General features: G+C 46.0%; 1 long non-coding RNA gene across 1 annotated transcript; it reads left to right on the top strand.

Annotated features, from left to right (window-relative positions):
- Window positions 1-29,043: 29,043 nt before the first annotated feature.
- LOC123023973 lies at window positions 29,044-46,570 on the top strand. The gene is made up of 4 exons (XR_006414838.1): window positions 29,044-29,220; window positions 32,793-32,801; window positions 43,408-43,414; window positions 46,560-46,570. It is a non-coding gene; the product is annotated as an uncharacterized LOC123023973 (long non-coding RNA).
- Window positions 46,571-63,210: the final 16,640 nt, after the last annotated feature.

The following is a 63,210-nucleotide window of genomic DNA, read 5'->3' on the forward strand; positions in this document are numbered from 1 at the left end:
ATTAGTTGCTGAGAAACCCGGAGTTTGGTTTCCGGAGTTCCAGTTTAAGCCCCCATTAAGAATTTTCTGTTTGGCCGTTTGCCTCGGTACAGCATAGAAATCTAATCATCATTGACTGTAAAGCCAGGTGGTTGAATGCTTTTTGGTTTGGAAGGAAAACTGGGCCACCCAAATGAGGTCCTGGTTTCTACATACTTGATGACTTCACTAGACATGTAGAAGCACTTAAGTGTTTAAGAGCAGAAGCATACAGTCTTGTGAGGGTTAAGTAAACGTTTCGATTCAGATCATGCAGTCGTGTCTGGTTCACAATTCTGAACGTGAAGCAGAATGCATTTCCTCCAACATTGCAGATGCCCAAAGTTGTCTTCCCAGTTGCAAAACAAGTGGTCTTTATACACACACATGTATAAACACATGTCTATTTCAAAGCACAACTTTTAAAATGTGCAGCTTTTAAAATGTACAACTTTTTCTAAATGCATTTCCTTCCCTAAACGCATACCTTTCCCAAAATGTGCATATTTTTAATCAACCACACCTTGCATTTATGGGTAAAAATTGGACAGTATTGGAAATTGGCACACCTTTGGCATTTTTTGCACAATTTGCATGTTTGACAGGGGTTTGTTAGGTGCTCAAAATGAACCACATTTGCAAATGGGAATGAAAATAAGGAGGAACGGTTAGTGAGCTGAAGTTCAGGGAATCTTGGTGAGCAAAAATATTATGAGCTTTCCATTCCTCCTTTCTGGCTAGGTCTCTGTGAGGAATCGGGTGGCTGTCCTAGAGGGTACTCTCCAGGGATCGTTCTCTAAGATTTGTATTAAGTGTGATTTCAGTCACTCAAGCCCATGGCATGATCTGATAGATTCATACAATATTGAAGAGTAATGAGACAAGAAGGAAGTAACCTGAAACTGGACATGAAAGAGAGAAAATGAGATAATTAATTTGCTCATCCTCCTAAGAGCTTATTGAAGCCACCCCAGAAAGTGGACCCTAGTCATGACGTTAGGTGAAACTGTCTTGAGTTGGTCCTTTCCCTCCTTCCTTCTGGGTTCAAAGCTCAACACAAGCCTTTGAAGGCAGTTCTTTTTCTGATAACTCAACAGAATACAGAGAAACAGAGAAACAAAGTGAGTCAGAAGGGGTCTCCCAGACCATCTAGTCTGACCCCCGGCTCCAGCCGGCTCCGCTCACGACATGCCTACCATGTTCCTGTCCAGTCTATCCTTGAACACCCTCACCAATGGGGCCTTAACCACCTCCTGCGGAAGCCCATTCCACACCCTCGGGGTCCTGACTGTCAGGAAGTACTTCCTGGCATCCTAATTGAACCTGGGTTCCCTAAGCTTGGCTCCATTGGAGCGCATCCTGCCCTCTGCAGGGACAAGCAGGCCTTGACCCACCTCTGTGTGACAATCTCTCATGTACCTGTATGTTCCCAACGAATTCCCTCAGAATCTCCTCTTCAGACTGGAGACCCACCTCAGTTTCACCTCACATGGCTTTCCCTGCAATCCAGCCACCATCCTTGTGGCCCTACGCTGCACTGATTCCAACCTGGCTACATCCTTCCTGTAATGTGGAGCCCAGAACTGAACGCAATACTCCAGTTGCGGGCGCACCAGAGTCGTACAGAACAGAGCAAACTCTAAATAGTCTTCTATGAAAGTTGAAGGGGAAGCCTCTGCCCATGCAAATATTTGAATCCAAGCTGGAACCATCCTTCCCTTGAAGTAAAACTTCTCATTTCACCTCTTGGAGAGCAAGATGGCATGAATGGCAAAGCCCCTCTGGCTGTGGAGTTTCTTCCTCCTAGTGCTCCTGCACTCAGTCAAGGATAGGGTCTCACACCTGCTCCCCCTCCCCTCCTGAAAACCCTTCCATCTCTTCCAAAGCAAGGCAATTTCTCATGCTCTTCCTGAGATACTTCACTAAGCAACCTTCAAAGACGACCACCCCTTCTCCTTGCACCTCCTCCTCCTCACCCAATGCCAAATCTATCTGAAGAGTCTGGAATCAGCCAGAAATGGGCCCACTCTATCAAAGCCTCATCTTTCTATAATCTGCACCAGGGATATTTCAGGAAGAAGGAAAGGGAAAGGGCTGCATGGTTTTTTTTTTTTTTTTTTTTTTTTTGGAAAATCCACAATTCATGATGCCACTTTATTTCATAGTCAACTCCTTGGTTGAAGCTCAACTGTTTGCAATACTCACCTTTGTGGTGAGTCTGGAGGGCAGTTTTGCAAATGTGCTTGTGAGCTTCAGAGCAAATGTTGTCTCTGGCACCAAATTCTCCTCTTTCCCTGGGACTTTAAACTTTCTCTTCTGGTGTGTGGCAGCTGTAGGAATTCCACCCGATCATTTCAGAACTCCCAAACTAAAGTTGGTCTTTGTAATTAAGAATACGTTTGCTACATTTATATGTCATCCTTGCTAAGAAGTTAAGTGATTCACAATTTAAAGAAAGGCTTAGAATTGATTAAATGATACAAAGAGAGACCAGCACAAGGAAGGAATATGAAATAAGCAATTTCAGGGGCAAATTTCTGCCTCAGAGCCATGACTGGAATTATTGTTTTTCTTTGCACCTGTCGAATTCAGCGGAATGGTTCAACGCCTGTCAAAATCTCAACACACAAGGCCTCCGTTCACCTGACTTTTGACAGATGTTGTAGGTGGCGCTGTATGAGGATCTATTCATATGCTGAATCATTCCAGGACTGGAAATATCCAGCCCGGATTGCCTCAGCTGCTAGGGCAGAAATGTGCAGAGCAGCGAAACCCCCTCCATGCGGATTCCAGCTTGTAGCCCCATCTCAGAGCTCCCTTTTGCACAAAAACCCAGGTGCTCTTTGGTGCACCTCTTCTCAAATCCACACATCCATGGTCTGCGTGTGCGCATGCTTAAAGAATATTCTTTTTTCCTCCAATTGAGTAAAACCTCCTTTTGTGCATTTTGTGAAAGGGCGCATGGTTTCATTCACGTCTTTCCCATGTGCACCTTGCTTTCCTTGTGAACTGCATTGCAAGCATGGAATGACGTGCTGCCCTCCAATCGGATTTAGGTTTGGTTATCGGCTGCAGGCGCTTGGTAGATTTCTGGTAAAAGCAAGCGAGCAAAAAGAATGCAATTCTCATGGGTCCCTACCCCGGAGAGTGTGGGCACCAGAAAAGAAGTCGGAGCAGCCCCACCCTTAATAGGGAGGCAACAGCAGCATTGGGTAAACAACTTGGCATATTCACACATCGCTGAAGCAAGTGAAACTCTCTCCCGGCTCGTGGCAGGCTGCCTGCTCCCTCTACTGGCCAGAAATTTTTGTTTGGCCTGATCTCTGCTGCCTCTCTCCCAGCACCTTTCCTTCAGAGACAAATCTTGGATGCGCTTCCACCAGGCAGGGCGCTTTTGCAGGCTGGCAAACTATCTCTGCTGTGTGCATTCAGCATCTCCCAGCTCCTTGCAGGGCCTCCCGCGATCCTCATTCTGCAACGAGAAGGCAAGGCTCATTATAATGTGGATGATGTGTGATGGATCCAGCAGCACTCCGAGAGGGTTTTGTCCCTGCACAGTTTCTAAAAGGCCGCCTTTGTGCTAAAATATGAATGTGGGTATTCGGAGGTTACTGGGGGCCCGGGGTGTGGCTACTGGCCTTTTACTAGCCCCAGCTTTTCTCCAGTGTGTTTTTGCCCATGTCACACTGCACACATGATCCTGACTTGCTTTCTTGCAAGCGCAGACCGTGGACATGGGATGCCGATTCGTAAAACACAAAGAACTGCCATCAAATTTTTGTGGGGCCCTTTGTAGCTCCTCGAATATTTTACCCAGGAGTGAACACTCCTATTTCAGGTGCAATTCAGTGCCAACAAGAGGAAAAACCACTGATCTAAAGAAAACTCATGTGCGATCCCTCAAAATTCTGCAGAAGAATTCCTGGAGCAAGAATCCGTTGTTCTTACTCTGACGTGTTGCAAGTTCTGGGGGCAGCTGGGTGCGCAAAGAGCCCTGTAAGCTTGTGCATTCACACATGCTGACAGCCTTCTTCTTTTAAACCCCTGTGGCTCTTTCGCCAATTTCGTAGAGAGTTTTCACATCATGTGACATTCGGTGGCAGCCTGACAGGACCCGGGCGTGTGTCGAGAGGAGAGCCAAATACGCACTGGGGATTACAAGGGTAAGTTCTCCTGCTTCCTCCAACTCCACCTCTTTGCCTCGGAACATCTCTGCGTCGTCCTTGTCCACTTGATTATTCTTTGCAACTTTGCTAATAGCTGACCAGATTTCTACTGTAGGGTAGCAGAGTGTATAATAACCTGCAATTATTGTCCATTTAGGCTCTCCCTTGGGTATTTTTTATTCCTGCCTGCACCAGTTCTCCATGTTGCCTTTTTGCTGATTTTACTACCACATTAATTACTGCTGAGAAAGGTGTAGTGGGTGGAGGGGAGGGGGGGGACACAGCATACTTGCACTGACCAACCTGCTATGAAAGGTTCACACCATCGCTCTTCTGCCTGACTTTTCTCCAATGTTTTGAAGGATTGAGTATTTACTTTAACACAAATTTTATTTTTATATTGGCCAACTCCGGAAGAAAAGGAAAAGCCAATGCACAGGGTTTAAAAGGTTCGTGGTTCCCCCAGTTCAGTCTGTTGGGGATGGCTGCTGGTTTGGACCCCCCTTTTGGAGAATGAAGTCCCCTGACGCATATAGGGAGGGGAATGTGAGAAGACCTGGGCTTGGACTAGCACTCTGCCCAGATATGCATTTCGTGTGATTTTGCAGGTTTGAATAGGCAGGGGGTGAGGGAGAGACACATCAGAAGAGGCGCTATGGCTAAGAGCCAGAGTGGTGCAGAGGGCTAGACTAGGACTTGGGAGATTTGGGTTCTGGTCCCCACTCAGAAACGTAGCTTGCTGAGTTGCTTTAGCAATTGCAGGCTCCCAGCATGAGCAACCTCTCAGGGTTGTTGTGAAAATAACACAGACTGGAGGATCATCAATGTCACCCTGGGATTCCTTGGAGGAAACAATACAAGCAAGATTGAAATGTAGCAAGCAAGCGAAAAATGCATACTTTGTGTGTGTGTGTGTGTGGGGGGGGAGTTGCTAATCAGGATGGGTAGGAAGCCTTTACTTTCTTTATGCCGTCAAAACAAACACACAAACAAGAAAGTCTGTGTGGATTTAATCTGTGGCAGAGCAGCAAAGAGCTGCTCATCCATCTCTCGTCCGAGGGCCCAACTAGAACAAGTTGTTGTCGCATCCCTGTGGTAAGGGAGGGGCTAACCAGATGAACCAGGCACCTCGTCTGCCACATTACCTAGGCATAATCCTATTCGAGGAGTGGTAGTTCCTCTATACACCTCCCGAGTCAGACCTCACCTGGAATGCTGTGGCCAGTTCTGGGCACCAAGATTTGAGAAAGATGCAGGAAAATTAGAAAGGGTCCAGTGAAGGGCAACAAAAATGATCCAGGGTTTGGAAACACTGCCCTGTGAGGAGGGACTGAGAGAACTGGGCATGTTCAGCCTAGGGAAGAGAAGACTGAGGGGGGACATGATATCTCTCTAGAAGTGCCTCCAAGGCTGGCACAAGGAGGAAGGTCAAGATCTCTTCTGACTGATGCCAGAGTGCAGGACATGGAATAATCAAGGCAAGTTGCGACAATCCTGATTCAGGCTGGACATCAGGAAGAGCTTCCTCACCCTCAGAGCAATGAGACAGTGGCTCCAGCTGCCTGGAGAGGTGGGGGGCTCTCCCACACTGGAGACATTCAAGGTGCAACTGGACAGCCCTCTGAGTGGGATGGCATGACTTTGTGTCCTGCAACAGCAGGGGTTGGACCTGATGGCATTCATGGCCCCTTCCAACTCTACTATTGTATGATTCTATGATTCTGTTCCCAAACTGATGGCCCATTCCAGAGAATTTCCAAACTGAATCTTGAGGAGTTCTCCAAATTCCTAGTTGCCATATACATTTAAAATGAAAAGGCCCTATTTCTGCCTCTCTTGCTCTAAAGAAGACCACCATTTCTTTTAAAATCTTGATTTTGCAACATTTATATGCCACTTCCCATTTTAAATAGCTCAGAGTGATCCACAGCATATTACAAATGGAATTCAGCCTTAAAAGCAAAGTAGTAGGTAGATATGTGGATGGGATAACAGTGAGTAACAAAGTCCACTTTTACAAAGCATCCGAACTACATCCTCCGGAGAGAAGTCTCTCTAGCGCCATCTTGCTCATGTGCTGCAGCCAGGTAGGACCCTGCAGAATGTGAAGATGTAGATTATTAGTAGGCCGTATCACACATTTTCCAATATTCTGCATTTTCTTTGAAATATTTTTACTAGAGGAATCCCAGCACTTTACGAGGGACAAGGGGAGAAGGGAATGCATGCCTGATGGAATATTTTTGCTGACCTCTATCTACCTGCCCACTACAATCAAGTTCTGAGGGCCTTCTCCTCTTGCCACCACCAAGGGAGGCTTGGAGGGTGGCAACAGGGAGAAGAGCCTTTCCATTGGCGGCCCCCAGTTATGGAACAAGCTCCCCAGTGAGGGCCACCTGGTGCCAACTTTACTATATTTTTGGAAGCAGGTAAAGACCGCCCTCTATTGGAGGGCATTTAATTAGTTCTTGGAGATCCGCTCCTTGTTAGACAGAATTTAACAGGTTTAGCAGGGTCTGAATGCATAATTTTTCTGTTTTATTTGCTTTTGTTTTGCTAAATTTTATGATGTTTAAATCTGTTCCAGTGGTATATTTGATACTGTTTTAAAATATACTTGTCTGGAGAGCTTCAGCAGTTGGGCAGTCCAGAAAATGAACAGAAGCAGAATGTCTGCCCAAGTATTTGTGCTTTTTTTCCTACCTAGAGTTTAAGAGGATTAGCTGAGGCCATTGGATTTGATGTGATGCTGAAGGCAGCCAAGTTATGCGGATCTCCACCACTGATAGACACAGATGGCCGCATAGGCCACTGAGGAGCTGCATGGAGACAACAAGGATGCATTCGTGGCGAGTTATGGGCCAGTTGTGGTGAGACCTTTGGCCAAGCTGGCGTGAGGAAGATGAGTTCACCCTTGCTCCATCAAATTCTCTTTTCAGAGGCAGGCACGCTCTTCTCAGGAAATCCACGATGCAAAATTCAGCAGACAAATGGGACACCTGCTCTGTCAAGTGTGACACGCCTGCCGCAAGGACTGTTTTCTCCTCTTGGACTCGCTCTGTATGTTCTGCCCCGTCTCTCTAAAGCAATCTTATGAATCATTGACGAAAAGACTTCTATTTTGGCATGAGATTTCCCAGTCAAGGAAGCCGTCCGTGTGTGTGTATTCCAAATTAGGTCTCCTGCTTAAAAATATATGTTAAGATTCCAAACAGGACATTTCATTTTCAGCTCGCAAACCCTACTCAGGTGACAAATAGTGCCTAGCAACAACCTCCATGGGTTTCATTTTTTTTTAACTAGTCTCACTGGGCAGAAGGAATGGTCATCCCTCTTGGATTGTTGAATATTTCTATCTGCTTAATGGTGCTTATATTTACCTACTGCCTTGCTTAGAGAAAGCTGCTTTGAGCATCCCCTCCTGTCTCTGTGTGTAACTATTTCAGCATCCTTCCCCCCACCCTCTGTGTGTGTATGTGTGTGTGTGTGTGTGTATTTCAGCATCTTTCCCCCCTCTCTCTCTGCTGCATAAGCAATTGACCAGTTCCACAGGCTAAGATTCTCACCCTCAAACTGCAATCATGTTGTTTTTATGCTCAATATACACTGGGGATGTATAAAAAGTTTGTTTCAGTTTGCAAATGACTTACACATGCCTGCTTAGCAAACAGAGGTGCATTTTCTTTTTTAAATCAATGTTCTCAAAGCCCAAACCTTGCCTCCATGCTCCAAAGAGGTAGCAGGTAGAAGATAAGTACTGAGCTGTCATTTGAAGAATCATAGCAATCTTGAATATTGATTGTTCACCTATTCCTACTGAGGAGATATGCATTCCAGTTCCACTTGAAAATCAAGTTTACTGGGCTGGTAATCCAGTCTAGAGGAATGGAATTCAACGTACAGCTTCCACACAAGATCGACTTTTCTCCAGTCATGCAGATTCCATGGACTTACAGACTTAAAAAACCCATAACTTTATGCAAATATAGTAATAAAAAAACATGGAATATTAAAAAAGAACAATTCACAAATATGCATTTTGCCCTAAGCTAAACCATGAAAATAAAAAGTTTGGAGAAATGTGTGCAACTATGCATTTGTTCAAATGCATATGAATATATTTGTGCAAATGCATACAAATGCATTTGTGCAAAATTCGATTCCGTCAGTGAGCAAAGAATGCACTGATAGGTGGCCAACTATGCCTGAAACACTGGTGAAAAAGGCTTTATCATGTCTGCGCATCTCTGAATGATTCTGCCAAACTGAGATCACAGGGTTGTTGATAGGATAAAATGGAAATAAGGATGACCATGTCAAGCATCTAGGGGTCCTTAAAGGAAATAAAAAATGTAATAATAGATAGATAAATATATGTTGGTGGTTATTCAGTGGTCTGGCATGGATGAGATCAACTCTTGAATAAGGATCTATGTGATGAATGTGATAGCTAAACCATCTCTGGATTCTTTTTGTGGAAGCTACCAGGGAGTAATAAGTAGCCTCGCTTCTCCTCTCAGCCCCACCTTGTCCACCATCCCTGCCTGCCTAACTCTTGAAGAGTGCAGTCTCCTGTGATTGCCAAGATGTGGTGGATTCCCATTCTGACCGACTGACCCAGGTCACATGAGCTACATGGAACATGGGCTACTGTGAAGGTAGGGATGGTGTATCAGCACAACTTCAGATTGTCACAGTTCTCCAAGTTCCTTCTCATCCTCATCATACAATGTTTGCAGTGCTTGAATGGAAAGTGTGTGTATTTGGGTGCACGTTTTTAAAGCCTGTACCCAAACACACACTTCCCCTCCCATTGACTAGTGCATGAATATCAATTCATGTCTTTAGACTGTCTTCCTAAATTTTCAAATACTTGCATTTTAATGCCATTGTGAGTTGCTTCACTTTCCCTCCTTCTGGGCAGACTCCTAAGTTCCAGAAAGACTTTTGCAATGCAGATATTTAGTAAGACTTCCCATTGAACAAGACAGTGTCGCACTAGCTAGCCTTCAAGCAAGATGGAAGAATAAACTTCTGTTTGTGGAACCTGACTGGAAGCTTCTCCTCAGTCCCTCCCTTTCGGGAGTGTCATAGCTCCAACTCCCCAATGCTTCCTCATGTGATCAAGGACTTGGTCCTGTAAAGGCTTTCCCTCATCTCCTTGACACCCATCCCTCCTCTTTCAAAACAGGCCTACTCTCATGGGAAAGCCCTAGATGGCTTGGGTCCTGGGTACCTGAAGGAACGCCTTCTTCCCTATGTGCCTTCTTCTTCTTCAATACATCCTACCTCACAGGGTTGTTGTGAGGGTAAAATGGGGAGAAGGTTTATAAGAGCCACCTCTGGTTTTCTTGCAGGAAAAAGTAGGATATGAATGTAATACATCAAATGAAATAAATACTTTTTGTTTACTGGAATTTATGCTAAGTACAACCACATGTACAAAGATTGGAAACCGCATATTGGGGATTACATGAGCAGAGCTGCCTGGAGCTGGGGGTCAGACTAGGTGACCCAGGAGGTCCCTTCTGACTTGCCTTTTTTTCCACATTTCTATGTACTGTTGCTTCTATATTTTACTATAAATTGATATTTATTATTGTACTTTATTACTGTATTATTGTACAGTTATCAATTGCTGTAAAATGCTCAGAGAGCTTTGGTTATTGGGTGGGAGAGAAATGAAATATCATCATAAACTGACGCTCAATCCAGACAAGACGGAGGTCCTGTTGGTTGGCTGATCGGGCTTCTGGGAAGGAGACCCTGACCTAGTCCTGTGTGGGGTTGCACTCCCTCTTAGGGACAAGGTCCACAGCTTGGGAGTGCTCCTCGACCTGGAGCTTTCACTGGAAGCTCAGGTGACAGCGGTGGCGAGGAGCGCTTTCTTTCAGCTTTGGCTGGTCCATCAGCTGCGTCCCTACCTGGAGAACGACTGCCTGGTGACGGTGACACACGCGCTGGTGACTTCCCGCCTTGACTTCTGCAACGCGCTCTACGTGGGGCTACCCTTGAAGAAGGTCCGGATACTTCAATTGGTGCAAAATAGAGCTGCCAGGTTGCTGACGGGGACTGGGCGTTATGTTCACATGACTCCAGTCCTCCGTCAGCTTCACTGGCTTCCCATTGAAGCCCGGGCCCAATTCAAGGTGTTGATTATGACCTATAAAGCCCTTAATGGCTTGGGTCCTGGTTACCTAAAGGAGCGCTTATGTCCATATGTGCCCGCCCACCCCTTGAGATCAGGAGAGGCCCTTCTCCGGGAACCCTCCGTGAAGGATATTAGGAGGGTAGGTACTCGGAGGAGGGCCTTCTCTGTGGTGGCGCCCAATCTATGGAATGTGCTCCCCAGAGAGGTCCGCCTGGCGCCATTGTTATTTGATTTTTGGCGCCAGGCGAAGACTTTTTTATTTAAATGTTATTTTAATAGCTAATATTATTTATGTATTTTACATCTTTGGCCAGGATGTCTCCAATTATATTGTTTTTATATTGTCATTATTTATTTATTGTTGTGAGCCTCCCTGAGGCTTCGGCGAATGGGGCGGCATAGAAGCTTTCTAAATAAATAAATAAATAAATAAATAAATAAATAAATAAATATCATCATCGTAATCATCACTCTTATGCATGTTACCTGAAGGAGCACCTCCTTCTCTATGTGCTGGACCGCCCCTTGAGATCTGAGGCAGAGATCCTTCTCTGGAAGCCCACCTTGGAGGAGAGCAGAAGGGTGGCTACCTGGAGAAGGGCCTTCTCTGTGGTGGCCCCCCAATTGTGGAATACACTCCCCAGAGAGGTTCGCCTGGTGCTGTCACTTTATTCTTTTTGGCATCAGATGAAAACCTTTTTATTTTCCCAAACTTTTGACATTTCATTGGTTTTATCTTTGTTTTTATCATTAATGGTTGGAGGTTGTGTGTTGTTTATTGGTATCTTGTTGTTCTGTTTGTTTGTTTTTTGTGAGCCATCCAGACACTCTGGTATTGGACGGCATATAAACACTTTAAATAAATAAATAATCAATCAATCAATCAATCAATCAATCAATCAATCCCAGTGAGAGCCAGTGTGGTATAGTGGTTAAGAGCATGGGACTGGGACTCAGACAATCCGGGTTCCAGTCCCCGCTCAGCCGTGGAGCCAACTGGGTGACTTTGGGCCAGTCACAGACTCTCAGCCCAACCTACCTCTCAGGGTTGTTGTTGTGGGGATAAGATGGGGGAGAATGATGTAAGCTGCCTTGAGCCCTTTGTAGGAAAAAGGCAGGATATAAATTGAAAAATAAATAAATGAATGAATGATCTTGAAGGAGCTTCAAAGGTTTCTCCCCCTTCCCTCCATTCCTGCTTTTCAGAATCCGATGATGTTTCTCCCTGAAGAGTCTGCAAGGAGCACATTCCTGGCTCACCCCCTACATCAGGCTCAGCCATATTTAACCCCCCCCCCCACAAAGTGCACATTCATGTTTGGGGTCTCTGAATGGCGCAGATCTGGATGCTGAACAAACCAGCATGCAATTCAAGTACATCCCACCGTGAAACGGGAGAACTTTGGAAGAACCAGCCAAGGAGTGAGTGGCCACACTCACCTCTGATAACTTCTACTAGCATGATCAAAAGCCTCCACATTTCTCAAGTCTTTTGCCATACGAAGAACTGCAGCACCTTTTCAGATTCTGGTTTCAATAAAATGCCTGTGGCAGATCTACTTACAGTCCTGGGCTAGCAAGCTTTTGCAGCCTGGCCCCCTGTGAAGTGGCAAACCCCAGCTGCATCTCCCAGCAAATGCAGGATTGCTTTTATATTTTTGAGTTATAAGAAGCAAAGCATCCACTGATATATATGGGGCCCTCTATTTATTTTAGCCACTTTTTATGTGGCTGATGGTGTGATGAGTAACATTTCTTTCTTGATAGGGAATAAAATAGGGTGGATGAAAGTTAAATCAAAGGCAGCTGCAGTCTCAGAAGGACAGCATATATCAAGGAAGGAAATGCTCACACTAGAAAAAGAAGCTCTTTTGTTTTCTGGTGGTCTGTGAAAACATTAGACCACGACACGGCATTGTCTGTAATAAGGCTGAACAAAGGTTGCTTTTAAAATGCTTCTGTGGATGTATTCAGGGAGGGTTTCTCGTGGGGTTTGTTCTAAATGCCCTGGTTAAATACGGGGGGGTGGGTGTTGGTGTTAGGCAAGAAGGAAAACCAGATCTCCCCTTGTTATCATGAGCATTTTGCTATGCCAGCGCTTGTGTTCTGCAATCATAGAAACACACAAACAGAGCAAGTCAAAAGGGGTCTCCCGGGCCATCTAGTCTGACCCCCGGCTCCAGCCGGCTCCACTCGCGACGTGCCCACCATGTGCACGTCCAGCCTATCTTTGAACACGACAGCTCTGTGGACAGTGTTCATGGCTTTCGATGGGGCAACGCACCACTGAATGTGGAAACTGAGCTCTCTGTGCTGAAAGTGATGTGAGGTTTGGATTGCCCAGTGCTAATCAAATCCATACGATCATTTGAAGGGATGGAGAAGACTCCCAAGAGTCCCTTAGACTGCAAGGAGATCATATCAGTCTATCCTAAAGGGAATCAACCCTGGCTGTTTTTTTAGAAAGTCAGATACCGAAGATGAAACTCAAATACTTTGGCCACCTAATGAGAAGGAAGGACTCATTGGAGAAGATCTTGATGCTGGGAATGATTGACAGCAAAAGGAGAAGGGGATGGCAGAGGATGAGGTGGCTGGACGGGGTCACTGGGGCGGTGGGTGTGGAGTTGGGTGGACTCCAAGGGACGGTGAAGGACAGGAGAGCCTGGAGGAGTGTTGAACTGAATGTTGAACAGTCTTCTGAGCCCAGGAACAATAAAATAAAAGAGAGCCAGTGTGGTGTAGTGGTTAAGAGCCTGGGACTGGGACTCAGAGGATCTGGGTTCGAGTCCCCACTCAGCCATGGAGCCAACTGGGTGACTTTGGGCCTGTCACAGACTCTCAGCCCAACCTACCTCACAGAGTTGTTGTTGTGGGGGTAAGATGGAGGAGGAGAATGATGTAAGCTGCCTTGAGCCCCTTTTAAGAAAAAGGCAGGATATAAATCCAAAAATAAATAAAAATAAAATAAATAAATAAAATAGCTAGTGGGGAGATACAAATTCAGAGGTGTGTGATTTGATCTGCATGTCAGATCGTGTGCAGATTCCAGACAGTGTGAATGGCGCAGTAATGATTATATGAAAGGGTCTGGCCAAAGAGATGTGGGCTTATGAGCGTCTCCTTGTGCTAAGTTTAGTGTATGGACCAACCCTCAGCCTCGTACGCACATCTGTGCATGCACACACGTGTGTGCAACACAGTTCTAGTAACCAAGCAGCACAGTGTGTTCCGCCTTCTATGGAATTTTGCAAATATTGTCCACAACCCAAAGATGAAGTCTTTCTTCACATGATATGATCTATTGCCTCTGTTCTGTCCCCCTGCCTGCTTTCCAGCCCTACTCTGCCACTTCCCGCAACCCACATAGCTGCGATATTTCTGGTTGTGCTTCTATTACAATCACGATCAAAACCTTTGATATATGGAAATATTTGCTTTACACAAACGCATCTGTTACCTTAACATAAATGGCGAATTTCCCCTAATGTTCTTTGCCTAATAAATGGTTCGATGGGAGCATGAGAGCCCAAACTATGTGGGGGGAATGCAGTAATTTCTCTTTAACATGCAGGAATTCTGAATGCACGTAAACGCATGCCAAATTTTATGGCGTCTAAATCTGAATAATTGTATTTCTGTGCCATGCATCTGGGAAGATAATAAAGCCACAAAACAATTTAATGAAATATATAAAAAATCAAATGACATTGCTAAATATTATAATATGCGGAAAATATATTTTGCATATTGTCACCTAATCTTTCATCCTGTGTGCTAACAATAAGGGAGCCATAATTGAAAGTCTTATTATCCATCTCAGTAAATTGAGCACAAATTTACCTTGTTTCTTTTTTTCTTTGTGTGTGGGCAAATGTAAAAAGGGAAATTTATTTTATTGTTTTATGTTGGTGACATATTTTCCCCATAATAACGAAGGGAACCAACATAAGTCTTTCCCTTGTCAAATTATGCTTTATGCCACCTTATCATAATGCTTCTCGGCTTGACACTTAATGAGAGGTAAGTCTCCAATGGGATGCAGGGCCTTGGCTTTGCAGGATGAAAAAGGGAATTCAAAATCACATACGGACAAGGTTTCTGCTCTGTTCTGCTCTGGTTTGGTTGGATTGTTTGAGAATGACAATCAGGGACAACACAGAGTCCAACTGGTATACAATTCAGGAAAAGTGGATAGTTGGAAGTCCAGCCAGCCTTGGTGCATCACAGGGTTCAGTGGATATTTTGCTTTGGACAGTTTTTGATAAGAATTTCCCAAAGTTCACCTTTTCCTATTCATTTACTTAAAACATTTTTACCCCATCTTTACCCAAAATGAGTCTCAAGATGGCTCCCAAACAATAAGACAGCTCACAAACAATATTTGGGGCCAAAAAAACCAAATAAAAAACAAAACAAAACAAAAAACACTTTGGATTAAAAAAAATCTAAATATGGAAGAAACCAAAACTGTCTGGTGTATCCATCCTGGGCCAGGGTTGTGAGTGATTAAATCTTGGAAGACTAACTTTGAATCCATGTATATGGCAGAGAGGTACAACATGGTCTTCTCCATGCTGAAAAAAGCTCTACGGCTGAATTTAGAACTTGCTGGAAATAAGTCAGAAAACTGCTTCAGATAAAAGCTTTGATCAGAACTGACCAACATTCACAAATTTCTCAGTATCTGGCAAGGAATGCAATTGTGCTTCAAAACATTAAATATGAGAGAAAGTTGGGATATAATAGAATCTGTTCCACGTACATTCATGGAATCTCAGGTGGCAGTTACCCCCCCCCCCTTCGGTCATCATGGGACTGGATTTTGTGCAAATCCATTCATAAGCAAAGTTGCAAATCCCCCAGAACACACACATCCCTCCCATGTAAATCCCTGGAAAATGTGTATTTTGGCACTTCAGTCCATGGGGAAAATATACTTTTTGTTTTGCTATGACGATGCTACGCACACACACAAGATATAGGTGATGTAGATGTATAGATATCGATTATATGGGTATACCAGATGTTTGCAAAATCCATGCAACTTAAGAAAAGCCAATGCACTCTGCAAACCATGGGCTGGATCCTTAGAAATTTGAATTCTACTCCATGCTCACAATATCCTTATCGCCAAGCTCCTCAAAACAGGAACATTTCTTATCTACCCTCTCTGCACCCTCATGGTATTTCTGTACTGACACCAGAGAATGAGTCCAAGGAGTTAAAATAGACTAGCGGATTTGTGGTACGATCAGGCTTCTGACTGACAGATTTGCAGGGGGGGAAAGAGGCGTTTGCCCTCTCCTGGAAGGCAAGACAGGTCTGTCCGATGGGGCTGTCCAAGAGCCGCGTGGCGCGCAGTATATAACTCTGGGCAGAGAGGGAGGGGGATCAGCCGGGGAAGGAGCATCAGAGCAAACTTTTGTTGTCAGTTACGGCTGGCACTTCATGAAACCGCAGTCGTAGATAAGAAATATGTGACATTCTAATAGGAAGTAATTTACCCAAGGATGCGTTCGTGCCTTGAAGTGCCGTCTACATTTTGTCTCCGAAAACTTTTCATGAGTGTCTGCAGTAGAGTCGCTGCTGTTTGGCTTTGGATTTGCCATTGGCCTACAGTATAACTTTAGTATACCCTGCTTTTCTTCCCCCGTCAAGAACCCAAGGTGGCTTCCGTATCCTCCTTCCCTCTCTTTTATCCTCCCAACAACCCTGTGAGGTAGGTTAGGCTGAGAGGCCCAAAGTCACACAGTGGCTGGATGGGGTCTAGAACCCACATCTCCCGAGTCCAGCACCGGGCTGTAAGTGATGGAGAGTCTGAAAAGTATTGAAGAAGAGGAAATAATAGCAATCAACTTTATTGGTTCTTGCTTAGATAGGGCAGTCTATTTGCCCATGTAACCACTGAGTACATGGCACAAATAATAATGAAAGTCTGTACTATTTTTTTTAAGTCTTTCACTTCATTTATGAAAGGTGCAAAAGTATGTCTATCCCTTTGGCAATGCCAAGAAGCTGTCGCTGAAATGTATCCCTCCAAAAGAGGGACCCATTGCATCTACTTCTGCTTTTTAAATGTGCAGCTGCTCTTCTAATGTTTACTCCCTTTCTGCTAGTCCAGTTGCTGATCTCTTAAAACTGACATAGAGACTGAAATTTGAATTGTTATTAAATCACATCCAGAAATGATACGACGATTAGTTTGTTTTGACTAATGAGTGCCATTTCTGATGGGTCTGTTCCATCAAATGATGTCATGATGAAATCTTAGATCTAGAGCAAAGAAAGCCTGTTCTGACTGCATTCATCAGCCATGAGGCAGAAAGCTCCTGGAAGGCTATTCCCAGGGACAGCATCACAAGAGAAACACTTGTCTGGTCTTCTTCTCTAGCTAGACAATGAACACTGGCAAGAATCTTGTTTTCCTTTTGCCTGCCAGAAAGCCAGTTGCTCTTGAATTACACCACCAAAATAAGAAGTCTACTCTGGTGTTTGGGTTCTTTTCTGGATATACTGGTTCAATCTATTGGAAGCTGCCTTGAAGATCTTTCCACTGAACATCTGTCTTCTAAGATGGCCTTCATATGGTGCCTTGACAGATTCTAGATGGTGATACAACTTTCTGAAGTTCCAACTCTGGACCTTATTAACGCAATCCATGGTTAGAGCTGGCATTCCAAACTAACTCAGAGCATCTTCCCTCCTCCCAGAAGCCTGCATGGAAAGATGCACCCCAGGCTGCAAGAGCAACCTCAGAGATGATGTTTTGTGGGCATGGAAGGGAGTGGGAAGGGGAAAGGGAGCTGTCTCTACCAAGCGTAGTGTTCTGGGGGCACCTCAGCCTCCTCTCCTTATATGCCAGGGCAAAAGGTCTGGCTGACTAAGATCAGCGAGTGAGGGGTCTTGCAGGGCCAGGGAAAGGTGTGGCAAGAGAGTACCCTCTGCAAAAGTGTGTACAAATTCCCAAATTTCCACTTGCATTCACAAGTCGTACATTTTTCAGGTGGTGCATTTTCAGTTGCAATTCCTGAAGAAGGCAGAGTTTTGTGCCACTCAGCCACCCACCCCTTCTGCCTTCCATAGGATGCAGGTAACCCCAGGTTTTGCGGGGTGGGAGGACCCTCAGTGGATTGCACAGTCGATCCCTCAACGCAATAAGTACTCTGATGTGTGTCGGTAGAGATGTTGGTGTGCACCACACCAGAGGCAGAAGACCAGCATTTGAAACTATGAAAAATTCATTCCAGCTTGCAAATCACTCCAAAATGCTTCATTCAGAACCCTAAGCATGGCAAGAGAGCACCCTCTCCAGAAGTGGGTGCAAATTCTCAAATTTCCACTTGCATTCACAAGACGTACACTCAAAACGCACCACCTGAAAAATGTACAACTTCTGAAGAAGGCGCTTTTGTCCCATCCAGCCAAGCAAAGTGGATTTCAGAGCAAAACAGGAGTGAGCAGAACCTTTAATTAAAGGAGCGCTAACATCACTGATTCTCATTTCGTTAGTTAGAACCCCCAGAAGTTTGTCTGTTTTTATAACCAAATGCACAGCACTGGTGGGGTAGTTCCCTGTCATATGTAGACTACACCCGGAAATAGCTCAGCAAATTTCTTCACCGAACCCTTCTCCCTGCATGGCATCCTCTTGCCAATAGCTCCATGTAGTCGCAGTGGTTCTGGGCTAAATAGCTTACCCAAGTGCTACAGGCACGAATGGGAAGGGACCTAGACTGCAATTCTTGTCTGGCTTGGATTTTGGATGCAAAGCATCTGGCAGCTTCAAACCATCTGCCACATCTTTCTTTCCTTGATTTAGCTCTGGAAATCAGCCCCAGTTTGGAATCGAAATCAATCAATCTGCATGGCTTTTCCTGAGCCACACAGATGGTACAGTCTTGCGCTCTACTTGTGGTTCTTTTACTTTCCCTAATTTTACACACAATTAGCACATGCACACAATTGAAAATGATTATTTCTCCCATAGGTTAAAGGAAGAAAGCGCACATTGGTGGGGGATTTGCATATTTTGGGGGGCAACTGTGAATTTTTGCAGAGGGCAATTTGCATGAACACATGCAATTCAGTTCCAGCAATGAGTGGATGATGGAATTAAGGGCACCGGAGCATCCATCAAACACAGACAGAAAGGATTCCAGGACTTCTGTACGTTGTTAATTTATGACACCTTGAAATATGAAACAGGAGGTTGGGCTTGTAATGGCTTCATAGGGCTCCTCCAGCTTTCCCACTGTTCTGCTCTGCTCTTTCTGTGCAATGTAACAGACCGAGTATTTCAGATTTGGAAGTGTGTCTGTGGTTTGTTGTTACTTGGAGAACCCACCTTTCTGCCATGGATACTGTCTAAAATGCCCAGGCTGCTGCTAACAGGGTAAGTCGATGCCACTGAAGGTTGTAATAAGCACTTGGTACCTTTTTCCATGAGAAAACTCTTGTCAACAAAAGCTTCAGGTAACCCTCAAATCCCATGATGGGGCAGCTTATTACATTTCGTTGAGCAGGTTTGTCACCTGGGCAAATGAAAAGGAAAAAGATCCTTGCACGATGATCAATGAATTTTGTGAGCCACCCGGAGACTCTTGTGCGGTACAGACATGGAATTCATGAAAAGATGTGAGGATATAATCCAACTGGTAGATCCACCTCCAATCACTGAAGTGTCTGAGAATCCTGAGCCCTTCCAGGTTGCTGCCCACAGGTCAGGAGAAGCAACAGAGATTTTTCTTTCCATTCTGTTTTTGCAATCCTCATCCTCTTTCCTTCCATTTTATTATTTATTTTATTGTTTCTCCTTTTTTGCTGGATTAAATCCATGGCATCCAAATCCATCTAGCAGAGTTGTGCTTCAGGACCTGGAGCTTCAGCGGCAGCACCTCAGCTGTTCTTCTCCCAGTCTTCTCTCTTTCTTCTCCCAGCCTTTCTTCTCATCACACCCACCAGCATGTCCCCTTCCTTTTGGCCTCAGGTGGGGAAACCCACCTGACTTCTGCCTCTGCCCACAGTGGAGGAAAGATACAGCATCCTAAAACAACCAAAGGATGTGGAGGGACTGCAGGTCTTCTGTAAATTATAGGATGCACTACTTAAAGAACCAGTTAAGGCGGTGGCTGGAGTACTGGAGTAAGAGCAAAGATGCCCTTGGGCTAAGGAAATAATTTTAAGTCAGTAAATACATAAATATTCCTCAACCTAATTTTTCTCACAAGGAAGATTGAGGACCAAGCACGAGAGAGGCACGCATGCCACCCTGAGCTCAGGAATAAAATGTCATCCATAAAATAATGCCGCAAGGTGTGGTGATGGGCAATCACTTTCTAAAAAAGCGTTGCAAACGTGATTAGGCAGATTCATCGTTCTGTCAACAGCTATTAGTAATGATCTCTAGATAGAACCTCTGCTTGCAAAGGCTGCAGAGGATGAAATATCAGGTGCTGAGTCCCAACAGGGAAAGGGCTGTCACATGAAATGTGCAAAGCAGATTGAGTTTTACCGTTGTCGCATCTGCTCCAGTATTGTCAGCAGCATCTGGCTGTGGCTCTCCAAGGTACCTGGAGTGTTCCCTGCAGGCCTGGTCCAGTCAAGGATTGAAGGATGCTCGGGATGAAGCAAGGTGGTCGTCTCAAGGATGACATACAGTGTGCTGAATGCAGGGGTGAACGTAAAGAGGGTGCTCACCGGGAGAAGGGCCTTTTGCGTGGTGGCACCCCAGTCATGGCATGAGCTCCCCAAAGGGGAACACCTGGTACCTGCTCCCTATTCTTTTGGGAGTCAGGTGGATTTTTGTTATTCTCGCAATGTTTAAGCAGTTAGCTTGGTAAATCGTCGTTTTAATGCTTTTTAAAATTTTGCATTGCTCATGTACCCCTGCACTGATTTGATTGCCATTGCTGTGTTTTTACTGCTTTACTGTTTTATTATTTCATAGGTTGTTTCCGTATGTTTTCGCTTTTTTTAACTGCCCAGAGAGCCTTTTGCTATTGGGCGATATAAAAAAGGAAGGAAGGAAGGACGGACGGAGGGACGGAAGCAGAATATGAAGAAGCAAGCAAACCTTACAGTCACCTTACCTGTGACCTTAACGGTTCCCTCAGTAGGCCATGTTCCATGAGTATCCAAAATTGCCCACATGAATTCCCCTCTCCAAGCAGAGAACAAAAGACAACTCTCCTTCCTCTCTCCCCTGTTTCAGAGGCTGTCAGTACTCAGAGGCTCTAACCTTCCTTCCAGGGAGGGATGAAAGTGCTTCAATCCATGGAATGCGCTCCCCAGAGAGGTCCGCCTGGCGCCGTCATTATTTGTTTTTCGGTGCCAGGCGAAGACCTTTTTATTCAAATGCTATTTTAATTGTTAATATTATTTGTTTATTTTATTTTTCGGGCCAGGTCGACTCATATTATCTTGTTTTATACTGTTCTTATTTATTTATTATTGTGAGCCGCCCCGAGGCTTCGGCGAATGGGGCGGCATAGAAGCCTTCTAAATAAATAGATAAAAATAAATAAAGGGCTATGCTTTGGGAAAGTGGCTGAAGACAGCTGTCTATGGTGCTCCTCCTAACAAGCTGAAAGCCCTGAAGCCTTGGCATGGCCATTAAGATTATCCTCAATTTCAGACACCGGAAAAGTTCACTGCGTTACCAGTTGAAGCTCCCAAGCCTCATCACTACTGTATCCCAAGAACTGCCCTTCCCAGAACCGGCTGGAGAAGCTGGGGCTTCGGCTTAGGACCTCCTGCATGCGAAGCAGGTCCCCCACCACTGGGCTGCATGTCCAGGTGGCGACACTCAGCTCTCTTTCTCCGTGAGGTCGGAATGAGGAGAAGCAGAGCACATTCTGAGCTGGGGCCTGGGCTCTGGCTTGGAGGAGAGAGAATTACTGGAAGTGGAATTCCGATAAGGCAGAATGGAAGGTCCCAAGGGTGGCATTCGCATTGTTTGCCTGTTCTGGATTGCGTTCTGTGCCCTCAGTATGAGCAGGCCCATCGCTTGTTCCTGGATCTGTCCTTGCTGCTGAGGATCCAGAAGCAGCCAGAACCGACTTTGGTTGGTATGTCAACTGTGCTGATTCCTGGATGAGGAGAACAGTGATCCACACACCGAGAGCTTCATGCTTAAGTACCTTATTTATTTATTTATTTATTTATTAGTACATTTCTATGCCGCCCCTTGCTGAAGCCTCGGGGCGGCTTACTACACAATAAAATACGATAAAATACAAAACTTACAATATAAAATTAAAATTAACAATATAAAATAAATAAAAAATATAAAATATAAAAATATATTTTTAGTTTTTATTTTTTTATATCAATCCATCCATCCATCCATCCATCCGCTTTTTCTTAACCCTGCCCCATTAGCAATAAGACTCTCATAATATGCTCTGAGTGGGGCTGCCCAGCTCGGAAGCTGCACCTAGTGCTCCACCAGGCAGTCTCCCGGGAATTCTGCTATGCCCGCTGTGCCCTGGCTACTTGGCTGGATACCAAGTCCCATTCCAAATGGTTTCATGGTCCTACGAGGCCCTCGACACCTTGGGGCTAGAACGCCTGCCAGATCCTCATGTATGGCCAACTAGCCTTTCCATTAGTCGAAGGAGGCCTTGCCGGCCACTCCACAATGAACGTAGAGGAGCTGCATGGTGCCAAAATGGCACTGCTCTTCGGTAGCAGCACCAGCTCTTGGGGAAAGGACCCTCCTCCAATTCTGGGGGCAGGTGAGGGAGCATCTTTCAGGTGCACTTTCTCACCCAGGTTCCCCCTGGCCTCCTCACTTTACCCATCTTGTTCCATTTAACTCTTCCGGTACTGCAGGGCGGTGGTGTTGTTGTCCTTGTTGTAATTTGATTTTTCTTAATTGTATTTGAAATATGTGCTCACATATTTAAAATATGTACTTGTGTGTGTGTGTGTTTGTGTGTATATATATACATGTGCAAACCACTTAGGGATCTTATTAGTCATAGACAAAGGCTATAAATAGATGAACTAATTAAAGAAGGATTATGTGCCCAGAAGCATCTCAGAAGCATGGAACCCACGAGGAGCTCATTCAATGTTGGTTCGGAGGATTGCAGGCATTCCATTGGGCATGAGAGTTCTGCAGTCAAGGACTGCCTCCATGCCTCTGCCGTCTTTCCACCCTGTTTGCCTTTATCGATGCCCTTTACCCTTGGTTGTGTGAAGGAAGGCTGAGGGGGTTCTGGGGTCCTTCTGAGGTTCTTAATATCCTGAGAGAACCTCACTCATGCCTGCCAAAGAATGCACCACGCGCCGACTCCTGTCCTGAAGATCATCTTGCTGCTCTGGAAGATCCACCAATGTGGACAGAATGTTCCCAGCTTTGAGAGCTGCACAGGGACTGTGCTTCAGGCTTAGACTCCCACTCCTGACCTTGAAACACATTTCTGAGGTCAGAGCTGGTCTTTGGACTTATCCTAGGGCCATTTGGACAGCATCAGGATTGTGTCATGAGACCTCCCCCCCCCCCCAAAGCCGGACTCCTGTCCCTCAAAACGGAGCTTTGATATGGAATGAGTGTTTCAGAGCCTGGAATTCAGATGCAGGCCTTGTGTCCCATTGACTCCTCCCACTCTGAGCTGGGGGGGGTGGGTGGGTGGGTGCAGGGACTGTCTCTGATGATGAGCCATAAGTGGGCCATCACCAGAGGCCAGAGAAACAGGTTCCAGTTGGAGTAATTATGATTTTAAAGTTGTTTAGCCACATCCAGAGAAGTGAACACTCCTCTGCAACAGCTCTCAAGTTCTTTTAAGATTTATTGATCGTACCTGGTAAACAAAAGCAAGGGAAAGAAGAGAGAGAGAGAGAGAGCAAGAAAGAGAGAGATTTGCATATGAGAATGATAGCCCATAATTGTTTTTGTTTTGCGGTAAGGAAGGGAAGCAGTTGCATGTGAGGGAGGGGTGAAAAGAAGAATTGTATTTGCTTTGAACTCCCTGGAACAAAGTTCCTTTTGTATTTAATAAAAGGCATTGCTATGGAAATGAATTAGTTTACATTTAATATGCGACAGTTCGGAGTTAGGGCTATTAACCTACTTTGCACTCTCTTTTAACGGAAATAAATTGTGGTTGTATTTGCATGAGTTTGGTCAACCAGATTTGATTGGAGTACAAATAGGCTGTGACAGGATGAGAAATGAATTCGTTTTGGGGGAGAAGGGAGAATCCACTGGATGAATCCACCAAAATTTGAAGGGCTTGCTTGACTTCCTTCCTTCCTTCCTTCCTTCCTTCCTTCCTTCCTTCCTTCCTTCCTTCCTCTGACAGCTTCTTTGCTCTGAGAGATGACATGTGACTTTGTGGAGTTGGGGAAAGAGCATTCAGTCAGCATGTGATCTCTCTCCTCCGTACTTACAAAGTCTTGCTGGTCCTGGAATGGGCTTCATTGAGGTTCCTTCCAGTGTGACCCATCTCCCCAGCCCTCCTCCAAAGCTTGGCCATGTGGAAGACACAGGCAGCAGCAAAGGACTCATTCCCATGTGGGAAATGCCTCATAATACTTCATTATTCTTTGTCTTAGATCCTGGTACTTGTATTTTCACAAATGTGAGCTCTTGTCTGTTAAAAAACAGACTAAAACAGCACTTGGGCTGTTTCAAGCCTGCACATGAAGGGCCAGAATGTTGGAACAAGGATGGCATTCCATGCAAAGTCAGACACGCTCAAGGAGGCCCAGGAAAAACACGGTAGGCCCGTGCACCGGCAGGCCAAGAGGATACTGGTAGCAAACCGCCAGAGCTCCAGAGCATCTTCAGGCAGGCCAAAAAGCACCAAGGGCCTTTCTGCGCCAACCGTGGCTCATCGTATGTGCAACTGTCGACCTTTGTGGAGCTGCTCAGACAATGCCCAGCCCTGCAGCAGCTCCATGAAGTGACAATGCAGAACTCTGGCCCAGCGATGGGGGCAGTTTGAAAACTGTACTTTATACTGTATTTTTATACTTATTTTATACTGTATTTTTGTAATTTTAATTTAATGTTTATATTTTTGATTTATAATTATTTTAACTTATTGTTAAATAAATGAGGCTTCGGCGAAAGGGGCAGCATAAAAACGTTTTAATAAAATAATAAATAAATAAATAAATAAAAACTTGGGGGCTCTGGAACTCTTATTCCAGGCAAGGGCCAGCCCCGGCCACATTTTCAATGTTAAAAAGAGCATTAAAACAGGCACTTTGGTCCACACCTGTGAATTAGGGTTGAATCAAGGGGTAGGGGGTCATGTGTCCCACTCCTCATGTGAAAATCAGCAACGATTTCCATTCACTGACTTTTGAGGAGCTGCATCTAATGGAGGACATTGCCCAGCCTCTGTCGGGATAATTCTCAGTCAGTTATCTTGCTGGGCTCAATCTGATTCAGCATATTATGTATTTATAAGATTTGTGTTCCACCTTTTTCTTGCAAAGAACTCAAAGTGGCTTACATTATTCTCCTCTTGCTGCTCACAATCTTATCCCCACAACAACAACCCTGTGAGGTAGGTTGGGCTGAGAGCCTGTGACTGGCCCAGAGTCACCCAGTCGGCTCCATGGCCGAGCGGGGACTCGAACCCAGATTGCCTGAGTCCCAGTCCCGTGCTCTTCACCACTACGCCACACTGGCTCTCCACCCATTTAGCAATCTATTGTGATTCTGTTATGTCTGACCGGCTGGGATGTCTTCAGGAAGAGGAAGGTGGGCTCTAGGAGATTCACTGTTGGCCAGCCATGCAACAAATCTCCAAAATTGGGCATATCCTTGCTCCCAAAGGAGACCTCTTCCCTCAGTGGTTTATCCCTTCCCCAGTCATTTGTCACCCTTCTGCCAGTTCTCGTGTCGCTCATGTAATGTAGGCAGCCAAAAACCAGTGAGCCTCTTCCCTTTATGTCCAGGATTCCGGGAAGATTACAAAACAGCCCTGTGCCGAGGAGCGAATGGCTGCTGATGCAGTTTTACGAGGACCACGGACTGCAGCTGATTTGGATCCTCAAGAATGTAATAAGCCCAAATGCTTGAAACAGCAGTGCCTTCCGCTACAGCAATACCTGCAAACGTTTGGAGGTTTATCCTCTGTGGCTATAATTCACAGCCTATCTGTTTACCTCTGGTGCAGATGGTTCCTTTTGGCCAGCTATAATGCTGTATTTCCATTTCTCATGCCCCCCCCCATCCCACATCTCCTCTAAGTCCATTGTAGTAAATATGAACATGGATATAGCCATATGAGCTCAGATATTGCCAACTGAATAAATATTTGCTGAGATCAATGAATTCCACCCCCTTTCGCACACATGCACACAAAAGCATCACGATATTTTACTGCAACCACTCAAACAGAAAAAGATATATTTAACCACGGGGGAAGTAGCCCTTTCCTGTTGCATAGAATCATTGCAGCGTGTATATCTGAGGAGCGCAGCACAGCAGAATCCTCATGGACATGCAACCGGCGCCTTGAAAGGCTGGTGCTTCGCAGTGCAGGCGGATGCATTCCAGAGCGAGTCTTAAGCAAATGCCCACAGAGGGGACTCCCAAAGCTCATCAGGCCCAACTCTGCCTAAGATGACAAGACACCTGACAACCACGCGTGTGCTATAGTATGTAATTCTCCTGTTTTCACCCTGGTGGGGGGATTTCCTTCCCCCATGGCATGCTCAGGTAGTTGCCCAGAGGATTCATTCCACATGGTTTGGGATTATGAACATTCAACCCAGTAAGTCTGGAACAGAAACTCAGTAGGGCCCATTGCAATCGGTTTGCCAAGGATGTGGATGCTACGATTTCTCCCCTCAGGGATGACGGAGATAAGCCAGTTGGGGGACCAAGGCACCTTCTGTCTTGGTCTCATGATATCAGGTTGCATTGCAGCGCAGCGCCACAAGGTTGGTGGCCGGATTGCAGGGAAAGCCGTATGAGGCGAGACTGAGGGAACTGGGTCTCTTCAGCCTGGAGAAGAGGAGACTCCCAGGGGATCTGTTGGCGACATGCAGGTGTGTGAGGGGGTGTCACACGGAGGTGAGGAGAGACCTGTTCTGCCCTGCAGAGGAGGGCAGGACATGTTCCAACGGAGTAAAGCTCAGGGAACCCAGGTTCAATTTTGATGCCAGGAAGCACTTCCTGACAGTCAGGACCCCAAGGGTGTGGAATGGGCTTCCACGGGAGGTGGTTGAGGCCCCATCGGTGCGGGTGTTCAAGGATAGGCTGGACATGCATATGGTTGGAGCTGGCTGGAGCTGGCTGGAGCTGGGGGGTCAGACTAGATGGCCCCGCAGACCCCTTCTGATTCGATCTGTTCTATGTTTCTATGCAGCAGCCCGACGATATGGATGTGAGGCTTGCAGCTGTATGGCTGCTCCCTACCCACTGCCCATCGTGACTAAAGCTGGCCAGGGAGAAGGGTGTGAAGTGGTGGTGTCCAGGGAACGCATCCTTGGGTGAGAGAGGGGGTGCATGAGTTTGCTGGGCAGCCACTTCTGAAGAAGGCCAAGCTGACCCAGCAGTAAGGGTCAACTACCACCCAGTTGTTTTGCCCATACTTATTGCCTGGAGGAAACACTTGAGAGAGCAGAGGCAGGCAAACTCCAGGCACTCTTGGAGAATGCCAACTCTCTAGACCATTTCAGTCCAGATTCAGGCCTAGTTTGGGGACCGAATTAGCTTGAGTTGCGTTTAGGGATGGTCTTTATTAGGAGGGGATTGGGGAGCAACTCTTGTACACTCTCTAGTGACTTTTGAGACCGTTGTCCAAGGTGTCCATTCAATGCATGCTGGCTTCTTTGGAGCAGAGTGTGCCATCTTATGATGGCAGAGGGCACCATCTAATGGTGGCTCTGCTCCTTCGGAAAGGGCCAGATAATTCAGGAGCACCAGCTGGTCCCCTTCTCCCCACAAATGCTGCCCAAGAGTGTCTCAAGGTATCTTCTTCTAGTGCCATTCAACAGCCTTTTGAAGCAGCTGAGTGTGGCCGTTAGGAGATTTTGGAGTGTGGCATCATCTGCAGGTTGATGTCTGGTTTTGCTGTCACTTCTGGACCAGGAGAGGTCACGCAAGTCCTGCAGCAGTGCCTGGATGAACTGATGGGTGGGATGGGGCCAGCAAACAGGAAGCTGGTAGGACAGAGGTCCTGTGCACAGATAGAAGCAGGGCAGTCACTGAAATGCTTGCATCAGGAAGCACACATCTTGACTACTGCAATGAGCTCTTTGTGGGGCTGCCCTCACTCTTGATCTGGAAGCTAAGGCTAATGCGGGAGCCATGGCAAGATCTGTGTCTCTAGCCTCTAGTGTCAGTGCCACTGTTGAAAGAAGTGCACGGGCTGCCAGTTTGCTAATGGGCCAAGCTTAAGGGCTTGGTATTACTCTGCAAAGCCCTGAACTACTTGCACCTGGGTTACTCCAGAGGATGCTTCACCCGGTGGAGAAAGCACTGTGGGAAGCAGCTGCAGTTCAGTGTAAGAAAAATGTTTTGTATGCAGAGGGTCCACAGCTTCATCAGGGGAGGCTGGGAAGAGTCCTGCTGGCAACCCTCAGAGCTTCTGCCAGGCAGCATTGGTAACACCGACAGAGGATCATGGGCGCCCTACCGCAGGGTCTGGGTTCAGTCCCTCATATCTCCAGTACGTGCTCCTCCTACTCTGCAAAAGAGCTTGATCATTGGTTCCATTTGGAGGGCAATGGAAAGATCCTGAGTCACCACCAGGACAAACCGTATCCTGGTGGCACTGGCATCCTGCTCTGCCTGCCCCCTTGGCCTCGTTTTGAAAGTCACTTAGAGAAGCAGCTGGCCCAAGGGCAGAGCAATGCTGCAACCTCAGAGCTGGAAACATGGACATTCCTAGAAGCATCTAGACTCTCCGTTGGCTCCATGGATTGCTCCATGAGAGAATCCTTGGGTCATTTTAGGTTCTGAAATGAATGATCTTACTGAGAATCGTGGAACAATAGAGTTGGAAGGGACAATGAGGGCCATTGAGTCTACCCCCCTGCTGTTGCAGGACACCATGTCACACCATCCCACTCAGAGGGCTGTCCAGTTTCTTTTTGAATGTCTCCAGTGTGGGAGAGCTCCCTAGGCAGGTGTTCCGCTGTTGTGTTGCTCTGGCAGTGAGGAAGCTTTTCCTGATGTCCAGCCTGAATCTGGGTTGTGGCAACTTGGGTTGATTATCCTACACTCTGGTATTAGCAAGAAGAATCACAGAATCATAGAATAGTAGAGTTGGAAGGGGCCATGAAGGCCGTCGAGTCCAACCCCCTGCTGTTGCAGGACACCAAGTCGCACCCTCCCACTCAGGCGGCTGTCCAGTTTCTTTCTGAATGTCTCCAGTGTGGGAGAGCCCCCCACCTCTCCAGGCAGCTGGTTCCACTGTCGCATTGCTCTGGCAGTGAGGAAGCTTTTCCTGATGACCAGCCTGAACCTGGGTTGCCACAACTTGAACTGATGATTCCATGTCCCACACTCTGGCATCAGCCAGAGGAGATCTTGACCTTCCTCTTTGTGACAGCCTTGAGGGACTTATAGAGGGATATCATTTACCTCCTTAGGCTTCTCTTCTCAAGGCTGAACTTGCCCAGTTATCTCTGTCTCTCCTCACAGGGCAGTGTTTCCAAACCCTGGATCATTTTTGTTGCCCTCCATTGGACCCTTCTAATTTACCTGCATCTTTCCTAAATTTTCATGCCCAGAACGGAACACAATATTCCAGGTGAGGTCTGACTAGTGAGGAGTATAGAGGAACTACTACTTCTTGTGATTTGGAAGTAATATTCTGTTAATGCATCCCAAAATAGCATTTACCCTTTTGGTGGCTGCAGCGCATTGTTGGCTCCTGTTTAGCCCATGGTCCACGATTACTCCAATGTGTACTCCTTTGCCCATTCCAAACTCTGCTTAGTTAGGTGCAATGCATTTCAGGGCCCTCCCATTCTTTCTGTGTTTCTGCCTCTGCATCCTCTCCTGACCACACCGTTGTCTCCATTGCCCAGGCTGTCCGTAGGCCTGATGCAGTTCTGTCGTAAATCACCCCCCAACACTGGCTTTGTTGTGTCTCTCTGTTGATTCCTCTTTCCTTTGGTCCTTTTCGCTCCTGCGTTCCAGTTCAATGTTTGCTTTATGGGATCGGAGCTTCAATTAACTCCTTGCAGTCACATGACGGCTAAAGGACAATGCTTACATAATCCTCAATAAAAAGTCAGACGACAGCAGTTGCGAAGCCAGGAGAGCCCCGCATCCCTGCAGATGCTGGCATGAAATGCAGCATCCGACCTGTGTTGATTGTCGGGACCTTTCCACGGCGCAGCCACTTGAGGGATGTTAGCATCCGAGCAAGTGAAACTCTGACAAAATAATCTACTGCTATCCAGGGCACTAAACTTTATTATTTAAAAGATATATTATCAGAAAGAGGATAATTCTATAACTCGTTTCATTTAGCAGATTGTTGGAGGAAATCCAGATTTCTAAAGCCCTGGGCTATGCACATGCACACTCGCTGCAACCGCGGAATAAATTACAGTGAGAAGATGCGGAAGAGACACAAAAGACAAACAAGTTTTTTTTTTCTTCCTGTCTTTATTAGCTGCTGCCGCCTCCAATAAACAGTAAGATTTTTTTTTCATGCAGTGGCCCACAAACACGTTCCCGTGTAGCAAAATGTCCTTGCGTGATTGGGGGAGCACTGGAAACTTGCAGGTCTAATGCTACCTCTGTCCAAGCCCTTCCTCAATACCAGTACCACCCACCCATCATCCCTGGGTGTGAACCCAAAGCTGACAACAGGCCGTGTTGATGGAGTTTGTAGTCACTTCCCACTTCCAGTAGCAAGTCGTCAAAGACACAGCAAAGGCGAGCCTCAAACATTTGGTGCCTTTGGCACTTCGAACGTTTCATGGAAGGCCGTAAGATTTGTCATTCTTTATTCATTTCTGTTAAAATCCTGCTGCTTCTTCATGCAGATTTCATCCCCCCCTCCCACATTGCTCCAATATATCAAAAAGGGCAAGTTTTCAAAGAAAACTGTCTTTCTTCATGTTGTTGCTAATAGATACTTGCATCCAATGTGCTGTTTATTTATATTTCCATGAATCTTGTGGATTATGTAATAGACAGTGAATTTCTTCTCAACAACATTAAACTCCTGAAGATACATGCAAAAGAAAAATACTCTAAAGAAAAAAACTGATAAAGATAACTTATTTAAGCTAGAAAATGATATCCAAAGATGGAGAAAGAAGGAAACCCACTGGGCTTGGATAATCCTACAAAATCCCAGCTTCATATTTCCTGACTTAAATCCTTAAAGGTGAACCCCTTTGACTTCCTCAATTAATTGAATATCATTCTCCACCCTACAGAATTCACCCACTGGATGTGAAACTGGCTTGCATTCAACCCTCTTTTAGATGGAACTAATTTCTCCCTGAGAAATGTAATGACTTTTTCCTCAGTGCGCCATTATTTGCTTGCCTTTGTTAGATTTTTCATGAATCTGTGTATATTTTATGTTTAAAATATACATAATATCAAAATAATAACCCTCTTCCAAACCGCTGAATTGAGTGGACCTGATAATTCTGGAAGGCTGTCACTTGTAGTATGAACTTCCAGATAAATTAAGTGATGTGTGTGTGAAGGGGTATATTTTGGTCTTGATCTTTTGCCTTCAACCCTGCCAATCCCCGAAAATGTGGTGTGTTAGTAGGAGAGTCTTAAAGTAGTTAAGCTCAACAAAACTGAAAAAGAAAAAGATCTCAGAGTAATTGTGGACAATAGACTAAACCTGAGCCAAGAATGTGATGCAGCTGCAAAAAAGGCAAATGCTATTTTGGGATGCATTAACAGAAGTATTACTTCAAATCACAAGAAGTAGCAGTTCCTCTATATGTCTCACTATTGAGACCTCACCTGGAATACTGTGTCCATTTCTGGGCACCAAGATTTAAGAAAGATGCAGGTAAATTAGAAAGGGTCCGGTGGAGGGCAACAAAAATGATGCAGAATTTGGAGACACTGCACTATGAGGAGAGACTGGAAGAACTGGGCATGTTCAGCCTTGAGAAGAGAAGCCTGGGGAGGGGTAGGCAAGCACTTAACAAGTACCTGAAAGGTTGTCACAAAGAGGAAGGTCAAGATCTCCTCTTGCTGGTGCCAGAGTGTAGGATACGGAATAATCAATTCAGGCTGTGACAACCCAGATTCAGGCTGGACATCAGAAAGGCTTCCTCATTGTCAGAGCAATACAGCAGCGGAAACAGCTGCCTGGAGAGGTGGTGGGCTCTCTCACACTGGAGACATTCAAGATGCAACTGGGCAGCCCTCTGAGTGGGGTGGGGTGAATTGTTGTCTTGCAACAGCAGGAGGGAGGACCTGATGGCCTTCATGGCCCCTTCCAACTCTCCTATTCTATGATTCTACGAAGACCCTGGGTTCCAGTAGTATGTTTCACTTCCTGTCTGCTTGCATTTTCCCTGTGCTGACTTTTGTTTTCCCCATCTATGTAAGATTTACAGTTCCTGAAGGAAGCCTTCTTTACCATTCCTAACTTGTGATATGCATTCTATCTCAGCTTCTATTATTGTGGCTTTGAGTAATCTTGAAGCACTTTGAAGAGATTTAACCCTCTTGAAAGTGAAAGAAGAACGTGCAAAAGCAAGACTGCAGCTGAATATTAAGAAAACAAAAATCACGGCTGTGGAAGAATTACGGAACCTCACTGTTAACAACACAGACATTGAAATTGTGAAAGATTTTACATACTGTGGCTCAGTCACCAGCTCAAATGGAGAATGCAGCCAAGAAATTAAAAAAAGACTGAGATTTGGAAGGACAGCAATGAAGAAACTAGGAAACATATCAAGAGTAAGACTGTTTCACTGGGGACTAAGGTCATCCGCAGTATCACATTCTCGAGAAACATGTATGGGTATGAAAGTGAGACAATTTAGAAAGTTGAGTGGAAGAAAATTGATCCATTCAAAACTGGCTGCTGCAGAAGAGCTTTCTCTATACCCCGGACTGACAGAAAGGCAAACAAGAGGGTTCTAGATCAAATCAAATGAGATTTTTTTCCTAGAAGCAAAGTAACAAAACTAAGGCTGTCTTCGGTCGTATCATGAGAAGACAGAACTTCCTGAAGAAGACAATCATGCTAGGATAAATCAAAAGCAGAAGACAAAGAGGAGCAGATATGAGATGGACTGACTCCATTCAGGAAGTCGCCACCTCTAATTTACAAGAGCTGAAAAAGCTTGTTTTGGACAGGACATTTTGGAGAATATTCATGCAGAGGGTCGCCATAAATCAGAGGTTACTTGAGGGCACATAGCAACAAGCCTCTTGACTTCCTCTTTCAACTTTCTTTTTAGCAGTTATCTCTTTTGAAGTCAAATGTGTTTGAAATCTTTAGCAATCTTGACTCTTTCAGGTGGCCATTTAGCTTTCCCTTGTTGTACAGAGGTACCTCGGCTCACAAACTTAATCCGTTCCAGGACTCTGGCCATGACCAAAATTGGTCGTGAGCCAAGTCAAATTTCCCCATAAGGTTCAATGTAAATAAGGTGAATCCGTTCCGTAACCATGTTTTTAAATCACAAAAATGTGAAATAAAATGACAAAGAACAACAAAGATCACAGCCATCTCCGCCCCCCCGCCCCAGCATGACTGCAATCATGCCTGTCTTCCCTGCAAGAGTGTGACGCCCCCCGAGCACGATCGCAGCCATCTCTGCACCCACCCCCCAAGCATGATCGCGGCCATCACCCCTGCCAGCAAGACTGCAATTGCGCCCACGCAGGGAAGGCGGGCACAATCGCGATCGTCACCCAAGGCAGAGTTCGCAACCTGAGGCAATTTTTTCCTGAAATTTCTGTTCATAACCCGATTTGGTCATGAACTGAGGCATTCATGAGCCAAGGTACCACTATAATATTCATTTTTTAGTGTGCAAAGGCACACGAAGAATTGGCACTGCATAAAGTTCCAAGAACTCTGGGGTAGATAACTAGGATGAGTATGCATATCTGTAAATATTGAAGAATGTTCCCTCAGAAAGTTTATGCTTATTATAACCTCCCCCCTTTTTTTAAATCAGCCATTGGGCTTTGCCAAAATATAGAAGTAAGAGATGTACCAACAGCAGTACACCTTCACCAATTGGTCAATTTAATCAACTCTCACTGTTAATGCAAAGCATCCAGTTTTGCTGAACTAAACATAGCCTAAGATTTGTTACTCTTCTGAAGAAAGATGCTATTGAAGCAATCAATTGATTGGAAAAATAGAGTACGCAAATTCATTGTTCCACTCTTCTTGAAGACATTCTGTATTGTATTTATTCAGTAATAATTGATATTCATTGACTGGACATTTAATCAGTTTTATATTAGGGTATTGTCAGCTGTTTTACAAGGCTTGTGACTTAATTTGGGTAAACTATTGTAATTTTTTAATTTAAAAAAATTGTATTGCATTTTGATGACATTTTACTATACTGTATTACTTATTGTACTATTTTAGCTGTTGTTGTGAAATACCTAGAGAACTTCGGCTACTAGGTAGCATTGAAATATACAAATGCTAATACTAACAGATTATTTATTTATTTTCATTTATATTATATTTCTATGCCTCCAAGTGGTCCTAAAGACTCAGATTGCAGGCTGGTAAAATTGTTCAGTCGTAATCAGCATTTCTAATTGCAAAGGGAACGCTGACGTTCTCAAAGTAGCAAGGCCAAACCTGGATTTTGACAGATGTTTCTGCCAAATGTTTATGGAAAATCACACAGAGAATGGCATCAGGATGCCGAATCAGTTGGTCCATCCAAGTCTGCCAAAAGCAAGTTTCTTGCCTGTCTTTAAATCTGGGTTTCCCTGTACAGTTAATTTTACACATGGAAATAAATCCAAGTGTAATTGACATGGAACTGTCCCCTTGCTTTGAAATAGGATACAGCACATTGGTGGAAGGGAGGGCTATCCAAGGCTCCTGCTCTTGATAGCTACATGCTGCCTCTGGCACCATGGGGAGCATGACTGTGCACACTGGTAGCTGCGGAGCATGGGGAGGATGGGAACTGCTATACCCATCCTGCCTGAGGGTCATGTTCACTGTTGGTTTTACTGCTGTGTGAATGGAGTGCTGAACTGGGCAGGCCGTTTGTTTGATCCAGCGTGGCTTTCTTGCTTGCTTATGCACTGAGCTAACCATAACATGCCCATTTTGGTGTATTAAGAACTCAATGAAATAACTTGTGGAGAAGATCCCAGCGTGAAGACTGCAGGACTGGAGAACATTTCTGCTCTCATTTACTGCTGCTGATCCTGCAGCAGTATCACCAAACACGCATCCTTTTGATCTTTGCCCCTGGTGGCTAATGAAGCCATCTGTGGAGGCATGAGTAGGCTGGTCCACAGGATGGTGAATACACGCTTTGCATGAAGTCCCTGTTGTACCACTCCTAAAGAAACCCACCGTGAACTCACTGGTATTGGGCCATTGCCACCGTGTCACAAATATAGAAACATAGAAACAGAGCGAGTCAGAAGGGGTCTCCTGGGCCATCTAGTCTGACCCCCGGCTCCAGCTGGCTCCACTCACGACATGCCCACCATGTGCATGTCATAGAAACATAGAAACAGAGCGAGTCAGAAGGGGCATTTCCAGCCTATCCTTGAACACCCGCACCGATGGGGCCTCAACCACCTCCCTTGGAAGCCCATTCCACACCCTCAGGGTTCTGACTGTCAGGAAGTGCTTCCTGGCATATAAATGGAACCTGGGTTCCCTGAGCTTGGCTCCATTGGAACACATCCTGCCTTCCTCTGCAGGGGAGAACAGGTCTCTACCCATCTCCATGTGACACCCCCTCACATACCTGTATGTCACCAACATATTTTATTTGTAGTATGTTTTATTTTATTTTATGTAAGCCATCCCAAGGCTATACGATGGGATGCCATACAAATACTCTAAACAAACAAACAAACAAACAAACAAACATATCCCCTCTGAGTCTCCTCGTCTCCAGGATGAAGAGACCCAGTTCCCTCAGTCTTGCCTCATACGGCATCCCCTGCAAACCGGCTACCAACCTTGTGGCCCTACGCTGCACTGACTCGATCGTCAGAAATATCCCTTCCTTAAGGAAAGTACTTGGTAGGTTTCTGACAGAGCGACTTTTTGAAGGATCCTTGTTATTCAGTATCCTTCCAGCCTGGGTTTCAACCTGGTTATGAGATGGACTCAGCCTTGGTCAGGCAGAATTAGCACCCATGTTCATTTTCTTGATCTCTCATTGGCTTTTTGTACTATCAATCAATGGAATTCTCCTGTGCTGACCCTGTGAGCTGGCATTGGAGACAATCTTACAGTGGTCTAGACTTACCTGTGGAGTTAATTTCAGCCATTAATATTGGGTGACTATTCTTCAGTCTCTGGGCAACTGCACTATGAAGTTCTACCAAGTAGAATCTTGTTCCAGTGTCATTTGATGTCTATATGAAGCTGCTAGGAGTGGTCCTTAGGGGATTTGGAGCAAAGGCCATCCATAAGTTGATAACACAGAGCTCCATCTTCCCGTAGCGTGTGGTTCAGATGAGGCTGTGCAAGTCCCGGACCATTGCCCAGGCGCGGTGATAAGCTGGATGAGACCAGTAAGCTGAAACTCAATCCTGACAAGATGGGAGCCCTGTGGATGAGTGTTTCCAAATCTGGGAGATAGGATCTGTGCCTGTTCTGGATGGAAATGAACTCCCTTTGACAGTCCAGGTCCATAGTCTGGGAGTACTCTTTGTCCATCATTGTCACTGGCCAAGTAGCCATGGCAGCTCAAAGCACATTTCATCATTTTCAACTGGATAACCAGCTACAGCCTCCCCTGGAGAGAGTAGCTTGGTCACAGTGGACAGGAGTTGTTGCTAGCTGCAAAGTCGTGTCCAACCCATTGCGACCCCATGGACAGCATCCCTCCAGGCCTTCCTGTCCTCCACCATCCCCTGGAGTCCACCTAAGCTCAAGCCAACTGCCCCAGTGACTCCATCCAGCCACCTCATCCTCTGCCCTCCCCTCCTTCTTTTGCCATCTATTGTTCCCAGCATCAGACTCTTCTCCAGGGAGTCCCCCCTTCTCATTAGGTGGCCCAAGTATTTGAGTTTCATCTTCAGCATCTGGCCTTCTAAAGAGCAGTCAGGGTTGATCTCCTCTAGGACTGACCGGTTTGATCACTTTGTGGTCCAAGGGACTTGCAGGCGTCTCCTCCAGCACCACAAGTCAAAGGACAGGTGTTAGCAACCTGCAGACTGGATTACTGTCATGTGGGGCTTCCCTTCTGGCATTACTGCATCAATCCCTGAAAACTTGGGAGCAGGATGCCTGAGAGAGCACTGGCTCCTTTACCAGCCTGAGGTCAATGGAGGGCATTCTCCTGGTGGGTCCACATGGACCTATGAGGAGGAGGAGAACCTTTTGCGTGATTCCCCCTCGTGTGGAACTCCCTGTCTTTGGCGTTAGGCAGGCAGGCAGCAATATTTCTGGTATGATCTGAAATTGCCTTTACCTAAAGAAGCATTTCTTGAATGACTGGCCATGGTTTTTAGTCGATGTTGTGTTTCATTAGCAAACAAACAACTTTTAATACAATGTTCTAGTCTTTTTAATATGTTTATAATTCTCCAGAATCTGTTTCGGTGTGAATTTAGATGTGGTAAAGAACATCTTTACTGTATTTAGAAGTTGGAAAGAAAGAAATAAAATTCAGAGATTTGCACAGATTTGAGAAGTGTGTCCAGATATCTCCTTTGACTGCTGCTTAATTTCTGCAAATTTCCTGCTTGCATCCAGTGAACAGAAGTCACAAATGTTAGTGGGTAGGAGATGAGCAGCAGGATGGGCAGGTGGCCAACCCAGTGGACTGTTTGATTGGCCACTTTCGTAGCCACTCTCCTGTTTTGGTTTATTACCGGAGGAGGGCCCAAACAGGGTGACTTCCCCCGGTCCAATGTTCGGATGCACTGCAAGCAGCCGTAGAGAGTGCATTATTCAACTCATTCCTTGCTTGCATCCCATAGTGACTGCATGATGAATAGAGATGGACAGCTCCATGTGAGTGGCAGGGAGAAAAGCAATCTCCCAGAACATGGAGAACAGACATTTTATTTAAGGAAATGGTAGTGAAACCAGTACTAATAAATAAGCCAAGTTGACTTAAGCACTTATAATGCCAGTGTCTGTGATAAGCAATGGAAACATTAATATCAAATGCTTCACCATAAACGAGTACGGTTGAGGCGAGGATGATGTATAGCACTTCCTTGGTTGGTTGCATGGCATGCTTTTAAAGTGATGCAGATGCTCATTATTGTTTGGGGAGAAAAGATGAAGGAGAGGGATGCAAGGATTTTATCTGCTAAAAAGGGACCATGGCAGGGCTTTCTGATATGGGCTTGTCTTGGTGCTTATTGGCAGTTAAGCGAAAATTTAGGAGGACAACTTGTTCCAGCTTTGGGCACTTGGACTTTCCCACAACTTTGGGAGAAAGGAAGAAATCACACCGATAGTTTCGTTCCACTTCCTGTGGCATTTTTTAAAGTCCTGCTGGGTCAAGTTTCCTATAGGGTTACAGCTGCCTGGAACATCCTTTCCCTGGCAGAGAAATCGGGCTGTTAGCTCTAAGAATGTCGAAGAGACAATTGCTATTGTTTTCACTCTTGGAAAGGAGATGGTGACACTGTTGGCTATGAGATGGCCAAACTGGCGATCACGACCAGGCTAATGTGGTTCAGTGCAGATCTGGGTGAATTCCTGATTCCAGTCCGAAGCTCACTGGGTGCTCCCATGCCAGTTCTCACAGGATAGTTGTAAGCAGTGCTTTTTTGTAAAAAAAAAAAAAAAAAAAAAAAGTGCCAGAACTCATGTCTTGGAGTCACAATTTTACACTAAAAAAGATTTTCAATTCACCAACTTTTTTTGAAATAAAGAACTTATTTACCTTTAAGCCAGTAACCAGTCACTCTACACACACATAAACATAATGGTCGCCGCCGGCAGTAAGCACTCAGCGCACGACCACACGACCGATTCCAAGCCGAGCAGCATCCCAAGCCGAGCAGCATCCCAAGCCGAGCAGCGCCCTCACAACCAGCGCGGACACACAAGCAGCCCGCAGGCACTATGTTAATGATTTTTGCTGCTGACCTGCTAGACCCAATAGGCGATTCAAAATCACTTCGTAAAATCCATTGGAAAAATCCATCAATAAAAGGTGCCGGAATGCCATTCCGGTGCGTTCTATGACAAAAAAAGGCCTGGTTGTAAGAATAAACCTATACCTATAAAATAAATAAAGAGTTCAGCAGGGTGACTACCCAAAGGAGGGCCTTCTCTGTGATGGCGCCCAGACTGTGGAACACGCTCCCCGGAGAGGTTTGCCTGATACCAATGTGTCTTTCCTTTTGGCATTAGTCAAAACCCTTTTTATTCTCCCAATATTTTTATTGATCATTTGCTTTAATCAGTGGTTTTAGACTTAATATCAGATGTTGTGCTATTCCTACTCTTATTTCTATTTTTATTCTATTTTATTAATGGTGTTATAAGCCATCCCAAGATGTCTGTGATGAAACAGTATAGAAAGGTTTTAAACAAACAAACAAACAAACAAACCTGGGTGACTCTACCCTTCTCCACTTTGAAGGGGGGATGAGGGAAGGGTACAAATGTCTTGCTCCCATCACCCCATTTTTTCTGAACTCTTAAGTACCAATATCCTTGATCCTATTCTAGAGAATTCCCTATCTGTTATACTGCATGGCCTATGCAATGCCCTGCATGCGTGGATGCATCCAGACCCAGTACTGCATGGAGTAGGCACGTTGAACTCAATCACACTTGCGAGTCAGGACTAAATTTAAGTCAATGCATCTATTCTGCACATGAGTAGGTCTGGAGCTGTTGTATTGTCTTCCCCATATGTGTTATATCTGTGATTGTGTAAGCCTGGAACTCAGGAGAGCTAGTTTCTAATCCCTGCACAGCTCCTTGCGTGATTTCTGCCAGTCTTGGATCATGAGCCAGGTTAGGTTGAGCCTAGCCTACCTCGCAGGGTTGTCATGATGAGGATAAAATGTGGCCTTGCAAGCCACCTCGCGTTCCTTGCAAGAGGAAGAAAGTCTGGGTACAAATGTCTGGCTACAAATGAGAGCCAGTGTGGCGTAGTGGTGAAGAGCGTGGGACTGGGACTCAGATGATCTGGGTTCTAGTCCCCGCTCAGCCATGGAGCCAACTGGGTGACGTTGGGCCAGTCACAGACTCTCAGCCCAACCCTCCTCACTGGGTTGTTGTTGCGGGGATAAGATAGAGGAGGAGATGTAAGCTGCCTTGAGCCCTTTGTAGGAAAAAGGCAGGATATAAGTCGGAAAATAAATAAATAAAATGTAATAAAAACAATCACACTGCTTTCAAAAAAGAAATGAAATGCTTTAAACCTGGGGTGAAGCATTTTCTAAATGCCTTGGCCAACCATCCCCATCAGCCCTAGGCTAGGCAGCCTGGCCAATAATGGGTGGTGGCTGGAGCTGAACACAAAAGCAACCGGTCCCTTCCGTTCTCTTGGAAGGAGTGCTGGCTTTGGGTTCCTTGAAGGGATGCCAGGCCAGGTGGTCTTGGGGGAAGAGCGCTCTTTTTCAGCCATCCCTGGGAAGATCATTTGGCCGTGCCTGGAGTGGTGCGCCCATGACATGCCCCATAGTTCATCTGAGTGTTGTGAGCTGGGAGCACAGTGGGACATTCACGTGGTGCTACAACCAGGCATCTTCTGCTGCTCGGAGAGCTGGAGGGCGAGGTCAATGGAGAGGTCCCCAGGACAAAGCTAGATCGGGGGTGATGCTGAGGTGCTGCGTCCCTGGCAGCCGGCCAAAGGGGTCAGGCAGTGGCCCAGTCCAAAGGGCTCTTTGGTCCAACAGAGCAGGGTGCTTCTTCTCGACATGGGCCCAAGGGAACCATAAACTTGTCACCCCTTGGATAAGCTCTTGGCTTGACCTCGTAGACTCCTTGGACCAAAGAGTCTCTTTCAGTGCTGGCATCATATCCAAGGCCCAACAAGAGCAAAGAGAGAAGAGAGAGGAAGAGAGGGGAGAAGGGGGCAGATTGTTTCAGCAGCCTGAAATAAAGGGGGATACATGGAGAAATAAACAAATTCCAGCCTGGAAAAACATAGTGCCTTTTATATGGTAGCTATTACCCCTATTCCCCAGCTACAATGAAACAGAAGCATAAATTTGAACAGAACAGATGTATTACATGGAAATGCTTTAAAAATTATTAGCAACAGCTTTTGAATTAGTGGTAATAAAGTGATACCTGCAGCCTTGGACTTGTTTTGCAAATGCATTCGATAACAAAAGACCAAATAAAGCGTGTGGAGGCAGAGTGGAAAAAGCATTTAAAAGAGTATTCATGTGGCTTCTGCTGGGATGTGCACATACTTCAGTGTATCTGAGGGTCTGCTGACGGTGCCACCTTTTCATTTTCATTGCTTTAATATTTTTATTTTTTTAATTGACTGTCATGGTCCCCATACCAGGAAAACCTCCTTTGCTCAGTTTTTAAGAGCCAACTTGGACAAGACTGTGGGGGATTTGTGGTCGCAGTTTGCTTCTCTCCCCATAATCTCATGCTTTTCGAAAGGCAGGGGCACCCACTGGTGGCGTTCACTTGAGTGTCAGAAATGCTTTTCTCTGCACCTCTTCCCGGGTTGACATTTTGCTGAAAATCCCCCGGTTGGTGTCATCATTAAAAGTGGAATCTCCATTTTCATAGCAAGGATGTCAACCTGTTACTTGAGGACAAATAAGAATGGGTGTCACAGTTGTCTGACCAGCAGGCAGGTGGAGATAAGTAAGCTTCCCTCTGGCCTGGGATGTGTGTGTGTATCTGAAGCAAGTTCATTATGCTCTGTAATTATGAAAAGTAGCAGTCGTAGTAGTGATGGTTTCATTCCAGGAGAAGCCTATTCTGATGTGCTCAGCTGTTGTGCTCTGCTCTGATTTTGTTCTTGTTTGCTCTGCTGGCCTATTTGTTCTGCTTTACAGAAGCTGTTTATAACTCTCTAAAGTTTGCCAAACCCTTCACTTTCTGGATTGCTTTAGGAGATGCTTCTCCTAACTGGATACTTCCTGACAGTTAGGACCCCAAGGGTATGGGATGGACTTCCTCGGGAGGTGGCTGAGGCCCCATTGGTGAGCGTGTTCAAGGATAGGCTGGACATGCACATGGTGGGCGTGTCATGAGGAAAGCTGGCTGGAGTTGAAGGTCAGACTAGATGGCCCCGGAGGCCCCTTCTGACTCGCTCTGTTTCTATGTTTCTAACAGGATACTTCCTGAGGTCCATCATCAGGAATGCTTTTAAAATCCCATGCCCTTCTGAATGCTACTCTTAACAGCGCAGTCCTAATACCTAGACCGACAACAGTGTTTCTTCGCTGGCAGGCAGCAGCTTCTAGGGTGGATGTGGACAGTCTTCCTTGGCCATCTCTGGTACACCTTCAGAAAGCTCTGCAGGCATAGTTTGCATTTGTCGAGCTTCTTTCAGTGGGAAGGAGTTGAAAGGGCAGGAGCAATGCTGGCCTGGCAGTCCCCAGTATGCCTGCAGCCACATACCTAATAGATGCCAACCACAGCTTGCGTGTAGCCTGAAGTGCCTGGTCCTGCCTAGTCCTGGAAGCTAAGCAGGGTCAGGCCCGGTTGAAATCTGGATGGGTGACTTGAATGTTGCGAACCATCCAGAGAGCTTTGACCACGGGAGGTACAGAAATGTAATGTAATGATAAATAATACCTGCCACTGAATCTTTTCAAAGGCAGTAGTCTCCAAAACAGGAATATTCAGAAATGGGATGGAGGTAGCCTTGGATCCGGGGTCTCCATTGTTCTTTTGAGAGACCCAAGGGTTATGGATTTCAGCACGGAAGCAAAAGGAAGCAAAATCTGCAAGGGAAGACAGAATAACCACACACACACACACACCCCTGCTCACAACTTGCCCTGGCTGCCCTGAGCAAGCAGAGCTTTGGAAGAGGCACCGTCTGTCTCACCTAATTTCCCCAGCTCATGGCCATGCCCTTTAGTACTGGCTCAGGATTGGACCAGTTCAGGGAGATGTCTATCAAAACCCATGGACCTTGAAGGACAAATGGAGCCTCCATAGCACAGCATAGACACTTGGACATGGAGGAACCTCAGAGGAGGGGGTCGTCTTTGTGTATGCATGCGGAATTCCCAACATGTCCGGCAGACTCAGGGTGCCGGATGTGGTTGGACACTGGTCTTGATTACTCTGATCCAAGACTTGCTCCCCTGCAGATTTGCATGCTCAAAATCCATGCCTCAAGTGCTCCCCACCCTGAGCCAGGACCTGAGCCAATGTGGCGCCGGCCACACGGGGGAGTCTCCCTGATAAGCCCGGTGCCTTTTTTAAATTAACCCAAATGCTGTCACCGTTCCTAAGAAAATCCAGATCGTGTGCAGCTCCTGTGCGCGGAAGCTCAAAACAGAATTGGTAGCTGAAGGTAATGGCTGAATAATTACCCTTGCAAGGTACCGCACGTACCCTGGGGATCCCTGCGAAGCCCAGCCCTGGCCGGTTGTTTCTGACCTGCAGGGGAAAAGCAAGCATGACATGATGTAACCCTTTGTGCCAAAATTATGGGGGCACATGGACTTGCTTTTAAGCCCGACCTGTTAGGGGTCTGTTCAGTCAGGGCAGCCGTGCTCCCAGACGAATTATTAGCCAGCATCACATCAGCCAACCTTTCTCTTGATTGACTCGGGATCCAAGGCCTTAGAGCGAAACAGCGGCGTGCCTCTTCCCCTGATTTCCCATCGCCAATGCAGGGTTCAGGGCACTGGGCCTTGCGTGGCATCTCTCTGCCTTATAATAGATGGCTCTGTGTACTGGCTAGCAGTATCCAATTATTCACTGCAATCTCGGGGGGGGGTGGGGGGGGGGGAGGGGGAAGAGCGAGAGGGAAAGAAGGAAGAGAGGGCGGAAGAGAAAGTTGCTGTGTTCATTACGGCTTGGCCTTAAGAAAATGCGCCCGTCAATCCATCAGGAATGAATTTTGTTCTCTAATATTAATGTTTAAGGCGATGCTCTTCTGGCGTATTGATTCTCCATAGGCAGGAGGACGCTGGAAAGGAAACAATTTTCAAAATGTAGTTTTCAGTTTCTTTAATATTGTAGTTCATCTTATGGCAGAAAATGGCTTTTTGCCTTCTGTCCAATATGTGTATGTGTGTGTGTGTGTGTGTGAAAGAGGGAAAGAGGGAGAAAGACACACATGCACAGACAGAAGGAGAGAATGAGTCAGACCCACGAGAAAAAAGAGGAACGACAAGAAAGATTGTGGACTAATTGGAAAGGCAGTAAAATACCTTCTGTGCCATAAAGTCTGTCCGTCCTTATTCCTCTCCTGATCCAGTGATGCAAGAAGGCAAGAACCTGCCGCAGTGCTGTTGGGGATAATGGATAATGCTTGGAGGACTCTTCTCATGGGACTGCCTCACCCCATCAGGACAGGGCTGTAGTTCAGGGGCAGGCCACATACCTAGTGCACAGATAGTCCTGGTTTTCACCCTGAGACTTCTCAGGTAGGACCAGGTGAGTCCTTATTGAAACAACCCCAAACTATATGGATCCAGGAGTGCTGAGGAGTGGTCTCCCCTGAGGATTCTTTTTTTAATGGATGTGCCCAATCTGCACTTCCCAAACCTTTCAGGGGACTACCTGTACACCCTCAATCTGACACTTGTTTCCTACTCAGGGGAATGCACGCCAAGTCTGAAGTGGCAGGATCTCCAAATGCAGAGCATGCCTGTTTCCAGCTTATCCAAAATGGGAAAATACCAACTGAAGCAGGATTCTTCCAGCCCTGGGTACGTGAAAATCAGCAAACTTCAAACTCATGAAGATTGTTGCAAGAGTAGTCCAAAGCTGATTTTGACTTGGGTCTGCCCCATGTGGTGAGCTGACTAGGTTGCACTTGGGAATGTGTTTGGGTCTCTCAGGTGTGGTCTAGATAAACCAAGCTGAAATTATGTGCAAACATGCGCGGGTGCACACACACACACAGAAACACACAGATATGGAGACAGTGACACACGCATTGGTGACTTCCCGCCTTGACTTCTGTAACACGCTCTACGTGGGGCTGCCCTTGAAGGCAGTCCAGATACTTCAATTGGTTCAAAATAGAGCTGCCAGGCTGCTGACGGGGACCGGGCGTTATGTTCACATGACTCCAGTTCCCCGTCAGCTTCACTGGCTCCCCATTGAAGTCTGGGCCCAATTCAAGGTGTTGGTTATGACCTATAAAGCCCTAAACGGCTTGGGTCCTGGTTACCTAAAGGAGCGCTTACGTCCATAGGTTCCTGCTCGCTCCTTGAGTTCAGCAGGAGAGGCCCTTCTCCAGGAACCCTCAGTGAAGGATATTAGGAGGGTAGGTACTCGGAGGAGGGCCTTCTCTGCAGTGGCGCCCAATCTATGGAATGCACTCCCCAGAGAGGTCTGCCTGGCGCCATCGTTATTTGTTTTTCGGCGCCAGGCCAAGACCTTTTTATTTAAACATCATTTTAATTGTTAATATTATTTATTTATTGATTGATTTTACATCTTTGGCCAGGACGGCTCCAATTATATTGTTTTTATATTGTTATTGTTGTTATTTATTGTTATTTATTGCTGTGAGCCGCCCCGAGGCTTCAGCAAATGGGGTGGCATAGACGTTTCCTAAATAAATAAATAAAATATGTGAAGAATCCATTTTGGGGGTGGGAATCCATTGGATTCTGTGGGTTCGGCCCCCCCAGATGCTGGCCTGCTTCCTTGTGACCATGGACCTGGCAACCATGCCAGGCATTTGTGCAACCATGTGCCAGCAGGACCCATCTTCCTTGCACGTGGTCGGCAGCCCTTGTGAGTAGAAGAAGGCCACCAGTTTTCCAGCAGATGTTTGCGACTATCTGCAGACTTCCTCTTGGCTCAGTGCACTTCCTAAATGAGGGCTGGATCAAGAAGAATTCTGATGGACAGAAGAGGGACAGTTTCCAAGGAGGATCATCACAGCCCGACAGATACACACACACAAGTCACTAGTCAATCTGGTTCAGAGTCCAGAATGCTGAGGCCAAGGCAGGGTTGCCAAGGGGCCGCCAAGACACAACCTTATGGCTTCCCAGCATGATTGGAGATGGTCACGGTGTTGGATCATGGTGCCTGCTCTGGGGTCTCAGAACCCCTCACCCCTCTCAGCTGCCATGGAAAGATGTGTGCTGACTGCCTGGGAGACTGGCTCAGAGGAGGCTCTGCTGGGGAGATGGGGAGGGGAGGAAGCTGGGATTGATGGATGATGCTGTAAACAAAGAGCCCCTTCCCTGCCTCCTTCCTTCCAGCTCTGCAGCACTTCATCTAGCCCTCTAACCATGGCCATCACAATGGAATGCTGGGTGCAAGGTCCAGAGAGGTGGAAATGACTCCTTCTGCACCTCATAGAAACATAGAAACAGAGTGAGTCAGAAGGAGCCTCCCGGGTCATCTAGTCTGACCCCTGGCTCCAGCTGGCTCTGCTCATGACATGCCCGCCATGTGCATGTCCAGCCTATCCTTAAGCACCCTCACTGATGGGGCTTCAGTCACCTCCCATGTACGCCCATTCCATACCCTAGGGGCCCTAACTATGAGGAAGTACTTCCTGGCATCCACCCTAAATCTTGGTTCCCTGAGCTTTGCTCTATTGGAACACATCCTGCCCTCCCCTGCAGGGGAAAAGAGGTCATGACCCACCTCTGCGTGGCACCCCCTCACATGTCGCTAACAGGTCTCCTCCTCTCAAGGCTGAAAAGACCCAGTTCCCCCAGTCTCTCCTCATATGGCTTCCCCTGCAAACCGGCCACCAAGCTTGTGGCTCTGCGCTGCACTGATTCCAACCTTGCCATATCCATCTTGTAATGAGGGGCCCAGAACTGAGCACAATACTCCAGCTGTGGGCGCACCAGAGTCGTATAGAGTGGTAGTAATACCTCTCTTGATCTACACCCAGTCCACATAGCCTCCATGTTCAGAGGGGCTGGGGCTAAGGACAAGGGACCTTCCTCCTCAGGAGCTTATGGAGGGGTCAGATCTTAACCGTGAAGTTCCTGAACTGCAGCTCAGTCCCTTGAGCTGCTACATCACCATGTTACGGGAAGAGTGGAATTTTCCACATGAAATGGGGGGCAGAGAAGCATGAGATGAGCAAGTTAAAATCATGCCAGAGATGTCTCATTCATCAGGAAGACTCGGGAGAGAGTGCCCGTTTGCCCAGTCCATGTTTACTTATATACAGAAGGTTTCCGAACACAATCTTCCAGAAAACAATGTGATTAAAAGTGGAGTAACTGACAGACAGCTGTCTTCCTTAACCAATAAAGAGACTGAGGTGATAAAAATTGAATATACCATGTTTATAAACCCTAGTAAAACTAGATCTAAATGACATCTTTTTTGTAAGGAGGAAATAGAGGGTGGGGGAGGGAGAGAGAGAGAGGGAGAGAGAGAAGTTTATTTATAAACTGTTTCCACACTCAATAAAAGTCTGAAGGCTAAAAGCGTGAAAAGCCTTCTGGAGAAAGAAACATGCAGGGCATAAACTTGTGCATTTAGGAGGCAATGCCCCCAGACCTCTTGTCCGGTTCCCAGAGCTCAGCCAATGGCGGGCATCTCGGTAGGAGGGTGTTCTGAAGCTTCACATGCAATCTGCAGTACGCCAGAAATTCTGGGCTCATCGAGGAGGAAGAAAAAAGAGAGAAGGAACGAGAAACAAAAACAGGAATGAAGAACGGGTGGGGGGATGCAACGCGATGCAGTGTTTGTGCCACTTATATAATGCATGAGAGAAATACGATAGAAGTAGTGAGACTAGTTTAGCAAGGGAACTTTTTTTCCTGGAGGAAATGTTCCATAAGAGTCAAACGCCACTTCTGAGAGAGAGAAACTAAAGATGCACAAGATTTTCATTTTGCCTTTTTAAAAAAAATTCAAATTTGCCTGGCTTGTACAGGAAAACACTTTTGAACAATCCGTATTCTTGCTTTTGTTGTTTCAGCTGTGGCTCTCGTAATGATCTTCAGTTTGTAATATATGCTACCATCATAAGCTGCCAAAATTCATATTCCAAATCTGAATATTATTATAGAACGTTGGTAGGCTTATTTGTTCGAAGAATACCTTTCCATGGAAGAAGCTCCACGTAATTGGACCTGGCATTATTTCCGCAGAAAATCACAGACACAATCTCTCTCTCACACACACAATCACATCAGGAAATAGCTAAGCCAAGGCACCCTTTGGATCAGATGTTCTTCTGGTCTCTATGTTTCTCTCTCTCTTTTGAGTAAGGAGCTAACAGAACAGATGGGGTTTCAAGGGACAAGCTTGCCCACTTTAGACAACTGTCATGTGATAGTACCAGTTTTCACCCTGTTAAGGACCATTCCCATCTCTGGAAAGAAGAGCAGTAGAGTGGCAGAACAGGGCAAAGAGCTATCATAGAAATATAGAAACAGAGTGAGTCAGAAGGGGCCTCCAGGGCCATCTAGTCTGACCCCTGGCTCCAGCCGGCTCCGCTCACGACATGCCCACCATGTGGACGTCCAGCCTGTCCTTGGACACCCGCACCGATGGGGCCTCAACCACCTCTCGTGGAAGCCCATTCCACACCCTCGGGGTCCTGACTGTCAGGAAGTGCTTCCTGGCATCCAAATGGAACCTTGGCTCCCTGAGCTTTGCTCTGTTGGGGTGCGTCCTGCCTTCCTCTGCAGGGGAGAACAGGTCTCGACCCACCTCCATGTGACACCCCCTCACACACCTGTATGTCGCCAACAGATCCCCTCTGAGTCTCCTCTTCTCCAGGCTGAAGAGACCCAGTTCCCCAACTGGGGACAGAAACTATGGCAGGAAGTGGTGATGTTTGCTTTCTCCTTAGAGGCAAGCATGGGAGGGAAACATAATGAAGGGCCCGACCATATTGGTTTTTCTTTGCTTTATTTACAGTGCAATCCTAGGAATGCTTAGTGAGGGAAGTCCCACTGAGTTTAATATTACTCAGTCCCAAAGAAGTTGCAATCCTGCATGTTTGGGGTGCAGCGGGAGCAAAGTGCGGATCATCCACTATTTCCAAAGCTCAGTAGCTTCTGTCAGCCCAGGCAGGAAGTAGAGGTAGCAACTTTACTAGGCATTTTAGTTGGATGAAACTTATTTTGTGGTTGTTCATGCTGTGCTGACGGGGTAGACCCTAGACTTGACAAGTCTGCTTCTGAATTGCCACTGGAAGACTCTACTTGCAAGCCTAACTCCACTGGTAGATTTCCATCAAGGCAACATTGCATGGGTGCAATGCAGACCCCTATGGCAAATCTAGACAGCACACTAAAAAGCAGAGACATCACCCTGCCGACAAAAGTGCGCATAGTCAAGGCGATGGTTTTCCCAGTTGCAATGTATGGCTGTGAAAGCTGGACCATAAGGAAGGCTGAGCACCAAAGGATTGAGGCCTTTGAATTGTGGTGCTGGAGGAGACTCCTGTGAGTCCCTTGGACCGCAAGGCGATCAAACTGGTCAGTCCTGGAGGAGATCCACCCTGGCTGCTCTTTGGAAGGCCAGGTACTGGAGATGAAACTCAAATACTTTGGCCACCTGATGAGAAGGAAGGACTCCCTGGAGAAGAGCCTGAACCTAGCAATGATTGATGGCAAATGGAAAAGGGGACGGCAGAGGATGAGGTGGCTAAATGGAGTCACTGGGGAGGTGGGTGTGGGCTTAGGTGGACTCTGAGGGATGGTGGAGGACAGGAGAGCCAGGAGGAATGTTGTCCATGGGGTCGCGATGGGTTGGGCTTGACTTTGCAACTAAACAAACGAAAATGCAGACCTCCAATGCCAAGCAGACCCTTCTGAGGCTGCCCAAAGAGATTTACTTTATTCTGTCTCTGTGTGTGGGAACTCCTGACCTTTTAGAAAATAGACTCCCTTTTTCAAACACAGAGGGTGCCAGAGAACCAACCTTAACACAAGAAGAGAAGCCTCAGAGGTGAAATAATGGTTGCCATGTGCATTTCCGAAGTCCACACACCAGGAAACACAGGGAAGGCCTCCTTGGGGTATTGTGCCAAAATCAGGCCACCTTTACTGAAAAAAGACTCCTGCACAGATGCCATGAATGTAGCCTCTAAGAGTTATGCTCCTAGAAGAGGGCATCTGATGGGCTTTATCAATAGAGATGTTTCTGCGAAAAAGGCAATTTCTTACAGGTCCCATGCAATGTAGGTTTTTAAGAGTAGCACACATGTAACACACATACACAAATTAGAAACATAGAAACAGAGTGAGTCAGAAGGGGTCTTCCAGGACATCTAGTCTGACCCCCAGCTCCAGCTGGCTATGCTCAAGACATGCCTACCATGTGCATGTCCAGCCCATCCTTGAACATCCTCACCAATGGGGCCTCAACCACCTCTTGTGGAAGCCCATTCCATACCGTAGGAGTCCTAACCTTCAGGAAGTGCTTCCTGGCATCCAACTGGAATCTCGGTGCCTTGAGCTTGGCTGCATTGGAAGTTCACTGTGTCTAAAAGGAAATTGAGTCAAGAGTAGCTAAAAGATTCCTGACCGATCAGACCAGTGGTGCACCTGGCCGGGCATCCTGTTTCTCATGAAGGCCTCTTCACGATGTGCCACTGCTTCTCCCCACAAGCTAGTTTCCAGTGGAGTAGCACCCCTGGACTTTAAGGGGGCACGTGGCCATCTCAGCTCCTAGCTCTGTCCTTCCACACATAACCAGAGATCACATCAGCTTCCTGAAAGAAGCTTCTTGACTGACTTCAAATCCTGTCATTTTGAACCGCACTCTTACAAACCCTAGACATTACTGATGGTTCTTTCCATGGAGGATTAATTGCACAAACACACAAACACACATTTAAGAATCACACATTTTATCACAGTTGATACTGTAGCTCGCTGGCAAACCTATTTCCCATTAGACGCTGGAGTGCAAATGGCCACGCTGAACTCCTGATTGCTTACATTTTGAAAGCATTGCAGGCCAAGAAACCCACAACCCTAAGCATGAGTGTTACTGAACCTTGTGGTTTTCTGCATACCCCAAATTCCCCAGGAGGCACAGCCAAGCAAGTCTCTGGGATTTTGGGTTAATTCCTTTTAAAGCACACTGCTTTAAAAGGTGTGAGAGGGTTGGAGAGTGAAGCCAACTAGGAGGAAATATGTGCTGCTGTTGGCCAGAACAACTCAGTTCGCGATCAAGGGAGACCCCCTTTGTGCATTGTCTGCTTTCTATGCAAATGGCGATTGATTAACAGAGAGATCACTGCAAGCATTTCTGGAAATGCAACAAAGTGAAATATATGTTATTTTGCTGGTTGCTCACCATCCCTTTTTAAAAATGAAGTACCAAGAGAGGACCTGTATGGAGAAGGCCCTCAGTTCAGTTCTAACACTTCCGGTTGAAAAAATCGCAGATGGCAAGAGTGTGAAGCCCCTGTCTTGATTACTTTGGAGATCCACTTCTAGCAAGAGCTGGCAATCCTGGAACCGATGAACTAATGATGCAACTTATGCAAGGCATCTTCATATTTCCAGAGGACTCTTCAGACACCTTCAAGCAGCATGGGGCCAACCATTTACCTGGATGGATTCTCTGATTAGAAGAGGGGGCTGAAGGCACTCAGTATAGGTGTGAAACGGCTCACTTTCTTCTACAGGTGGAATTCCTGTCTTGCAGCACTTCCAAAAAGGGATCACTGCCAGCTTCCCATCATGCATCTGCTCTGAATGCCACCACCATTCAGTGTATCTGCAAAAACAGCTGTGGCAAGGCCATATTCAAATCCACAAATCTTTGCATCAGTAGGATGAGGTTTTGCAGATAATGAACCACACGAATTCTTACTCATCAGTATTTAGAGCCGGTGTGTTAGAATGGTTAAGAGTGAGGATGGGACTCGGGCAATCCGGATTTGAGTCCCCGCTCGGCCATGGAGCTCACTGGGTGACTTTGGGCCCCCCACAGTCTCTTGTCCTAACCTATCTTTTAGGGTTGTTGTCGTGAGGATATATAGACAGGAGGAGACCTTTGAAAGCCACCTTGAGCTCCTTGAGATGAAAAACAGGCAGGAGAGATATATTCTTTCTAAAAAATGGAATGGGGATCGCAGGTCCAGGTCACTGGTAACAGCCTTCCACAATGTGGCAAGATGAACTGCAGTTGCATTCTAATTGCAATGATAATTTATACATTTGCACCTAGGAATATAAATTAACACAGGCTAATTTCAGTCATTTGTCCTCTTGTTTGGCAATGCATCGTTTCTCCTTTTTTTGGTGAATCGTAACTGGGGAAACCCTAGATGCAACGGCTGGTCTGGAGACCCAGTTTGAGTCTCCTGCTTCTCCATGCTCCCAGTGCTGGAAAATCCAGGTATGTGGGGAAGAGGGGCCCTTTTTCCTAATCCTTCTGCCCACCCCATTCCCAAGTCGAAGGCATGGGATCTTGACTAGGGCAAGAAGCAGAGCAGGCAAGAGCTGTTCTCCACTTCCCATCCCAAATACGATTTATTTGCCTGTTGGAAATGTGAAAAGAGAGGGGGCAGAGGGGGCCGGAGGGGTGCTATTCCACGATAACTAACCAGCCCCATATTTTGTGTTGCTTCTGCTTTTCTTATGCATTACATAAAAGGGAATGCGGAATTTTGCCAGAAGCCTGTAAGAAGCCAGTGTGAACTTTGGAGCTCTGGTTTAATGGAACATGAATGATTCTGGCTCCGAAGCAACACATGCAATAGTACGGCTAATAATAATGAGTGGAAAAAACTGCCAAACAAACATAAAGTAATGGAGAAAAAAAGATGTGCATTGTTTGAACTGTTTGACATCATAAAAGAAGATGCACACTTGGGATGTTTATGCCCTAGATTGTTATTTTCTGATAATGTACCTGGTTAAAATAAAGTTTTCCCTCTGGATGCATATATAATGCCTAGATAAGAACAATTCACAAAATCCTATTATAGCCGCGCTGTACACAAACAACATTTGCGGATGTGTGAGATAGCATCAGATACATACATATGTGGAAAGGGAGGGGGGGCAGAAAAGGTATTTCCAGGAATATTATTACTTTAGTGCCATATCTGGTTAAGTCAACACAGGTTTAGGGCCTTCAGTTGCAGGCAGGCATTTCAAAAATCAAAAATACATTTGATTTCCTAAACTGACATTCTTTATAAAAATTGAATCTGTAATTTCTTCCCTTCTGTCCCATTGACTTCTGGAAGTATTTCCGAGTACAGGAAATAGTCTTTATATTTTGCATTAAATCCACTGAAAGGAATGAAGAAAAGCTTGGGAAAAAACTTGAAGTTTAAGTTTTAATCCTAGAATGTACTGCGAGAAGAACACTACTACTATTTTATGTATTTATTTTAAAATACACATTAAAGATGTATTTTATCAAAAAGAGTCCAGAGAGCTCTTCCAATTAAAAAAGCAAAACTAATACCTATCATAATAAACAAAAGGTTCCAAGCATCATTTTAAAAGAATAAAATAATAAATAATATAATAAATGATAAAACAAATGGGTGAACATGGAACATTTTCTCACCTGAAATGTGGTTTGCCTTACTTGCATTCCTGACCATAAGCAATCCCTTCAGCCATTTTCAGTTTAGAAACTGCACCATTTTAGAAGCGCAAATCCAAAATGCACTTTCCCTCATTCAGTAAAGCACGAAAAATGCTTGAGCATGCTTACATGGTGCAAAACATGTAAACATTTTCTCCAAACACATATGCATATCCACAACTGTGGTTGCACATGGCGCCCTTTGGTTTGCAAGGAGAAGAAGGCGGAGATGGCTCATAGAATCGTAGAATAGCAGAGTTGGAAGGGGCCATGAAGGCTATCAGGTCCACCCCCCTGCTGTTGCAGGATGCCATGTTGCACCATCCCACTCAGAGGGCTGTCCAGTTTCACCTTGAATGTCTCCAGTGTGGGAGAGCCCCCCACCTCTCCAGGCAGCTGGTTCCACTGTCTTATTGCTCTGTCAGTGAGGCAGAGGCGGAGGCAGAAGCTTGTACCCATTCCTAGCAGGAAAGAAGAGCTGATCAAAAGCAGTAAGACAGGCATGCAAGGACAGTGGTGGGTTGACAGGGGGTAATGGCAGCCCATTCATTTGAGGGAGCATGGGATGAAGGAGGCCTGCCCCTCCAAGGCTGAAGGAAGGCCTCTGGCATCAAAACAGGATGGCAGGCTGTGGATCTCTGCTCCTGAGCCCCTCAGCCCACTGTGGGAAGCTCAGGGGTGGTGCCTCCTGTGGGCAGTGCTCTGGTTTCAGAAAGGGAGCAAATGGGTAGGTAGAGAGCAACACGCCTGGCGTAGGAAGGGCTGAACTGAAGTCCAGTGGCTTTTTGGCCTCCATCCCTGACTCTCGGCAGATGAGGGTGCAAGTTCCATCTAATGCCAAATGAAGCGCTGGGCCATTTTCCAGCAAGACCAGTCATGCCTCCGTTTCTAAGGATTCCTGGTGGTCAACCCTGGCTGTGTGGCCTTTGCTTTCTATTTTATTCCAGGGATTCTGCTGGGCACAGAGGATACGGAGCTGCCCCCTCCCTGCCTTTGGAATAGGCTCCCAACGGACGTCCTCCTGGTGCCGTCTCTATTATTGTTAAAGCACCAGGCAAATTGTTCCTTTTTAATGCTTTTTCAAATATTTGATCCTGCCCTCCCTTTCACTGCTTGCTATGAAGTTATTATTATAAGGTTTTAAATTTTGCTTATGAATTTTATTGTTTATTGATATATGTTTTTATACTTTTTATTGTAAGCTGCCTTGAGACTTCAGTAATAAGTGGCATATAAATGGAATTATAAAAACAAACAAACGAATGAATGAATGAATAAATAAATAAATAGTTTAGGGCAAGCATCAGGACCTGGTATCCTTGGGCATATGTCAGGACTCCATGGGTGGCCATGTGTCCCACTTTACAGAGAGCAGTCCTCTCACTGAAGAAGCTTCTGTTTGAGGGTGCTCAAGAACAGGCTAGACATGCACATGGTGGGCATGTCATGAGCAGAGCCGGCTGGAGCTGGGGGTCAGACTAGATGGCCCGGGAGACCCCTTCTGACTCACTCTGTTTGTATGTATGTAAGCATGCAAAGGTGGAGAGGCTAAAATTGTCACCCAATTTCCTTTTCACTGCCAGTGTGGATCCAGGAGAAGATTGGATGGTGGAGGCCTCTCGTTTTGGAGGTCTTGGTCACTGGAGGACCCTCAGCTATTGTTGAAGTCTGTGAGAGCAGTTCCAGAGCTCTGGGGCTTCTGTGGAGGAGGTAGGGGTGTGTGAGGAATCCAACCGGGGTACATGTTTAAGAGGTTTCTATGAGTTGGCCCTCCAGATTCCAGTTCATCAGCCCTGCAGAGACACTGGTGCAGGTCAAACCAGCTTGTGGCTGAGAGTGTCACATCTATTCAAATAAACACAGAAACAAGCCACTAATGGACTCTGGACAGAGCACACAATTTGAGCAAATTTGAAACATAGAAACAGAGTGAGTCAGAAGGGGTCTTCCGGGCCATCTAGTCTGACCCCCGGCTCCAACCGGCTCCGCTCATGACATGCCCACCATGTCCACCATTTGAAGCAAAACATGTTGACATTTTAGCACCATTTGCACAAATCACACTAACACAACAGTTTTCAGCTTCCAGTTTGAGGGCATTGCATGATTCATACAAATTTCCTTAGCAATTTTTTTAATCTGCAAAGCACAGCCTTCTTTGGAGAAAACAGTCCAACAGGCAAACAAAACACAAGGGCAAAAGACATGAACCTTTCAAGCTGAAATCAGTCCGTTTCCCAAGGAACAACGCACCACCCCACATGGAGGACAATCTAACCTACCTTGGCCCTTAAAGCTGGACTTCATCAGAACATTTTAAATGAAGAGACATAATTAAGCACTTTTAGCTTAATACCTCTTAAGGGAAGATGCAAAGCATTTCCTGAAAGTGTCCTCCTCAGATACAGAGTAGTTCCCAAAAACCATTAGTTTCACCATGCTTGTGGCACTGTGTGTCTTCAGACCATGTGGGAAACTCTGAATTTGACAGCTAAAAAGACAGGTGAGAACATTTGACGTATCAATAGGTCAGCATATTATACAAATAGGGTGCCACAGCAAAGAAGGCATTGTCCTTGGAGACCAGCTGGCAAACTCACCTGGAACATCTCTTTGGGGTTGAATTAAATACCCAGGCAGGTCCATAAAGAAGAAGATGCTCCTTCCAGGGATGCTAGGGCAATCTGAGCTTTGTGAATTCAACTGACCTCGTTCTCACCCACCCAGAAGAATGTGTTCATGAGAACATGCTCATCCACAACTTTATACCAGCTTCCTTTCCTTGCTCAAAAAGCCTGAGAAAATGCATTTTCAGCTGTGCATCGCAAGAGACGCTCCATTTTACAACTAGTGTATTAAAGTATTTCTGTACGTACAAAGCTATGTGGATTCCGTACTTGAAATGGGAAATTAATGCAAAAGTGGGAGAGGCAGATTCATGAGTGAACTCATGCAAAAGAAGAATTTTCCTTCAGTCTGAGTGCACTTTGATTTTGCAGTTAACCCATGTAATACAAGTGGAAACCCTGCCCTGTGCGGAGAGACAGAGAACTGGGCATGTTCAGCCTTGAGAAGAGAAGGCTGAGTGGGGACATGATATCCCTGTAGAAGTACCTCAAAGGATGTCACAAAGGGGAAGGTCAAGATCTCTTCTTGCTGATGCCAGAGAGTAGGAGATAGAATAATCAAGTGAAGTTGTGACAACCCAGATTCAGGCTGGACATCAGGAAAAGCTTCCTACTGTCAAAGCAATATGACAGTGGAACCTAGAGAGGTGGTGGGCTCTCCCACACTGGAGGCATTCAAGGCAAAACTGGAGAGACATCTGAGTGGGATGGTGTGAAGTGGTGTCCTGCACCAGCAGGGGGTTGGACCCCATGACCTTCATGGCCCCTTCCAGCTCTACTATTCTGTGATTCCGTGATTCTAAGTTTGCGTGAACAAATAGGCATCTTCATTGCAGACCAATCTCCCACCACCCACACAATCACCTACTCAGGTCTCCAAGCTGCCACAGCCAGATATGAGTAGAAGGAACAAATTGGACCTTCTTCTGAAGATACAGGTGTCAACCATGTTTCCTTACTCTAGAGGAAGCATAGGATCCTTGCTCTGGATTGGCAATCTAGTACAGACATAGTGGGGTTCAACCTTTGCTGCCATTGTGAACCCAATCCAAACAGGACACCTGTACTCGAAATACATATCGATAGCCCCTCACTTCCTGATGCACTGAAGTTAAAGGACTTACAGGTGTGCCCCCATTCCAGACGGATACTGCCTTCATAAGCTAAGGATTAAAGCCCACCAGCCAGGGTCCCAAAGCATATTGTATCCCTGTGCTTACTTCTGAGTCTGAAGCAGCGAGATATACCTTCGACACAACATCGCCCAACCACTGACAAGCAGCATATTTGCACTGCCATCTCATGCCGAGGTACACAGAATGTAGCTCACCAACATTAAATGGCACTTACTCATGTGTAAACTGCACAGGGTTGAGCCTCAGTTTAGGAGTGACTCCACTCATGCATGTATTTAACCAGTTGGGATCTATCAGGTGAAATCAGAGGTCATACAGGTGGACTTCTTCTCATGCCACCCATTGGGAGAGTCCTACCGGATCAGGTCAACAGCCCAGCTTGTCCAGCATTCTGTTCAAGCCATCGCCAACCGATTGTCCGCAGGATCCCCCAAGGAGTGCAGGAGCGCCACAGCCTCCTCCTGCTCAGGTTCACCTTGGACGGGTGCTCATCTGCATCCTGACTCACAGACATGGATAGCCTTTTCCCGCCGGCTCTTATCTAAAGACCTTTCAAAGCTGACCACGTTGGTGTCCATCCCAAATACTCATGGAAGTGAGTTCCATAGTTTACCTAAGAGCTGTGTAGACGTTCTTCATTTTATCTGTCCTGAATCTCCCACCCATGAGCTTCATGGGATGATCCCTTTGGGTCTGAACATAACGGAAAGGAGAAAAATGTTTCTTTCTCCACTTTTGGCACACTAAGCATACATTTGTATACCTCCGTCACATTTCCCTTTATTCATCTCTTCTCTAAGCTAAGCAATTTCAGCTGCAGTAACCCTTTCTCAGAAGGAAGCTTCTCCAACTGCTTTCCTCTCTTACCCCCTGTAGCCATTCCGTACCCCCAGAATATGCTCCAGAAAGTCCTCTGACTCTTTTGACAATGTTCGGGGGGCTGTAGCAGAGAGAGGATTGGTCAGGCTCACTGCTTTGCTGACAGAAGCTGTTCTATCAGTGGTTAGATTAATTCCTGAAATGATAAGAAAAGGCCAGGCCGTTGGATTCAGATGATAAATTTCAAATCTGAACCCAAATTATAGAGCATAATTTGCCCAGTTCTGCAAAGCAAAGCAAAGCAAAGCAAAGCAAAGCAAAGCAAAGCAAAGCAAAGCAAAGATGCATTTTTGCTACAAGGTTCTTTGCTACAAAGAAGATGTGAGGGGAGAAATGAGAAAAAGAGGCAGCAAATGTTTCCTAGGCAGAAATTCCATCGTAACCATATGGATGCTGATGGAAGTGGAGATAGAAACTTTTCCTTTGGTGGAGCTGATCCCACAGACAATTCCCTGCCACTACAGAGTTGACCAGAAAATGTGATTACAGCCATGAGCTATAAAAGTATCTTCAAAATTTCTGACATTTAAATGTCAGTCATTAAGAGAGGGTGGATTGGTGAAGGGATCAATAATCTCTCGTGGCTATTGATCGGCAGATGCTGACCTGCCAATCAAAGAGCCGGGCTGACCTTCCCCCATGTCGATCCCCCCGTTGCTGCTGTGGAGTTGTGCCCTACACGTGCCTTTGATGGCTCACGGGGAAAGGTCCCTACACAGCTGCGAGTGAGGGACGCTTCTTCGCTAAGCCATGGAGCCCATGGTGTGTACATGGGCTCCAACCTTCTCTGCAAGACATCGCTATGGGAAGAGTCTGTCATGCTGAGGAAGAATAGTCAGATGGTCCTTGCATGGACTGAAAACCTGGTGCAGACTGTGAGACCTTTAGGAACCCAGGGAGAAGTTCCCATGGGGTTCGAACCAGGGTATATGGGGTCAAAGGCTGCAGGAGCGACGCTTACCAAAAACACCAGCATCCTGTTGCTCAAAGCTCCTTTGCCACTATCTAAGCCTCAAGTCACCCAGATGCTGGGAACGATTGAAGGCCAAAGAAGAAGGGGATGGCAGAGGTCGAGGTGGCTGGATGGGTCACTGGGGCGGTGGGTGTGGAGTTGGGTGGACTCCGAGGGATGGTGGAGGACAGGGGAGCCTGGAGGAATGTTGTCCATGGGGTCACGATGGGTCAGGCTCAACTTTGTGACTGAACAACAACAAGCCTCAAGTGAGGCATTTCAAGGTGTGTGTGTGTTTAACGGGGAAAGAATCCATCACCTAAAACGAGGGATCTATGAGCAATTGCAGCTTAAAAAAATCAGGACTCACCCTATCCATACCTTCCAGACTCACCACCTTTGATAAATCTTCAATAAACTGAAATACATTTGAATGTCTAAAAATCCAACTTGTAGTACCTGCAATTTCTGTTAGAGAAGGAGTTGTCCCAAGCTGTGCAGATGCTGTGGATGGTGTAGACCATTTTTACTTAACTTTACATACTTTTATGCATATTTAGTTCTAGAGAGGTAAAGAGATTTAACAAATAACACCCAAGTGAAACTGCTTGTGAGACTACTCCCCTGGATTTAGGAGATCTGGGTTCTAGTTCCACTCAGCCATGAATTTCAGTGGGTGACTTTGAGCCTGTCATTCACCCTCAGCCCAACCCACCTCACAGGCCTGTTGCTGTGAGGATAAAAAGGAGAAGAGGAGAAATTTGTAAGCTGCCTTGAGCTCCTTTCAAAAGGAAGAAAAGTGGAGGATAAATGAAAAATAATAATATTAATGTTGCCCACAGGCTAAAGCATAAAAATATACATTTTGGGAGGATTTGCGCAATTCTTAGAGTGCACACTTGCACAATTATTCGTTTGAGCAAATGAAGGTAGATGCATTTGCACAAACATAGAAACATAGAAACATAAACATTTTAGTTGCTCCCCTCTGAACCCTTTCTATTTTTTCTGCCACATCAAGTCTTCATCTTGTGTTGTAAGCCGCCCCGAGGCTTCGGCAAGGGGTGGCATAGAAATGTTATCATCATCATCATCATCATCATCATCATCATCATCTTCGCAGTGCTCAGCAATGCACAACAGCGATAGAGTTTGAAAAGGGGCACAAAAGAACCAAAGGACACTAGAGCAGGGACAATCCCACAAAGTCTGTCCCTGAAAAAATGGGGTGGGATGATGGAGACTCCCCAGGGTGCTAGTTTCATCCCAGACAGAAGACCAAAGATCAATTAATTTAAGAGATCTCAGTACTGAGGATAATGTCAGAGGAGGAGAATTTTGGAACCCTCCAGTGCTGGGACCTGGCTTCTTCATAGCGTGAACAAGCAAACAAACAAACTGGACAAGTTCCTTCAGGCGAAGGACTCCAGCAACTTGCCAAATTGGGGCAACTGGCTACCATCTGGCATGGAGTTATGTACACAGGCATTCCCATGGCATCAGTACGACTTATCCGTAATTTTGCAGGCTAAATGTGTTGTGCAAGCAACTCATCCCAGTGACGGTATTTGAGTGTTTGCACATTCAAATACCTGTTGCAAAAAAGATTTAGAGCGACTGATGAGCAGAAACCTGAGTCTTTGCTTTTATGATACAGATAGCTGAGTGAAGCTTTTGTCCTGATTTGCCTCCCGGCTTTTGTTTCCGGTTGCTGGAAATGGTAAGCATTTACCCGGAGCCCGTAGGAGAAGAGGGCAGTGGAGTTTGAGAGCATATTTCATGGGGAATCTCTCTCTGGCATGTCATCAATCTAAACTAGAGCTCTAATGTGGTCTGTCATATGCAATCCGGCTGGAAAGGCACCAGTGAAGTGCTGTCAATATCAGGCGAGCCAGGTGTAGTCAGGAATGGTCCTGGTTTTTGTTTTACCCGGCAGGTACTTAAAGGGAGAAGGAGCCTGGTTTTGTAATTGAAGGCTGGAGCTCAGGCACGGCCTCCATGAATTCCTTGCCCAGTCACTGCTGCCAAATCACAGCCTGCTCTTCTTTGCATGTTCTTCAAGGCATTGTACCTCTGGATTTGGCAGAAGCCTTGTTAGCTTGGCAGGTTTCCTGAGGCAGGCTAGAGTGTGCAAGCTCACCCAAAGGCCGGTACACAAACCTGGACAGCAAAGATGCTTCTGAGTGGGAGGTCTGGAAAGTACTGGTGTTGTTGCTCATTGGATAATTGAATGGGGAAGGAACTGGGGAATTATGTAGTCTGATTCCCTGCATAATGTGGTCTGAGAGCCAGCGAGGTTTGGTTCTGATAGTGGTGGACTGGGAACCCAAGAGATCTGGGTTGTGACCCTCAATCAGCCAAGAAGCGGACTTGGTGACTTTGGGCCAGCCATTCCCTTCACAGCCTAACCTCCCTTCCCCTCCCCGCCTCGCCCCTTCCCTCCCCTTTTTGGGTGGTGGTGGTGATTAGGCGTCACACAGCATGGAATCAGTGGGTGGAACTCATTGCCACAAGCTGGGGTAATAGCCACTGGCTTCCCAAGCCAAGGGGAGTGGGCGAATGGAAGATCTACCAAGTGCGATCAGGTTCAGCCATGGTAGCCAAGTGAGTCCCCTTGCTGAGTGGCTGGGCTCTCTCTGACTATGAGTCGCTCTGTGTGTGTGGCGGGGGGGGGGGGTGGGAGAGTGGCCCACTCTCAGGCAAAGGATCCTGATTCTAATACAGTCTCAGTCACGACGGCTTTACTGCTGCACAATTCACCTACATGCAGATACGCCAGCACCTGATTTCCCATCACTTTGGTCCTTTGATAGATCCTTTAGGAATGATCCAACATTTCCTCCAGCAGGTTCATTTGACTCTCTGTGCAACATTTTCAGGGTCTGGAAATCTCATTCCATGTTCCAACCCAGCTCATCAAGACCAAAATTGTAAAGCCTCGTTTTAGATTTAAGCAGGAAATCCACTTTGTGACACCTGTCTATAGAACTGGTTTGGATGTTGGAAACTACCTGGATGCCTGGAAATCTCAAGCAGAGCAGGTGTGCGAGGGGAAAAGTCAGCAGCACACTGGAGCGAGGGCAGTTCTCACTCATATTTTATGCCAGCTGTCACTACATGTTTTGGCCCAGCTCGGGTGAGGTTTGTCCTTTAGAGCAAACAAACAAGTCAGCATCACACCAGAGCAGAAAACCCTTGCCCAACGGACGCCCAGTAATGAAGATGCAAATGCAAAGCTTCTTGGAGTTTCCACTCAGGTGAAGTTTTGCTTGTTTTTGGCGTGGATGTGAGTTTCGCTGCGGAAAGAATACAAGACTCCTAGGGACACTCAAGTTTGCCATCAGCCTCTTCCTCCGCTAGGGAAAGACAAGTCATTTCCTCTTAGTAATTTTAATCCGCATGTCCAATGTAGAGTTTTATCCCCACCCTGCCCCACTTACACACACACAAACACACACACATCTATTTTGGTGCGGGTTTGAAGATCGGCACCACACAAGCAAAGGACAAGGTAGGATCTACATATTCTGTAACAATCTAATAAGAACTAATCCAAGCAACAGCTGCTACCAAGCACTCCTTATTGAAATATGACTGTAATATACAAAAGATAGCTACACCAGTATTAATGTCCTCAATGTTTTGTGGAATGTTTGCCGAAAAGTCTCTCATGTATATTATTTTATTTTTTATTAGAAACTGCATCATTAGCTTTAAAAGATTCGGTTGCTAAGGCTGAAGAGAATGATCTGGTTTGCCTTTCAACCTGAGTTCTTGTGTTTTCTTTAAAAAAAAAAAAAAAGGAAAGGAAAGGAGGTGGGGGCAGAAATAGAGATACTTTTTCATAAACATTTCCCCCTCTGGCTGGAATATTAGGAGAGTATATTAAATTTTTCTCCCCCACCTCAAAGAAAAACCAAGAAACATTTGCATGCTAATGTCCCCACTGAGGCTTTGACAGATGGGTTTCACTGACACAGACATACTGTTAGGGGTTTAGCGATAGATTAAAGTTACAGCAACAATGCAGAGTAACATAATAAAAGTGTATTGTAATGTACATCATAACTTGTGGCCAAGGTTAAATTTCCAGTTGGTGTATGAAAGTCATATTCCATTAGACAGAATAGACCCGTTGTGCCGCGAAGAATTAAGGAAGAGTTGATGGAAACATTTTTCTTTTACCTCTGGGAGGGTTTCTACCTTCTGATCACGCAGCTATTTAACAAGGAAAGCAAATAAAAAACAAGCCACAATTAGGGTCATCCATTCCTCTCACCCTGCCACCCCAGCTGGTGAGCTTTTGCTCTTATTTACTCTCTTAACTTCCCTTAAAACATCTATCTCAAACACGCTCTTGCACACATTTGCACGCATGTACCCGAGCAGACACTGCCCCCCTTTCTATTTCAGTGTATGGATAAGAATGCAAATGCATATCCCCTGAAGAATTTGGCCAGAGGGGGAGAATGAATGAATAAATGATCCTCTCTCTCTCTCTCTCTCTCTCTCTCTCTCTCTCTCTCTCTCTC

The sequence above is a fragment of the Varanus komodoensis genome, unplaced genomic scaffold (assembly GCF_004798865.1).
Source record: "Varanus komodoensis strain SLA01 unplaced genomic scaffold, ASM479886v1 scaffold22, whole genome shotgun sequence".
Classification (NCBI taxonomy): domain Eukaryota; kingdom Metazoa; phylum Chordata; class Lepidosauria; order Squamata; family Varanidae; genus Varanus; species Varanus komodoensis.